The sequence below is a fragment of the Primulina tabacum genome, chromosome 6, assembly GCF_025594145.1.
Source record: "Primulina tabacum isolate GXHZ01 chromosome 6, ASM2559414v2, whole genome shotgun sequence".
In the NCBI taxonomy this organism is placed as follows: Eukaryota; Viridiplantae; Streptophyta; class Magnoliopsida; order Lamiales; family Gesneriaceae; genus Primulina; species Primulina tabacum.
The window spans coordinates 40758698-40815513 of NC_134555.1; the positions used below are offsets into that span (position 1 = coordinate 40758698).

A 56816-nucleotide genomic window follows, 5' to 3' on the forward strand; every position below is an offset into this window, starting at 1 on the left:
TGATTTTTTAGTATATTGACCGTCAATGCATCAATATATTAATAATTATTATTTAATTAAAACTTTACTGTGAATATTTTTTAAAATGTTCAAAAAATAATTAAAAGTTTTGATCAAAATGCTCATCTAATAAACGATTTTTTCAGTAACAGTTTCACTCAATCAATATATCAAATGCAATGATAAATAATTCAATTTGATGACATGATTGTTATCCTTATTCGAATATGATCTCAAATGTATTTACTACTATTATAAATATATGAGTTTGAATTGTGAGCTTACTTTTTTACTTTTTTATTTATTTTATATTTTGTCATATTCATTTGGTTCTTTAAGTAATTTTCTATGTTAGTTTAATATGTTAATTAATAGTGTACTTAACTTTCATTTGTGAGTTTTCTTTTTTACCGTTTCATTTGTTTTATATTTTGTCATGTTCATAGGGTTCTTTAAGTCATTTTTATGTTAGTTTTATAATATCATTAATAGTGTACTTAACTCAATCAAACTAATTATTGTTTTAATTTACTTTTAAATTTAATTTTAATTACTAAATTTGTACATTTCGATCAAATTCATGAAAAATATCTACCATATTGATGATATGTAATAATGGATAGATGAAGGGAGATGAGTCGGATTGAATAAGAATACATTATTAATAAATATTATCTATTAAATATATGATTTTCATTTGTAACCTTACCATTTTACCATTTTTTTTTTACAATTTGTCATGTTCATGATGTTATTTAAGCAATTTTTATGTTAGTTTTATAAGATCATTAATAGTGTACTTAACTCAATCAAATTAATTATTGTTTTAATTTATTTTTAAATTTAATTTTAATTACTAAATTTATACATTTCGATCAAATTCATGAAAAATATCTACCATATTGATGAAATGTAATAATGGGCAGATGAAGGGAGATGAGTCGGATTGAATAAAAATACATTATTAATAAATATTAAGGTTATATAAAACTTCTTTCTCCCATTTAGAATAAAGATATTTTCAAACTCTTTATGTGTCAATAGAGATATATGATTGAGATAAATGTTTATATGTAAGTTATTCCAAATATTGTTTTTAAGCTATTTAGTCAATTTTTTATATATGCTGCTAAATAAATATTACTAAATAATATGCTTCATTTAATCATTTTGTGTTCTTGCAATGAGATGAGTTTTTTAACACATCATTACATGTTTTGTGTTATATGTCGTTTGTATTGATCATGTTGTATTTGGATTCCTTGTGTGATTTGTTTGTTCACCGAAAGAAAATATAAAACAAAACTATATATCCACAATAATGATTATTTTTAATTTTTTTCCTTGAGATATTTTGTTAATTCTTAAACACATAATGCATGTCTTCAGTTTGCTTAGATTACTTAGTTTGAAACGACTTAGAAAATATTAAAAAAGATGAAATATTTTTTCGTTTTTAGCTTATATCTCAGAATATAAAGAGACAATATTTTTTTATTATTGGGACAAATGTATTTCCAGACTTCTGTCTATAATCAGTATTCAAAATTTTTACAATATTATTATATTCACTATTCAAATTTTTTTATTTAAATTGATTGAATGTATTTGAATTTGAGTTTTTATGTACCTGATTATATTATTTTTGTAATATTATTTATTGTGAAATTAATAGGCGGACTAAAAAAAATTAGTGGATCTATGAGCCCTCTGGTGGACGACAAACATGGATAAATTGTTAAAAGAGATAATATCAAGTAGATTTTTGGCATACGATTTTGTTCTAATTAAAGGATTATGCATGATTCTAAATTTTAATTATATCACAAGTTAACATATGTTTTGTCGTTGTCAGATATATTTTGTCAACGATCTAATATTTTTCTTTGATTTAAGGAAAATTGTGTGACTTCATATTATATTTTTATTTCTTAAAGTTTTATTAAAGGATTTTTCATTATGATTTTGAGGCACCATTTTTTTCTTTGTGTGTTTTTTTAAAAAATAAAATATTTATGAAACCATGATGTTAATATGACGCATTCTCTTTATTTGAAAAAAAATATTGGAATAATATGAGTTAGTATTTAATTTGAGAGTGATTTATGTTTTTTGTTGCTTGTATATACTTCAATTTCTTTGTTATTGTACTAAATAAATTATTTTTGAACTTTGAGTTATCATTTTTTATGGAGGTTGTTTGTGTCATGAATTTTTTAAATTCGTTTTGTTTAGTATTTTTTGCGGCAATTGATTTTTCTGATATTCTATTATTTGTTTTGTTGTTTATATGAAAATATGTATGAGAGTACACCAATCAAAGCCAAATATTTTGGGTCTTATGTTCTACGAAGAGGGTAATATATGATTTCTGTGAATTATTTAATTTATTGGTTCTTCATACATGTAGTTAAGAAATGAATCAAATATTGAACAAAAAATTTATGACAAACATAATGGATGGAAAAAACATGTTAAAAAAAATAATGTTGCGTATTATTATGTCCTATTTCTGTAAGATATAATTCAAACACATTTTTTTAGATATTTGAAATTAGGTCTAACTAAGTGACATGAAATATATACATATATATTTGAAGGCGTATTTAAAGTAAAATATTAAGATCAAGAATGATTCATATTTAAATTTCAACGCACAACAATAAAGAAGAAATTGGAAAATTGTATGTGTAAACCTTCAAGGGTTATATAATGATTATGTTGCTACTTCATGGTTTGCAACATATTGATGACATATAAAATATCAATATTTCTCAAAGAATAAACAAAAAGAAAAAAATTTCTTCATTCAGAAAAAGAAATACATGAAAAAAATGTGTATAATTCTCATTCTATTTTTAATGGTATGAGAACAATTCTAAAGTTTTGTGGACACAATAGATCAATTTTGTGCATTTTTAGTAAATTGAGACATTGAGCCGGTTGCACTTTATTTCTTTCAATATTATCTCGATAGATTTCGAGGTGGCTAAGAGGTTGTTTTTGTCTATTATTTTAGTTAAATTGGCTAACAAACTAATTCATGAGATATATGATGGTAACATAGAGAACTACTCGTCAAATAAATTCACTTAGCCGAATAGTGAAATTCAAATTGAATTATACAATATTTCATCAAATTAATTTTGTCTATTATAAGATGCTCATGAAATATAAACAGTTGTATTATTAGATGCGATATTGAATAAGACAAATACTTTGATATATATATTTGAATGATATCTCATATACATACCTTAATTACGTTATTCGTGTCCTTCTCAAGATTTTTAAAATACAATAATTAATTTTGCATGTTGTTCCACAATATATGTTGGGTGCAATAATTGTCCCTGCTTGGTAGAGCGATCGAACCGTGGTGCTTGAGATGCTGTGCGGTTTAAAAGATTTGAGTTGCACCACTACCACCAGCTATAGCTTTTGGTAAAGTTCTTGCAATTGGTATCAGAGCAAATGTCACGGGTTCGATTCCCATTGATGGCAAGGAGTGCAATTATTGGGAGAGAGATTGTTGGGTGCAATAATTGTCCCTGCTTGGTAGAGCGATCGAACTGTGGTGCTTGAGCTGCTGTGCGGTTTAAAAAATTTGAGTTGCACTATTACTACTAGCTATAGCTTTTGGTAAAGCGGCAAGCGCTCGGTCCTACAATATATAAAATATTATAAAACAAAATGTAAACTCGATAGAATTAAATTTGTTTTGTTTATGAGATTGAAACTATATCATCCCCATGATATGATGCACGCAATCATTGTTCCAAATCTTCTAAAAAATGACGAACGAAATGACTTTCCTGAATTGCGTCAAATTAAACGATGACACAGTTCTAAGGTATAGTCATTTAAAAAGATTTTCAAGTTTTTCTCACATTGATTGAGAAATAATTGTTAAAAATTTATTAAATTTATAGTTATATGTTGATAATATTACTAAATATATAAAAATGATATTACAAATATCACGATATTTGAAGAAATTACAGCACCATTCATTGATTATGTTGTTGAAGAATATATAGGTTATACATACTTTTAGTCACAAGTAAAAACCAATCACAACTAAATACAACATTTATTCTTATGAGTTATAATTGATGATTGTCAAAAACAGAAAAATCATTCAACGATAAAATAAATATTTGGAAAACAAGATTACTGGATAAAAACAATGTAGAAAACCGAAAAAACGTCCTGATAGGGAAGTAGAGCATGTCATATCCCAGATGAGGATTTTAAATAACATAATAGATGTTAAAGACGATCATATATATACTTGCTGTGTGTACCAAAATGGTTATATGTATATTATAACAAACTACGACAAAGAGTTGTTAAGTTATCAAAATCAACCAAGAAGTATATTGAAAAGTGTTTCATGTGGATAAGATGGCTTCTCCGATTCATATACCGTTTGTGGTCATGATTTTTGATTTTGTGGTTTGAATTGTTTCAATTAATAAATGCTATTAGCTATATTTTAATTCATTTAAATATTATCAAAATTTCATACTTATATTCCAGCAATTAAGTTGCTCACGTGCAACGCACGTACATTTTTCTAGTATATGTGTGTATATATATATATATATATATATAATGATTAAATATATTCAATATAAATAATTTTGGATAATTATCTAAACAATCATACTTACTAATTTTAATATTACGTGTATGGCACAAGTGATATACTAGTTAAATAATAATAATAAAGATAGGAAAATAATTTTTTTGTTTTACTAACCTTGGCGCGCTATTCTGTTTCCGTCTCCCTAGTTTTCAAATTTTTGGTTTTAGTATACTAACTTTGGCTTTTTTAAGTATTCAATCCAATTTCGTTGGAGTGTTTGTGTTGCACCGAAAAATACTAATGTGATATCATAAATTGCTTATTTGTGTTATGTCACATCAACAATTGAACCAAAATAGTCAAAAAGAAAAATTAGTGCACCAAAACAAAACTTTGAATACTTAACGATCCACAACTCCAAATTGAATAAATCTGTTTTCCCATTTCATTATTTGGTGGTCGATTTCAAGCCATATTCATAGCTACGACAGATCCAAGACACTGTCAAAAAGGGTTGGACTTGGATCTCTCTTTCAACAACAAAATGACCAATAAAGTAATAACACAAAAGTAAAAACAAAAAATTTAGCGCTATAAAATCAAGATTCAAGAAATACAACACATAAGCAAGAGAAAACACCCCAAGCCCTCGTGGGCATGTCATGACGATAAAGTATTTGGATGACATTTTATTTTTCAGAAAATGAATGGAGTTCTATTCTCAAATCTCAGGCATCGGTTTGCGTTCTGTGAATCTTAATATGGTATCAGAGATAACGATTGTTGGCAATTTCCGGTCGACTATAAATGTAACGCCCCGAAAATTTAAAAGGTTCACGCAAACCATATGCATGCAATTATTAAATTCCTTGTGTATTTTAATTAATTTTTTTAATTGCATTAATTCATTATTTTGTGCATTTTGCATGTTTAAAACATATTTTTCTACATGGTTGCATTAAAATATATTTTTAAAGGTTATTCGAGTTGCGATCGAGGAACGGAGACCGGTGGCTGAAAAATAGAAAATATTTTTTATTAAATAATTGTTTTTAATTATTTAAAATATGATTGATGCTTTTTATTATTTTTGAAAATAATGAGTTTGGAGGTGGTTTTATACGCCGGGACGTAAATTTTATCGGTGTTGGTTTTTCAACTAAAATACGAATTTTTTTGACAACCCGGCTAATAAATTTACAAACTTATTTAAGCAAAATTATTTTTAATATTTTAATTAAGCAATATTGGGCCTAATCTACATACTTAATGGGCCTAAGATTGGTTAGTGATTTAAAGTGCAAAAACCCTTCACTTGGCATCTAGATCACACGGCCACACCTCTTTCAAATTCAGAAACTCCTCCTTTCATCAACATACACGGCACACACTCACAATGGAAGAAGGAATTTTCAGAAATTCAAAGGGAAACTTCATAGCCTTCGTCTCCTCATCCCGTTCTTCGTCGGCAACGGATTTTCGTGCATATATTACGCAAAGGCACGTCATACATCTCCTTTTCTCATCTATCACATCGTAGTATCGTTTTAAATATCGTGTGCATGAAAATCATGAAATTCTTTTGATTATTTTCGGAATATTTCACCTACATGTATGAAATCCATGAATTTTGATTCCAAAATCATGTTTATTGTTGTCAAAGGGGCTGCCATGAAATAGGATGTTAAGGGGAAAGTTTTACACAAGTTTAGGGCCTGAGAAAACATGGAAAACGCTGCAAAGAAAAAAGAAATATGCGGGAAACGTGGGAATCAAGGGAGAAGAAAACCGTAGGTTGCATGGGTGATTCAAAGTTCAAGAGTGCAATATTTTGCATGGATGCAAGGGGGCTCGATCAGGGCTGGCTGGGGCTCGGAGGAGGGTCAGGGTAGAGGGCCTGGTAGAGTCCTAAGGGGATAGGACTCGAGCTGTTGGGCTGGGGAAGAGTCCTTGCTGTATAGGACTCTTCCCGAGGGGGTTTTATGGTGTGGCTGAGAAGAGGGACTCGCGGCTGACCTGGGGCGAGCTAGGGTGGTCTGTCAGGGTCCCAGGGAGATGGTCCAGGGTTGGGTCAGGGGATGGTGTGGTTTGGTTCAGGGAGGGGGCGAGCAAAACATGGAACGCGAGGGAACAAGAGACGCGCGGCTGCTGTCTTGTTCAGAGGAGTTGCTGCTTGCGTCCAGGGGTTGTGGCTCAGTTTGGGGCTGGGCTAGTAGTCCATCAGGGTCCTAGGGTGATGGGCAGGGGTCGGTCCAGGGGCTGGAGTGGTGGGGTCGCTGCTGGTTGAACAAAACGTGATGAAGCGCAGGGCATCAAAGGAACGCGCAGATTGTCTTCCTGATTCAGAAGCGTCTTGCTTGGGTTCAGGGGCTGGGCTAGGCTTAGGATGGGTCTTGCCGTGGTCCAAGGAAGGTTAGGATCAGGTGGGCTCGGTGGTGGCTCAGCTGGAAGAGTCCTAGACTAGTTAGGAGTCCTACACATGCTAGGAGACTCAATTCACAACACATGCAGATTTTCGGCCAAGTTTCAGGTGAGTTTGAGTGAGCTAGGGCTAGGTTCTATGGGCTGGGCTTGTTCAGTAGGGTGCCTAGGTGGGTTGGCTAGGATTTGGCTCGAGGTGGCTCGGGCGTGGCTCGAGTAAATTGGGAGATGGCTCGGTAGGTTCACTAATGTGTCAATTTCGAAAATTTAAGAACTAAAATAGAACCATGGGTCCACGGGTGTGGCTCATGACTTGGAAGGGTAGAATAAATCATAAAAAGGTTATGTTAAAAATTTGGGATCAAAATAACGAGTTTTGGAAGTATTCGGAATTTAATCGTCGCACGAAACACTAATTAACGTATTAATTGAAACGCCTAGTTTTAAGCTTTATAAAATTATGAAAAATTAGGTTTAAGCTTAAATAATTATTATAAGTCTAAGTTTTTAATTTGAGAATTTTATATTAAGATTTGGTTTAATTCGGGATTAAAACGTGTTAATACGTCTTATTTAAAAATTAAATCAAAAGTCCTCGATTTAAGCTAAGTAAAAATATGAGAAACTTTATGTAGGCTTAAATAATTATTTGGGACATGTTAGAGTCAAAGAAGTTAAGAAAAAGTCAAAAACGGGAAATTATACGTCCAGGGGTAAAACGGTCATTTTACACCTAGAAATTAGTAAACGTCATGGCAGTGCCCTGAATGCTGTTTTATGTGCTAATATGATTATTTTCTATAGTTATGGATGTTTATGGAAATTTTTTATGTTAAAATGATATTTTAAATGTTTATGGATTTTATATGTTAAAATGATATTTTAAATGTTTAGGGAATTTTATATGTTTATGATTTAATATGTCAAAGTGTTATTGTAAATGTTTTGAGGTTAAAATGTCATTTTAAATGTTTATGAAAAGTTCATGATTAAATTATGATTTTTAGATGTCTATGGGATTTTTATGATTTAAGGTTGACATTTAAAAGACATGTTGCATGCTTGGTTTCAAAAATAAAAAAAATATATTTTATGCACGATTTTATAAAGTGATGAGAATGTAAAACGTTGAAGGAAGTGAAGTGATTGTGACTAATTCGTTAATGATGGCGATGTCGTGAGGGTGATGGTCCCAGTGGGAGCCCGACGATCGTGTTTCCATTATTACGAATATGAGATTATGAGGTTTGAGGTAAGAATGAGAATATCGTGAGGGGAGAAGGCCCCAGAGGGAGCCCATTTATGGGAGAAGGCCCTAGAGGGAGCCCCGACGATCGTATTTCTATTCGATCATGATAGGCCAGGGCCCAGTTGACAGGTTAGAGTGTTGCTGGTGTCCCCCGTCGCCCAGTACTGAGGTTTCACGTAGATGGATCCATCGTCATGTCACTGTCATGTCAGGAAAGTCACAATTAACGATCTGAATTCAACAAAGGAAAACAAAAGGAAATGTTCATGATTATGTTTAAGGTTTTATGTAATGTCATGTTGAGGAAAAGGAAATTAATGTTTGCATGTCATGAAAATGTTTATGTTTAAAGTTGATGCATCATTATGAAGATATTTTTATTTAAAGTTTATGCATCATGAAAAAGTATTTTACGAAAATGTTCATGTTTGAAGTTTATGCATCTTCATGAAAACGATATTTTAAATACAAGTATTTTTCACCGTTATATGTTGACTGTATTACGTATTACTCGTTATAAAGATTATGGTGTGTTGAGTCTTTAGACTCACTAGGTGTGATGGATGCAGGTGGTATTGAGGGAGGACTTGATGAGTGATTTGACTGGGCTGAAGGTGCACACAACCCGAGGACCAACGCTTCTACTTTTTCCGCATTATGACTTTTGACTCATGCTTTATGATTAAAGATTTTTAAGATTATTTATTTATGCATTTGAGAGATTTTTGAGAGGTTTAGTATGAGTTATTCTTTTCAAATTATTGCTTCTTAGGTTTGGTAAAATGGTTGACGATTTTATGCTTTAAAATATTTTCCTTTGGATTTTTAAATAGCAGTTGGATGTTTATTTTTAAAATGATGTCAAAAATATTTTATGGATCGGCCGATGTTAAGTGAGGTTTAAATTTTTTTTTTCTAGTACGTTTAAAGCAATAAAAAGGGCAGGACGTTTCAATAAATGTATGTATTAGTCGATAAATTTTTTAATACTAAAAACGAGATCCATATAATAACCAGTTGTGCTAAATTCGTGCGCAAAAACATAATTATTTAACAACAAACAAAACAAAGAACTATAAAAGTAAATTATTCAGAGTAATCCATTTTATCAAAAAAAATCTTATGCAATCATTTATGAATTATCTCTTTATATCTCGTTGAAATATTAAACATAAGATTATGTAAGCTTTATCTTACGTATTTTTTCATCCATCTATTTTTAACTAATTACTACATTAATAATGATTGAATTTCACAAGAAAATTTCTTTAAATATAACAAGCAAAACTAGTTAATATTAATATTAAGGGTATGTATTTGTGATACGTTTTCATGAATTTATATCCGTGATACGGGTTCGATCAGGTCCATATTCGAAGTAAAAAATAATATTTTTGATATAAAAATTAATACTATTTCATGGGTTGGAGGATCAAATTAGATTGAGATCATTATCACAAAATTAACTTGAGATAAGATTTTTTTGTGTAATATTAAACCCACGTTAATATTAATATCTATCTATTATCCATTATCTATTACTATTATAAATATATGACTTTCATTTGTGAACTTACTATTTTACCCTTTTATTTGTTTTATAATTTGTAATATTTATGAGGTTATTTAGGTCATTTTCTATGTTGGTTTAATATAGTCATTAATAATGTACTTAACTCATCTATTACTATTATAAATAAATTATTTATTATAATATATGACTTTTATTTGTAACTTACTATTTTATCATTTTGTTTGTTTTATAATTTGTCATGTTCATGAGGTTCTTTAAATTATTTCTATATTAGTTTAATAGGATTATTAATAGAGTACTAGACTCAATCAAACTATTTATTATTTTAATTTTAATTTTAAAATTAATTACTTTAATTTATATATTGACATAAAATTAATAGAAAATCACTATCATAAACTTAACTCAATTTAGTTATTTATTTTTTTAATTTTACTTTTAAATTACATTGACATTAAATTCATATAAAATCACTATCATAATGTTATAAATTTAAATAAATTGTTAATATTACGAACATTAAGCTAATAATGAGAAGACAAATGGAGATGAGTGCGATTAAATAAAAATAAATTATTAATAAATATTGAGGTCATATATGTAAGGCCCGAGAAATTTATCCGGTTAATCTAAAAGGATTTGGCGATAATTATTATAATCTATTGGTGATAATTGATATGATTATAGACGGAACGGATCAGACCGGAAAAAGACGAAAGAAAATCAAAATGAGGAGCAAGAAAGATTCCTCACGCACATGCGCGACGTGATGGGCGCACATGCGCGAGGTAGACAGAACCTTGCGCGCACATGCGCGAAGAAAGACGCGCATATGCGCGAGCAGCTCATGGCGAAGGCAGAGGACCTCGCGCATATGCGCGAGATAGGGCGCGCATATGCGCGAGGAGGTGTATCGGTAAGACTCGAGTCCAGAGAATGTCGTGCACATGCGCGGAAGGACGTCGTGCGCGACTTGCTGTAAGTTCGGACAGAACGTTCGGCGCATATGCGCGGGACATGGGCGCGCATATGCGCCAGGCATGCATCACGAAAAATCGACATTTGGTCTCTATATGCAACGTGGATGATATATATATATATATATATATATATATATATATATATATATATATATATATATATCAATCATTACAATTCTTAGGATCAAAAGGAGAAAAACGAGAAAGAACCGAGGGAAGAAAACTCCAAGTTCCTTTCGTGTGAAATTTGAGGGTTACGCAAAAATCCGTCCGTCCGATTCATAATCTGAGTACGGCACCGAGTTCCTAACGACGTAGGCTATAACTGGACGTAAGTTTTACTACGTTTTGACATGTTCTGAAATTATGATGTTGTTGGAATTGAATACACGTCATATATGATGTTCTTGACATGTTAGACATCATAGAATCGAAGTCAGATTAAGAAACGGACTGATTATGGAATTGTTATGAATTTTGGAGTCGAGTTGATTGAGAATCGATATCAGATTTATATTATCATTGAAATTATGAGTTATATCGATAGTGATTATGAGTTCTGGTATTATATCTGTGATGTTGGAATTGACGGGGTTATCGAGACTGTATTGTTATGCCGTCGAAACATCAGTCGATTGATATTGAGCAGATTCGGTATTGGTTGAGATTGTATTGTGGTATCATATGTCGATTGGCACTGATCAGATTATGTTTTGATTTGAATATTAATCAGAACAGGTTTTGAACTGAGTCATGTACTGATATTGTATCTATTCGATTGTCATTATCAGATTGGGTATGGACAGAGTTGACTTCGATACTTCGTCCTCGTCAGACCGTGAAGATAAAGGTATAAATTAATGTTGAGTTGGAATTGCACAACTCGAGTAAGGTTGGCTCGAGTTTCCCTAAATCACATACTTTACCTTATTGTATTGATTTGATTGATGTACTTGTTCTCTTGATTATAGACAGCAGGTATTAGATGAGTAATCTTGTGACAGAAGCGCCTGATAGTGGTGGGATCGCCACGGGCACATTGCACGATGTCACAAGATAGTGTATTGGCGATAGTGCCAAAGTCTGTCACCGGATGATTGGCTATCGATGTGGATAGAAATGTGGCTTCTTCTATTACTGGTGATCGGTACCGTATCGATGTGGATAGAATCGTAACTCTTCTATTACTGATGATCGATATCATATCGATGTGGATAGAATCGAAGTTTCTTCTATTACTGGTGATCGATACTATACCGATGTGGAACTCACTCGATTTTCATCCAAAAATCTCGAATTTTATATCAAATCGAAGGCATCGAAAAGTTCTACATTTTTCGTGTTGAAAGTTTTCTCAAAATCTCGACTGAAAATTCGCAGTTTTAACAATAACATTAAAAAACGTGGTTTAGATCTAAAATTTTTCCTTCAAAGCCGATCCAATCAATTAATCGCTCAAACTACGAACATCATACACATGATTTTACGCATAAAAACAATGCAACACATAATATGACATGATCGACGCAGCAAAGGAGAGATTATACGTGCCTTTTGATGATAAACTTTACCGAAACGGCGATACCGATGCGGGAACGGAGCAAGGCTTGATCCGGGATGACTTGCGGCTCAAATTTCTTGCAATAAAATCAACAAAAATTTGCTGGAAAGATTTAAGGGATGGGGCGGCTGTTGCTCTTGTGCCAAGAACCCTAAAATTTTTCTTTTAAAATGATGGAATGGGGATAAGGGAGATGTGTGTGTGTTATACATGTAAGTGTATGTAAATAAGGGTGTGTGCGTGTTTTAGGCTAATAATTAGGGACTAAAATTTTGGCTTAATTCTACCATTAAGGTGCTAATTAAAAGTTACTCAATTAACACATTAAATACAATACTATCCCTACTAATCCTTAAATAAAAGTCCCCCAATTTAAGTAAAATCCACACTAATTTTACAAACTTTACTACATAGCAAAATAAGGTACACCATGCTAACTTTAAAATTCTAAAATCCCTAGATAAATAAATAAGGCTTGTAAAAATACTAAAGCTTAGTAAATCCTTTAAAATGCATCATTCTTGACTAAAAATTAAAATATCACATTTTAAAATACCAAAAAATCGTCACCGGTCTTTTCCTCGATCCCGCTTCGAATAATCGCTTGAAACATGACAATTGAAATACATTTTAACGTGCATAACAAAACATTAAAATCATACCATTTAAATAAATCATGCATCACTAAATCATTTTAAACTTGAATAAAATATTTAACAATTAAATAAATGTTTTTGGTGATGCACGTTAAAATGTTTTTCAAGTTTCATGTTTCAGGCGATTATTCGATGCGGGACCGAGGAAAAGAGACCGGTGACGAGTTTGGCAAATTTTAAATGCGATATTTTATTTTAAGTTAAGGATGAGGTGTTTTAATTAATTTATTGAGTTGTTAGTATCTATAAAGCCTAGTTTATGTATTTAGTGATTTAAGAATTTAAAACTTTTAAAATTAGCATGTTGTGTGTGTTATTTCAATTAAAGGAGAACGTTATAAAAATTAATGTGTATTTTACTTTAATTAGGGGAGAGTTAGTGTTTTAATTGATGACTAATTATTTAATTAAGCATAATTTACTCCCTAATTACTAAAACACACACACACACACTTTTACACACACCTGTACACGACTAAACACACACACTCACTTCACATTGAGATTTTTATTATTTTTGTGAGAAAAAACCTAGGGTCCCTCAAGCTAGAGCAACCGCCCCTTTCCTCTTCGATTTCCAACAACTTTTCGTGTGTTTTCTTTGAGGATTTTAGTGCCCCGTTCGTCCCGGATCAAGCCTCGCTCCATTCCCGCGTCGGTATCGCTGTTTCGGTAAAGTTTATCATCAAAAGGCACGTATAATCTCTCCTTTGCTGCATCGATCATGTCATATTATGTGTTGCGTTATTTTTATGCGTAAAATCATGTGTATGATGTTCGTAGTTTGAGCGATTAATTGATTGGATCGACTTTGAAGGAAAATTTTTAGATCTAAATCACGTTTGTACTGTTCTTCTTAAAAATGCGAATTTTCGGTCGAGATTTTGAGAAAATTTCCGAAGGCAAAAAACGTAGAGCTTTTCGATACCTTCGATTTGATATATAATTCGAAATTTTTGGACAAAAATTGAGTGAGTTATGTCATTTTTCGTGGGACTGCTCAAACTGCGTTTTCAGAAATTTTATGATATTGATGTATTCTTGAAGTTTTTGTGTTGCAGGCTTCGTTGGAGATCGACGAGTGATTGTTGCTGTGTATAGATATATTGGTAATGATGTTTGGAGTATTTTTGAGGTTACGTTTCATGTCGTTAGGCACTTGAACTAGTGGGAAGTCGTAGGAAATCGATTTGATGTCAATTGCCATGTTTTGTGTTGCATTGGGTAGTAGAGTGGACGTCGTGTTTTAAGGCGTTTGTACGAGTTTTGGTGCAATGTTATGGTGTCCTAATAAGAGTCTTAAGGTGTTGAATCATATCCTTTAAGTGTCAAATTGGGTGAATAGACATTGCATAAGTTTTCTCGCAGGTGCAGAAAAATCGAGGACACACGGACCTGCACACGGACCATGACACGGGGTCCGTGCCTTTATTTTCTTTTTGGTGTCGAACTTGCGTAGGTACACGGACCCTTTGACGGACCTTGACACGGGGTGCGTGTCCCCTTTTTTTTTTCAGAGTATGGCTTTAGCGAGTCGACACGGACCCCTACACGGAGGCAGGCACGGGGTCCGTGCCTTCATCCTTTCCTTCGCACACAGGTCACCGACCCTACACGGACCTATACACGGATCCGGGGCCAGGGTCCGTGTACTCACGTTTTTGAGAAAAATATGATGGTTGCTTTGGGGTTTGATGTCTTGGTTTAGTGCAAGGGTTATCAAGGCCGTGTCATGGAAAATTGTAGAATGTCCTAAGGAATGATTGAGCTTGAGAGTAAGTAGGATTTCTACGTCTAAGTTATGCAAGTTAAGTATGCAATTTCATGTTAGTATGTTGCAACAACGGCTCCAGTCGAAGTTCAACGAATCCCTCAACGCCAAATAAGTATGATGACGTGCAAAAGAAAACATTTTAAAGTTTTGAGGTATGCTAATTGCTTTGTGACCAAATGTATGAATGAGTTTGGAAGTCGGTGAACGTGGCCGAGGACCTCTCCGCCCCGTTAAACTTATGAACGGGTTCAGATCGGGATTGAAAAGCGTTAAACTTATAAACAGGGACCAATCCACCCGTTAAACTTATGAACGAGGATCTTATGTATGCGGCAGTGGATACGTCCCTGTCAGCCCAGTACTGTGGTGTGTCTGATTAGGCCTTATTATGTTATGGGTCACTTACTTTGAAACATGCCTCTACGCAAAATTATGCTTTATACGCTCAAGTTTATGTTACGAGAATGTTTAAGAAAAGCTCATGTTGATGGCACGTCTAAGTTAAGCTCACGATGTTCAAGTTTCAAGCATGTTAAATTCAAGTTCAAGTATGTATGTTCTATTTTTAAAGTTGCATGCGGTTTTATTATGTAGTACTCGCTATTTCCAGTTTATACGTGTTGAGTCTTTAGACTCACTAGACTTGATCGATGCAGGTGAGTATGTTGATGAGGAGACGGGAGATGGCGACTAAGGGGCAGGCTTGGACTGAGCGGGAGGCAAACCCGAGGACCGCAATGTTTATGTTTTTATGCAAATGTTAATTTACTTCTGATTTCATGTTTTGAGGGAAACACTTTGAACAAACCTTTTGTGAGCAAATTTTATTGAAGTTATTTTGAGTAACCATGTCTTATGGGGGACTTGGTTGAGATATTTTATGACAAACTTTGAAAGTTATATTATGTTTAAGAAAATTTTAAATTTTTCCGCAAATTTTGAATATGAAAAATACGGTACTTTACCGTTGGTCCCACCTAGATTTTTCGTTCATGAATCCAACTTTCAAGAAGGGAATTCAAATATATGACGTTTACTAGATTCCTTTTCTTGCTATGATTTTCTTCAAGATCCTGAAATTAACTATATATAAATCCTGCAATCTTTATATTTTTTTTAAATCTTGATAATAATATTAGACGAATCAATTTCATGCAGGAGGAGTAACATCCATGGATAGCTTCTTGCTGAAATTCTTCCCCGTCGTGTACGAAAAGAAGCACAGAGCAAAAGAAGATAACTACTGCAAATATGACAATCAGATGCTCCAACTCTTCACATCGTCACTGTACTTAGCAGCGGTGGTGTGCAGCTTCTTCGCGTCGTTTTGCTGCAAAAAGTTCGGGCGGAAGCGCACTATGCAGATGGCCGCGTTCTTCTTTTTTGTCGGAGTCGTCCTCAACGCCGTCGCCGTCAATATCCCTATGCTCAACGCTGGTCGCCTTTGTCTAGGTGCTGGAATTGGGTTTGGAAATCAGGTATAATATTCTTATATTTTATAAATAGAAACAATAGTTTTACGTCCAGTTTATCTAATATATTGAGATATAAAGTAATTGAATTAGAAGTAATTGTCTTGGATTTGATAAAATTATGATCCTGGCAAGCAGAGGATGCAGCTGCTTGAAAGCTTTAAAAAGAAATCATGGTCGAAAATAGGGAATTAAAATTTTTATTTTTCTACTTTTTTTGTAAAATAATTTTCACAAAGCTCTAATCTTTATTTCCATATATATAGGCAGTGCCACTGTTTATATCAGAAATTGCACCAGCAAAGTACAGAGGAGGCCTAAACATATGCTTCCAAATGCTAATCACAGTAGGCATTTTAATAGCAAATGTTGTCAACTTTTTGACATCCAAAATGCATACTTATGGCTGGAGGATATCACTCGGTGGTGCTGCATTCCCGGCCATTTTCCTCGGCTTCGGATCCCTTCTCATTGTCGAAACGCCCACTAGCCTGATCGAGCGTGGCAAAACGGAGGAGGGTTTAAGGGTACTCAAGAAAATCCGAAGCGTAGAAGACGTCCAAGAAGAGTATGCTGAAATCTTTCGTGCCACAGAGGCTGCGAAAAAGATCAAGAACCCTTTTAAAAACTTGTTTAAAAGATCCAGTATTCCTCAACTTTTCTGTGGAACAATACTGCAAGTCTTCCAGCAGTTTACGGGCATCAATGTGATCATGTTTTATGCCCCTGTGTTGTTTCAAACAATGGGGCTCGGGTCAGATGCTTCGTTATTATCAGCTGTGGTTACCGGTTCTATCAATTCGGTGTCCACTTTGGTTGCAATATTCGGTGTTGATAGGTTTGGAAGAAGGGCTCTACTCATCGAGGCTGCAATCCAAATGCTTATTTCTCAGGTATATACTCAAGATTTGTGACATCATAAATCTATAATAATTAATGATACTAAGAAGAAGATTCTTACGTACCTTTTTTTATGCAGTGTATAACAGGACTGATTCTTGCCATGCAGTTGGGCTCAACAAATGCCATATCCAAATCTTACGCGTACATAGTAATGGCCTTGATCTGTTTCTTTGTCTCGGGTTTCGCCTGGTCGTGGGGTCCCCTCGGCTGGTTGATCCCGAGTGAGATATTCCCATTGGAGACACGGACTGCAGGCTTTTTCTTTGCAGTCAGCGCGAACATGATCTGCACATTCATAATTGCTCAAGCTTTTTTGACGATGCTTTGCCATATGAGGTGGAGTATCTTCTTCTTCTTCGCTGCCTGGATCGTTGTTATGGGATGTTTTGCCAAATTCTTGTTACCTGAAAGTAAAGGAATTCCCATTGATGAGATGAATGAGATTATGAGAGAGTGTGGAAGAAACACTGGTTCTGGCGTAGGTTCTTCACGGATGAACGAGGTGACCAATCTTGTGTGGAGAAGGAACTCAAGTTACAAGTTACCAAAGAAGAAGTTTGAATTACTTCATTTTTTGCCTTAATTTTTTGTTTCGTTTTGGCTGTTCTAATTCTCAGGATTAATATTTAGCTTTTTTCTTAGGATTAATGTTTGGATTTTTTGTTTGATTTGGTTTGGTTGTTTTAGTTCTTGGGATTAATATTTAGATTTCTTTCTTAAGATTAATGTTTAGATTTTTTTTACGCTGGATTTGTCCCTGAACTTGATTATTCCAGTTAAATACTATATAATTCCATTTTCTATTTCTATACATCAGCTTAAATATCTGATCAATTCATTTCAATCTTTTCATATTTGGTGTTATATCTTCTATGATCCTATTGAGTTTGCATTAAGCGACCAGAGAAGGCTAATCGAAACACAGTAAGTGTGCGACGTGACACAGAGTAAAATACCCCATAACTTTTACTTGCTTGTAACAAATCAAATACGAATCCATAGATTTTTCAAGGCCGCGTCAATGAATGCAGCAAAAAAGAAGTTACGTTGTATTCGATATTATTACCTATCATGTACATTTGGATATCTATCTAATATGGAAAATCAGGAGGATAGTCCTTCTGATGCTTTTCGACCGTCTCTCGAAGCGATTTTTCTTGGTAATAGAGGTTTGAAGGTGGAACATCATACACATCTGAGAACATTTCTTCTAAACCTGGTTTCTCAATCTTCTCTGCAACTTGAATTGCATGCAACACCTGTGGCACGATGGTGATATCAAACATTCAAATGTCAAACTGATGCACATAGATGCTTTGGCGTCTAAAAGAATCGAGCATTATGAGCCTAACCAGGTCCGCTTGTTTTTACCTCCTTCCGAGTAGCCTCCCGTAATTCGGACTCAGCTTGAGAATCCCACCAGCCATCTCCTTCAAGCCATTTTCGAAACCTTGCCACTGGATCTTGAGCTAATCTCCACCATTCTATCTCTCTAATAGGGCGATATTTGGAAGAATCGTCAGACGTGGAGTGGTGTCCTGCTCGGTACGTGAGGGCCTGTTAATGAAAGGATCAGCTCTGAAAACACAAATAAAACATAGCATGAAAATCCTTTTCCACGTAATACATAAAACGACAGAGAACTATGTTTCACCTCGATTAAAACTGGCCTGGATTCATTAATTGCCATTTTGCGAGCAACATGAACAGCATTGAACACAGCAAGGGCATCATTACCATCAACTCGAATGCTACGTACTCCATATGCTTGACCTCTGACCACTATCCCATCACCTACAGACAAAATAAAGAGTCCAGTAAGAGAACCAACAAGGAAATTTTTGTAATTATGCCTTATAGATTTGTAGGAAAATATATACTTCGAAACTGATCGCTAACTGGGGTGCTGATAGCCCATCCATTGTTTCGGCAGAAAAATATGACTGGAGCCTCCACGACGGCAGCAAAATTTAACGCAGCATGGAAATCTCCCTAATGTTTATCAGGATAACAAGAATTATAACACATATCAAAGGCATCAAAATTCAAAGAATGGAGATCTAACGTCAAATCTGCTCTCAGAATATATAAAACAGAAATTTTTAGCCCATATTCCCACGTGCCAATAATGGTTTTAAATTGTAAATTTACCGTACTAGAGCCTCCGTCTCCAAAATAAGTTATAGTGCATGCGTCTTTTCCGTCCATCTTTAGAGCATAAGCAGCACCAACAGCATGGAGAACTTGAGTACTGATGGGTAATTACCATCACTACTCGTAAGGTAAAATTGAAAATCATGTACTGAAACACAATACTTATGCATACTCTCACCCAACTGTTGAAGCAACAGTGATATAATTGTGCTTCTTGGATCCATAATGTGCTGGCATCTGCCTGCCTTTTCCATTGTCGAATTTGTTTCCAAAACATTGGTTAGCGAAATCTTGTAGTGTAAATCCCCTCCAGAGCAGAACCCCGGCCTCCCTATACTGCACAGCCGATCATGTTTTCACCTTTCTCGAGAATATAAAAGATAAACAAGAATTTAACATGCTAACCTGAGGAAAGACAAAATCATCCATTGTAAGTGCAGCTGCAGATGAAATGTTAATGGCCTCTTCTCCAATGGAAGTGACATAAAATGATATTCTTCCCTGTCTTTGAGCTTCATAGAAGGTAGAGTCCATTGTTTGAAGCATAACCATGTCTTTGTACATCTTCACAGCAATGTTCTTATCAATCTGAGTAAACAAATTCATATTTAACTGGCCTTTTCTTTTAGTTCTTTCTTTTTTGCACTAGTGTAAACATATAATGCAAAGTATGTATAATAGGCAGAAGACCTGTACACAATCGTTGCTTAATAGCTGCCCTCTGTCATCAAGAACACGGTAGCAGGGAACCCTCTCTGTTGATTCGGATAGAAATTTCAATTCTTGGGTGAATTTAACTATTCCTCCAGGGAAATTCAGAACCTGGTAGAACGAAAAATATACTGCAACTATTGAAAAACAGCAATAAAATTCAGATGATATTCTTGTTTCAACAGATATTTTACATAAAACAGACGCACAAAACTTGTCAGTCAACTATAGAACCAAATCACTTCTATCTTTCTCGGTGTTCAACTGTGTTGCTGAAAACGACAGAAGAATAACAAAATAGAATCCACTCCATATTAGAAAAATTACTCTTTACTAGAACTTAATATAGGATTTGACAAAAACAATTAATATTTGATTGTAATGCTTTCAAAAAGAAATCTACACATGCATAGCAACCCAAATGCAGAAGACTAAGTGAAAAAGAACTGCCAAAATGGCAATCCTTCCAAGAATCTGAAGACCATGCATCAAATCAACAGTTGAACAAGAAACCTAAAAGGGAGCAATCCATATAATACGATTCAGAAATGACCTAATTATCGGTTGTCTATCTATTTACACTCAGCATTTTCTACAATCCTTCTACTTAAGGAAAGATTTCACACTGATCAGTGCACATAAGTGTGATATGCTGTTTAGTTCTAACTGCAAACAGTATCATAAATATTCAAGATGGTGTCTCACAGTAACTGACTTTGTAAGCGGTCAAACTTTAGCAACTTCTTATCATGCCAAAGCTTTAGTGTATCACTACGAAGATATCTGACCTGAAAGTCAAGGTACAATTGCAGAAAACATGTATATTTGATAATGGTAATTATATTTCCGAAGTCTTCAACCAATAATCCATCAATATTTCGAGCTAAACAACATCCCAGAATCTAACTCATCCATCACAGAATTAATAGATGCTCTGCCAATATATCACCACTATAACTTCCAAATTCTTGAAACATCTAACAGCTATGTTAGTAACATAATAGCAGGATCAGAATCTACTCAATGAATTCGGGATGAATATAATTTTTTTCATTGGAGCAATGAAAAGTTCAAAACTATTCATAGTTCAGGATATTCCATTAGCTCATTCAAAAGAAAACAAAAAATACAAACTCAAGACCACATCTAAATTCGTAAAACACAAGAAAATGTGTTCATTCAAGAATTAACAACATTAATATTCATTCAATTGTCAAAGTCCACAATATCAAAAGCAACAGAACAAAACCAATAGAATACCTGAGAACCACCTCTATCATCCAAGTAATCCAATTGCTTATCGGGTTTAATCGACTCAAAACGGCGAGAAATGAAAAGGGTTGGCCTATTACAGGGTAATAACGTGATTCTGCTGTTTTCAGATACAGAATAATGTTCGTGGGAAGAACAAGCAGCCCGAGAAATGAGGTTGATCATGGCCTGAAGACCAATTTTTTGATTGAAATGGCGCATATATTTCCCAGATTTTGATACATAAAACGCCATTACTAAATATCAAGAAGATGAAAGTGAACACGAAATTCAAACAGAAGGACAAACAAACTTTTCGAGTTTCAAGATTTTAAGTATCCCGAGCTTGGATAGAGCAAATGCGAACGCTAAAAAAAAAATATATTTGATAAGGTGACGTATACGATGAAACATATTAAAATTATGTATTTGATAAATTAATATAATCTCAATAATAGATACATAAGTGAGTATAATGAATAAATAACGTATAAAATTGATTATAAATTATATGTTAAAAAAAATTAGCTGTACAAAACACAAACAAGAAAATAATGCTAAAAAATGTTTATACATAAGTCGTACGAATCCTAATATTGTTACTTAAATTTTATTAAAAAATGTATTATATTAATCAAGTGTAAATAATAAACTAAATTAATTGTTGATTGGTTCATTGTGTAAAATCGTTGGTTAAAAAACAAGAGTATTATTTTTTGTTTAACCAACTCAATTTCTCCTATAAATGATTAGGTTGTATAAGGTGTGATAAAATAATGACTCTTCACTCCTTAGGATTATTTATCCAACTCTTTATCCATCATATTTTTTCAATTTTACCATTCTCTTATATCCAAACTCACCGCCACGACCGACCACCGCCGCCGCCGGACGACGACCGCCTACAACCGCCGGCCGACGCAGCCTACTGCCGACCGACCGCCGGAATACCCGCAGCCGCCGCAGGTCCGCCGCCGCCTGCCGTCGGTCGACCACCTCCAGTCGGCCGCCGCCTACTGACGGTCGACCCCCGTCGCAGCCGGCCGGCCGACCACCGCCTCCGCCGACCACCACACCGTCGCCGCCGCCGGAGTAAGGAAAAAAGAAAAGAAAAGGACAATTTTGTCATTTAATCAAAAAATTCAAAATTATCCCACACTTAAAAATCATATCAAACAAAATACAATTTTACATTATAAATATTACATTTCTATCACAATCATTTCTTTTATCATTTACGTACTAATCATTAGTTTATTTTATCCTCCAAACCAAACGTAGCCTTAGCATAAAAAATAATATTTTTTCATTGATAACCCAAATAAGATATCTGTCTCACAAAATACGACCGTTTCATAAGTTTTTGGAAATCAACAATTTATGGTAAAATCAAACTAAATGGTTAAGATTTACACGACGAATAATCAAAATAGCCATATTTACTAAACCAATTTTATAATTTCCTCAGAACAATAAAGATTTGATAGCCACGTACAAGTCATGTAAAATTGCCTTCTTTGGATTTGGCCGCCACGTATGTCTTATTGGATAATAATCTTCAATTTTTTTTTAAACAAATAATAGTCTTAAATTTGAGGAGGGTGAGTTGGAAACGCTCAGTACGTTTAAAAAAAAAACAAGAAAAAATACTCATCCAAAAATTTAGAAATTAATTAAAAATTATATGATTATGATATTTTATAACATGATTATTTAAATTTAAATAAATATTTATATGATTTAAATAGGTTTGTGAGCTGATAAAAAATTTACGAGACTATATTTTTTAATAATAAATTTTAAATAAAATAAAAATAAAATTAATAGAATAAAAAGATGGACCATGACATCAAAATTTGCATAATCTCTAGAATAATAACAAAATTGGTGTAATTGCCTTTTTCTTTTTTTTTTTAAAAAAAAAAAATCTTATCACAAATGGCAATTTACTTCCTCTATCTTTTTTATTTTTTAATCACATTATTTCAAATTACAATTCAATCTTTTTACTACTTTTTCACATTATTATATTACCATTATTTAATATAAATAGAATTAATTATAAAATTATTTTATACGGATGTGCAACACGTGCAACGATGTACTAGCATATATTATACATGAAAGTGAACCACAATATGAAATACATTAATAAAAGACAAAATGTAATTGGAATAATTTTGTGTGTAATATTTATAGATTTTCTAAATTTCAAGGAACTGGATCAATATTTTCACAGAGAATGAATGCTCTTGACTTTCTGAATTGCTTCCTTCACCTTTTTCAAAGGTTCTTCATACAGGAATGCAGGGTTGTCAAACTCTGAAGCCCTGCTCGGTTCCCCAAGAAACGCGCGAAATGAGTCAGCAACAGAATGAGAAAGAGAACTCAGGTTGTAACCTCCCTCTAAGAAAAACACACACCGGCCTCTGCACAAATCTTTCGCGAGTTGCTTGATGCTTGAGGCTAGCATGTAATATGTCCCTGTTGTAAACTGCAGACTGGCTAGTGGATCCAACACATGAGCGTCGTATCTGGACACGAATATTGGACGTAAATGAAAAGGGTGGTTAAGGAAAACGACACGTAGCAGGGGTCACTTGATAGCATAAACGAGTTCCAGAATTCATAGGAGTACTTGTCCTGCGTTGTTGAATCTGAGAGGTAACCAAGCCGAACATATATGCCGTGGTTCATTGCTTTGATAGGATATAAGTAACTAATTTTAGTTATATACTCATTCAAACCTGTCGCTGATAAGCAGTAGCAGTCTAATTTCGTGTTCATTTTCACGATGACTTTGACATGGAGTTTGATAGCAAGAACATCACAGGAGAAATCTAAGCAGGAACTGATATTTTTATATAAAGAAAACAAGACATGTTCGATAAACTTACGCCCATCTAAATTTAGCCAATTGCCATGATATCTCCCAGGGAAGGATAAACTCTACAGTGATAACAACTATATATGACAAGAATTTAAACTAGGTGTGAATTATAAACATGAGAACAAGATGTAATACTTTTTAAGAGGAAATTAGTTTAGGGGCTGCTCACCCAGCTGAAACGAGAATTATATCTGGCTTGAACCTCTGAGCACAAAGGACCACAACTTCATCAAAGACAGTTCGCATGGCTATATCACCTGATCCTCCGGGTAAAGGAAGATTTAGTGTCGATCCTTTGCCATCTCCACGGCCTATCTGGTTTATTCTGCCGGTACCTGGATAGCTCCCATCCTACAAAAGTTACAAAATATAAATGGAATAAGATGAATCACTCAAAGTCAGATGTGTCAATCGCTTTAGACCTGGCATCAAAAGCGGAGTGTGATTTCCATGAGTAACATGTGCTTTACAGCTTTATACATGCTCCTTATTTTTTCAGATATATTAACTTTTGGGTCCTCGAGTGTTGGATACATTTTGAGAAGTCTCAGCAAGTGTCGAGTTGGAGTGTTGAGCATTGCTTGCTTTTTCAAAGCAAGCCATGCATTCAAATAAAAGGGTACCATTTTTCAAACTGGGCATTTCTTGTATCCTCAGCATGAAATCATAACCAAAGTTTCTATATTTGGGTTAGGCATTCACGAATTGATGGAGTTTTTATGATTCCATACTTCTATGCATGAACCATCCTCAGATTTTACAATATAGCAAATATCATTGTCTATCATCTTCATAATCATAGAACTCGAAAATGACCAACTGCTTAAGCGAAGAAAAAATCACCTCTTCAACAGAAATTTCGTTCTCATTTACTTGATCCTGGATAGCTCAAACTCTAGGAATCGTGGTCCAGGGGGAAAAAGAACTCAAATTTTAAAAAAATCATTAGACATCTAGCTACATTTCTTCGACATTATTGATCGAAAACTGAAAATAACAAAGATACTCAGAGCATTTTGAACTTCGACAAATTAAAGTGCTTACTTGGTGGGTTGAAAGAAAAAATATGTCAGGGTCGTCGTAGAAGGCGTCATTGGTTCCATTCCCGTGGTGCACATCAAAATCAATGATAAACACACGCTTCAACCCATGAGCACGCTGCGCATATCGAGCGGCAATTGCCACATTTCCGAAAACACAAAATCCCATGGGTCCTGTTGGAACAGCATGATGACCCGGTGGCCGGACCAAAGCAAAACCAACTGGAGGATCTTCACTGATCTTTGATGCGGCTACCTTCATTATTAGCCCATATTATCAGAGAATTTTTCCAAACGGTAGCAAATAATATCAGATTCATATGCATGTTGGACATGAATCAAACCTCAGATGATTATACACACAGTAGTTGTTAAAATAAAAATGTGAGTGAAAGACCATCACAAAGTGACTGACGCCTAGATTGAGACATCACCACTGCATCCACTATTGAAAGTCCAGCTCCAGCTGCCAATAAGGACTCCTGGAAGGTCTGTAGACATAGAGAATGTTAAAGCTAAAGAAGTTCATTAGCACATGGTACAGATGCACTTCTAAGTCATGAATAATTCCAAATGATTTAATAGGCCAAATTCTTTCTTGCATCAAAATACACATTCTTTAGTAGGCAATCTAATTCACTACTTCACTCAAACATTACTGATACTCATCGGCTAAAGATAAAAAATGCTTATTATTTCAGAAGTGTGCCCTCACCGTGGAGGTAGCATAAGTTGGTCCAGAGCCTTCAATCAAAATGAGCCCTTGCTCAGAGGCTTGCGCCATGGCCTATAAACCATGAGAAAATATTTCAGATGGAAGCTTTTTCAAGCACCAAAGACACAAAATTAGGGAAAATTTAATATCTTCCAAAATCCATTTTTTTTACTTTATCATGACAAGAACTTTTTCAGCTAACTTTAGGTTTATTTTATTTAAAAATTACTTTAAAAAAAATCAAAATATAACATGTTATGCATAGACTATAACAATCAGACCGCGGATTCTTGTTAATCCGGGGTGGTCTTAGACCATGAATTCAATTATATAAAAAGGAAAATTTTTAAAATACAGACATATTTTTCAAGAATATTTTTTAAAAAAATAATCCACAGTAGAATAATCGTCTCAGACCTCAGATTCTGCCAATTTTGTTTTAAAAAAAGTGAAAATGGGTATAAATTATTGAGGCAGCTCAATAACTGGGAGTTTCCAAAGCCCCGCATTCCCACTATATATTTTGTTTTTAAAAATTTACTTATTTCTTGAATGGCTGTATTTTTCTTTCTATTTCTTTTTGTGGCATAATTGAAACTGTAGTCTGAGAACAATTATAAGAACAAGAAAACACGGTTATTAGTTTTTGAATAACCAAAAGTTATAGCCACATAATTTGGCTTCAGCTCCCCATTTTTTGCTTCTTCCAATCCAACTGTCCAGGCATCTATCTCAGGAAACAACCACAAATTTAATTTCTAAATTTGGTCTACACACATAACACAATAGAATCTAGAGATTAGAGTGGAATTATAGTTTGCATTTTCTACCTCAGAATGCCAAAGGCAACTGAAGGCCAATATGAAGCCTTAACTTAGTGATATTTTTTCTCAATTACTGGTTAGTTGACTAGAACTTGTGTGAAGGGACAATAAAAGAATTGACATTAGGATTCAGAACTTCATTGACAGAAGCATGAAAATAAGCAATCAGAGAGCAAATAATATAACTACAAAATGGAAAACAATCACAGACATTTCTTGTAGGCAAGGTTAAAAGCTCAGAATGGAAATATTAAAAACAATGCAAAATATCATTTTTTTCAGCCATAGCCCATATGTAATAGTTCATGTGGATGGATTCAATCAACAAGGAAAAGCTAGCATGAAGGGACATAATTAAAAAAGAGTTATAGTATTCGTACCTTCTCAAGTCCAGATACATAAGCCCTTTCATGAACACTAGCTATATCATCGGAACTAGCAGGGCTGAATTTTCGAAGTTCTATGATCTCTGAGCTCCTGAACTGAAACACAGAGAATGATGAACAAGAAAGTACAATATCTAGTTTCAAAACAAAATTTAATGGGACAAATTGGCAATAATGATTTTGCAGTAATCACAATAATCATTAAAGCTTCAATTGCTTCCATGCCCATTTAAAGAATTAAAAGTGAAAGAAGTAAACCAGAAAGATGCAGTAGAAGAATTCACTTGAAAGAGAGATAATTTTTCCCTCCTAGAAGCAAATCAGAATCTTTAACACTTCGTTAAACCAGACAAGCAATGCAATTATCAAACCCAGACAACTACCATAATTTTGTTCAATCATATAAGATTCTCAAAGGGATTCGTGAAGACCTGGTTGAAGAAAATTAAGTTACACCATATGATTATAATTTTCCTCAAAAAAATTTACATTTTGCAGGGTATATTTGCAAAGCTTTTCATCCTTCTCTTTTAAATATTAAAGTATAGAGACTCGGAACAATTGTGTCAATGTCAATAGAATTTAACAGTAATTTTTTCTGTTTTCAGAATATCACGAAATATTTTGACTCATTGAGATCAAATAATTAGTCACATGAATGCGTGCATCAAAATCACCATGCATAAAAACAAGTGTCATGAATTATAAGAATGATCTGTCATGCTTTTCTATGAAAATGGCAAAAGCTAATGTTTCGCACCTCTGGAGTCAACCCCATGGTTGCAAGCGTGGTGGTTATCGCAGGAACTCTAGAATTACATTCAGGGTGAGCATCCTGAAGGAAGGAATGCATAAGGTGAAAAAAATACAGATTAAACGAACTGAAAATGTCAACTGACCTCTAGAAATTGTGGCATTTGATGAACTAAGAACAACTAGATATCACTCGTCCATTAGATGAATAATTCTTGTACATCAGCATTTAATTTCAGTCGGAATACAAACACAAATATAATTCCAAGTGATTCTAATTCCATTTCATGTGTAAAAGAAACCACACTCTTCACAAATCTGTTTTGAAAATTATAATCAGCACTGACTAAAAATCCGACGTCACGAATATTTATACCTTGTTATGGCCCATGGCAGGAGCAACTGAATATATCACTTTGCCACTGAGCAACTCCGCTTTCGAAGGTACAGAAGGAACATTCTCCGAACTCAAACAAAAAGTGAAACTCCCATGTTTTCGCGAACAATGTTTCCTTTCATATGCCACATAGTTCTCCATGTATACATTATTGCTATTAAAAGCATAGAAGTGATTCTTATTCCACCTAATTATGCGATTCCTGAACCCCGAGAATACATCGCCTACAGGACCAAATGGCACGGTGAAGAAGACATAAAAACAATATCCCATAAGCAAGATCCCAACGCATGTTCAGCAGCTAAGAACTGGAAAAAAATGTATTGCATAAAAATATCACACAAAAGGTCAACAGGATCAAATCTAAACACCATCACTAACATGAGACAAACAAATAGGATAACCCGAACAAAGGGACCTCGTATTGCAGCTTGTTCTTCAAAATTCCTCAAAAATCAACCATTGAAAATCACAAAAACTAGCATGCTGAGATGCACCACACCAAAAAAATTGCACTTTACATAGTTTCACTAAACTCGCAACAATTTGATAAGAACGAATTCAACCCATTAACAGGTAATACAAGCTCAAAATTATTAGAAAAGGATGAAACATATAAATTACCAGCACAAGACGAAGGCGTGGAGAATAAGCGAAGCTCCATTCAGATTTTTGAATGCCACATACGGAATCAACCGAAGATGGTTTCTCAAGTTGTTGGGCCATCAGACTTGAGAGCTTGAAGCATATTTGAGCCGTTTCTATTGAGGGCTTTAAGCCTGTTTTGGGCTTAATCAAGGCCCATATTAATGCGGCCCGTGTCAGTCGATCAATTCAAAAATCATAATCACAGGCTTAAACTAATTCATAGTCATCATAATCACATATTAAAGATATCTTTACTATAATATAATCTATTTTCTTTTGCAAAATATTATACTATATGTACAGCAATTCGGTAAGTTGCGTACAACACGTAAATATATATATACAGTACATTATATTATATAATTCTATATTTACTATATTAATAAAATGTGAGTCCCTTGTACTAAATAATTTTGGTGTCATATTTAATTTTTCCTTTAGGGTGCTTGAGTTGGTGGTACTATAAGTTCTTGACCAATGATATATAGTTTTATTCTTTTATAAAACTTTTTCGGATGAACAAGTCATACAAAGTTTACCTCATGCGGTCTACCTTAATAACATCATCAAAACTAAAAAGTTGCAATTTTTGGTTCGGTGAACTCAGCATGCTTCGAGTTTCGATACAACAAATTCCATTCAACTATAGGCTGCCCAATACGTGAAAATAAGAGGAGGAAAATTCATCTTGCTGTAATATCTTTTGTTTACTAAAAAATTGTCCCAAGTGAAAAAAGAAAGAGCAAAAAAGAGCACTTCATTCAAAATAGTAGCGACTATATGTTTTGGGATTGTCCCCATAAAACATACTTTTGTTATTAATTTTCGATTTAAATAAAAGAAATATTATTTTATCGTTTGATAGTTTTATGCTATATTGTGTACATGAGTATCTATATTAAATCCATAATATAGTATTATTACTATGATTTTAGTATATAAGAATTTTATATACAAGATACTTAAAATCATAGATAATATCAATACTATATTATTAATGTGTGAGATCCATAGAGTAATTATCTTAAAAAAAACTAAATATTTAGTTATATAATTATCATTCTTACCTTATTAAAAACCTTCTAAAGTCACTCCATATTTTACATAGAAATTTTTTTAAACAAAACTTCATTTTAAATCGAACAACTCTTCTAAATTGAAAATAATTTCGTGTATTTATTTCTTCCGTAGTTTAGAATTGAGATGATCAATTTTTATTATTATTTGATCAAAAATAATAATTACACATACAACACATCTTTTACTAGTATTTAAAAAGACTGGATGATTAAAGTATGTATATTTAATTGATATATTTATTACAGTATGCTGAAATTACGAATATGACAGTTTTACTTAGATTATCAGCGTTATGATACGTACATTTCGAGATTCATTGATACATTTAGTTGGAGATACTTTTGGGTTTCTCTATAATTAATAGATATTTTATAATTCCTATTAAGTATATTTTCAGAATAAATAATAATTTTGAAATAAATGTCATAAATAAAAAAAAAAAGCTTTATTATCAAATCAAATTTTCCACAAAAAATAAAAACTAAAAAAATAGAGTGGCATGAAGTCATGAACTAACAGAATACTCCCCTATAGGAATCCAATACAGAATTAATGAAAATCTTGGCTGATGAATCTCAATTCTTTTGTGCAACCCTTCTCTCAAACTGCATCAAAGCCAAGAATTTCAAGCTGGGGAGAGCTCTACATTCGTACCTAATCAAAACTTGTTTAATTCTTGATACATTTTTCGCCAACCGCCTTATAGACTTGTATGCCAAATGCAGCTCGATAGATTCGGCCCAGAATTTGTTCGATAATCTTGCTTACAAGAATGTGCACTCGTGGAATACTATGATCTTTGCCTACAGTCAGATGGGCTGTTTTCGAAATGCCCGCCAGCTGCTTCATGAAATGCCTGAACCAAATCTTGTGAGTTATAATTCTATGATTTCGGGTTTATCTAGAAGTAGGTGTTATAAGGAAGCAATTGATTTGTTTAAGGGAATGCAAAGATGTGGGAGGAATGCAATTTTGATGGATGAGTTTACGGTTGTTGGTTTGGCAAACGCATGTGCTAACTTGGCTGAGTTGGGGCTTCTGCGCCAGGTACACGGTATTGCTATTGTGATGGATTTGGATTTCAATGTGGTCGTTTCAAATGCTTTGATTGATGCTTATGGGAAATGTGGTGAAGTTGAGAGTTCTTATTCTATTTTTAGTCGGATGGAAGAGAAAGATGTTGTTTCTTGGAATTCGATGGTGGTTGCTTGTGCCAGTGCATCTAGAATGGTCGATGCTTGTCAGATTTTCGATCAAATTCCGGTTAGGAATGTGGTTTCTTGGACCACTTTGATCATGGAATTGGTACGAAACGGGGAGGGAGAAAAATCTCTGTTATTTTTCAAGAAAATGAAGGATGAAAGCGTGGTCCCTAATGATGTTACATATGTTAGTGTTTTAGGTGCTTGTGCTGATTTAGCTCTTATTGAAAGAGGGAAGCAAATACATTGCCGTATCGTTAGAATCAGAAGTAGTACGATCTTTGATAACGTTTTTTTGATCAATGCACTAATGGACATGTATTGTAAGTGTGGTGATATGATATCTTCACTGAGGTTGTTTGACAGACCATATAGTAAGGACATCGTTACGTGGAATACGATAATAACTGGTCTTGCTCAAAACGGTCATGGGGAGGCGTCTATTTCCATCTTTGAGATGATGATAAAAGCAAATGTTAGACCAAATCATCTGACATTCATGGCAGTTTTATCAGCTTGTAGCCACTCAGGTCTAGAATCTATGGGAGTTCAAGTTCTTGAAATGATGGAAAGAGATTTTAACCTTACTCCACAATTAGAACATTATTCAATTTTGGTTGATTTGCTCGGAAGAAAGAACAGGCTCAAAGAAGCAGTAGAGGTGATTGAGAAAGCCCCGAATGGTGCTGATCATACTGGAATGTGGGGTTCTCTACTAAGTTCTTGCCGTATCCATGGAAACGTGGAACTTGTCACAAAGGCAGCAGAAGCTTTATTCAATCTAGAGCCTGAGAATAGCGGAAGATATGTGATGCTTTCCAATATTTATGCTACAGCTGGGAAGTGGAATGATTCTGGTCGAATTAGAAAACTCATGGGCGAAAAGGATCTCAAGAAAGAAGCCGGATTTAGCTGGATAGAGATAAAGAATGCAAGACAAAAGTTTGTGGCCTGAAGACAGGTTCAACTCTGACATGGTAGAAACACAAGAATTACTTCTTAGTCTTGTAGACCAGATGAAGAATGCTGGATATATGCACATTGAGATTCCGGTTTCTTTCGAACTTAATGGGGTGCCTCGATCTTATTTAACTTAGGAGGACTAATTTTCAAAATCCAGTTGTACATTTTAAGTGGGAACTCACATCAGGTTACACGCAATAGTCCTCACTACCCAAAATATAATATTATCCCCCCAAACCGTGTGATGACCCTCTGCCCCTCATACGAGATTCTGGGTCCAGCCAGGACTACATGTTATCAATATCTGCGATGATGATGTTGTGAAACTCAAATGCTAACACCACAAAAGGCTCCAGCATCAGCGACAATAACAATACAATACAGCAAAAGAACTCGTTCCAAAAATGGCAAGATCTCCTAGAACAAGAGATCACTCAATATTGGCGAATTACTGATAATTTTATATTGTTTTTAAGATTATTGTGAGTAACCATTCATGTGGACCTCTTTATTATCTGGAAATTAAAAGTTATAACTTCAGTGTATGCTGAAAATTCATGAAATTTGATTCCAAAAGTTATTGCCATATATGATCCAATCCCAAGAAAACTATACAATATTGGGACTTGCCATATATGATCCAATCCCAAGAAAACTATACAATATTGGGACTTATAATTAAAGCCTGGTTTCTAAGTCCATGACACAAGTCCAAATTCTATTATCATATGGTCCAAAATATACAAACACTCCTCGATTGGATCCAAAATTAAATCTCTTGCATCCTCATAAAACCTCACTTGAATTTGTGAAAAAATCCATATATACAAACATTTTAGAGGGATTACTCTGTGTTACATCGGGAGTGTTTCTCTTTTATTTTAATACTATTAGATCATACGAGTCCTTCACATTTTTATAAAAGTTGACATATATATTGATAATTCAAGGGCTATGACCATATCATAGATGTAGCATAGACTAATTCATTTTAGAGTATGTTCAATGTCGAGTTCAAATGATATGGATGATAATGATAATATATATACATACGCACACATATAACCATTTTGGAGTATGTTCAATACCGAGTTCAAATGATATGGATGATAATGATATATATATAACCATTTTAGAGTATCTTCAATGCCGAGTTCTTATGATATGGATGATAATGCTGGTCTATAGCAATGTTATAAAAATTCATATGCATTATTGAAAAAAATAGGGGAATAATAATAATTGAACCTTCAAAAAATTTACCCATAACCTCTTGAATTTTTTTGTCTCACCTTTATGGGTCTAACCTCTATCATGTTTTATATCTATTTTGTATCTATCATCTTTTATATCTATTTTATATCCAAGACCATAAACGTTATGACATAACCAAATGTTAAGAGTCCGTGACTTGAATTCTAATAGGTCTGCCCGAAAAGTCGTGGTGCTAATTGTAGTACAACTTTAATTATGAGAATTTTTTGGGGTTTAGTGGCGGTAGCTGAGGGATTGGCTCATAGGGCCAATGTCGACCTCGTCGTATGTAACAATATCAACATTCTGACAAAAAATAACTAAAGGTGAAAACAAGAACCTGTATTGGACTAAGCTTACTGTCGGGAATAACTAAAAAAAATCAAATTACATGATCAAAAGTATAATTAGTTCGTTTCCAATATAGTAAATTCTTCATTCTTCCCATTGTTTTAAACCCGTAACGAGTTTTCCAAGTAAGTATGTACTTTCTTATCTAATTCTTGCTTCATCCTTAATTGAAGTAAAACTATTTAAACTGAAGTGTAGAACTCGTAAATCAGTTTACGTATAAGCCATGCATAATTCTAGATTTTTAAATTTAATTGACTTCATTGCATGATTATTTTAAATGCATTTCTTTGAAGTTAATTATTTTATTATCTCAGTTCAGTAGTTTGATTTTTAGCATTTCAGTTATTTTCAGTGAGGCCGGACTGGAGTCGGAGTTTGGAGATAGAATTTAAGATTCGAGAAATATTTCCAGAAGTTAATTTAGCTAGCAAGTAAGTTAATTTAAGTTAATAAGGAGATTTGGGGAATTTATTTATGCAACTTGAGGTGAGTAGAAAATAAGCTCATTTGAGTTACTTAATTAAGGATTTATTCAATAAATTAATTAAAGGATTAGTGAGGCTTTTTAGAGTTATTAATTTAGTAAATAAACAACACTTCACATTCATTTTATTAGTAGATTTCGGCCACCCCTTGGTTACTAGAGGATTCAATTGCCAACTCATCAACTTTGATCATTTCTTTGCATGTAATTAGTAGGATAAATCTAGGATTTTTGGGAGCATCATGTAATTAATTAATGTTAGAACATTATCCTAGTCTAGATGAGCATGTAGAATCGGTCATTGCACCACCATAATCCCTCCAAGTAGAATTGATAGCAAACCACAATTCAAAATTCAAAAAAATGGAGACTTGGTCTTGATTCTTTCCCTATATTTTGCACCCATCTCCCTCACTCCCCTAACCATCATATCCCCTCCCTTAGTCACGAAATTCAGAGTGTTTTTGAGAGAGGAAAATCGTGGGACTCATAGCTAAGCGAAGGGAGAAAAATCGAGTAGAAGAGGAAAGGATAGAAGCGCTCCATCTCCTCCGTGCCGCGTCGTCGTCGTTTCGTTCGTTTTCTTTCGAAACGAAACCAGGCATGTCTAGATTTCTTTCAAACCTCAATCAAGTCACATTATCAATTATTTTTCAGTACATGATCATGTTTTATCATGCAAAAACCGAAATACATCATAGAATTTTCAGAAAATAATGCATGCAGATTTCGGCCCTTTCATGACAAGCTTCACGTTTTCTTTTAGTTTTGATGGTTTCAGGTTGTGGTTCGACCCCAGGCTCCCAAGGCGACTCCTAGACACGTAATAGGATGCATTAGGACCATGTTGGCCCATTCATTCAGCCCCCATGCTTGCTGGAAAACCGAAATGACAGCAAGTTTTCCATAGGCGCAGATTGGTGTTCGAAATTTCAGTTTTTATGTCAAGGGGTTGGATCTGATCTTGGCTGTCCTAAGGGCTCTTAGCCATGGTTGGATCACTCCCCTAGCATGTCTAAGACGTGACTAAGTCACCCTTTTGGTGGCTTGGTCCATGGCTCATCGGTTTTTAAATAAACAACAAGAACAGCCCCTCCCCTCTCGGTTTCCCTTCTTTTGACAGCATCATGTTTTTCGAATTGTGTGGTTTGATGTGGATCTTGGTTGGCCTATGGCCCTTAGCCACAGTTCATACCATGCCCCTAGATGTCTAGATCGTGCCATGGTCAATCAAATGGCCACTGGAACGACACGAGACATCAATCGAAGCAACACACTACACACGCATACAAAAGCATTCTCGGTATGAGTTTTCGGTTGTTGCTGGAATGGTGCGAACTATGGCTGGCCAAAAGCCCTTAGCCATGGTTCGAATCATTCCTTGGGACGTTGTGGAGAGGATTTGGTCGGTGGTTCAAGCCCCAATGGCCAAAAGTCTCGCAAACGACGCGATGCAAGCAAGGTTGCAGCTGCTGGAAAATTACAGCAAGTTGATGTGTCGGTTCGGTGGCTCGTTCGAGTTCTTGGTTGGTTTTTAGCCCATGGCCTTGGACTGGACAGTGCCTCATTGAGTTAGGAAGGTCATGTTTTCGACCGTTCGTCATTTGGATCATTTTTGATGTCGTACGAGAATTTACAGTGCGATGTGCCAAATTGACTCTCGAAAGAGCGTTTCGTGTTTTGGCCTCCATTCCACCTAGACTTCGACCCTATCATTTTAGGAGCATTATTTTATGATTTTTCAGCGTATTTTAATCATGACTATACGTCGGTTCGGTGTCGGTTCAGGTTGGTTCGGAGTCATGATTAAATGCGAAGTCATTAGGCATCATAGTCGCATCTTTTGAACGTAAATTGCGTAGTTGGTCATGTTTAAGCTATTGCATATTTTTCATAGCACAGTTAGGTTGCAGCGAGCCTGGGGACGATCCAATCCAACCCAGTTGGTAAAATATACAGAAATTTTCATTATGCCAGTTAATTATTTTACGTGCATTAAATAGAAAATGATTATTTTTTAGATTTATGCGATATGGCTTGTGGTTCATTCACTATGTGGGAGTATTATTTTATACGGTCGTCAGTGACCGCTCAGTTCAGTTTGGTACCACCCGGTCGCCAGTGACCGGCCAGCTCAGTTCAGTTTCAGACTCCCCGGTAGCCAGTTACCGATCAGTTCAGCTTAGTGCAGTGGCCACATGCGTAAAACATAATCTCAACAGAAAATTTTACCAGTTATTTCAGTACAGGGCTCCAAGGAGCAAACATTTTTACTGTGATTATCAGTTCAGTTATGCACGTATTATAATTGCTCAGTACAGATTATTTTCAGCATGCCTCATGACATGATATTTTATCTCATGCATATTTTACTTCAGTATTTACTCGTTACCTACGATATATGCATGCTGAGTCTTTAGGCTCACTAGACTTGATTGTTGTAGGTACTGATGAGGCCAGGGCCGAGGGCGGGGACCAGTGAGCCAGCTTGGGTCGGCAGTAGTGGCACCCGAGGACCTCAGTGCAGCAGTTGTTATTTTATTCCGCAAACAATTTTTATCAGTCGTTGGATAATTTTTAAATTGTTATTGTTGGCAAAACTTTATTTTCTTCCGCTGCTATTATTTTAAACATTGAACTTGATTCATAAGTCGATTTTATGAATGAGGCCATTTAAGTTCTTTTAAAAAGAAAATTTTTAAATTTTCCGCAAATTTTCAAGCAAGGAGTTTTAGGCCCTTTACATGAATTTCTCGTCAATTAGCTAGCTAGATATTTTCATTTTCAATATAGAAAAAAATAGACATGCATGAACATTTATTGACATGGACCCTTTCCTATATACATTATACAAACTAAATTCATTTCTTTTGAATAAAAATAGTGACACCATATTATGCTAGAATTGAAGTTTGATGGTGCCTAGCATGGACGAGATTCAAGAACCATCTCCCCCAAACGTGCACATGCACGGCTAACAATAGGGTTTTGTTCCAAATTTCTCCAACAAATATTATAAATCCAAGAGGAAAGCAATTAGGAGGCAATAGGGTTTTGTTTTTTAGGGTCTTAATCTTAGCAAGATCTTTAATTTCCCCATCGAAATCGGTGTTAACTTCCGATAAAATGTTTTGTCTTCTAGCAATTGGGCCCTCGATCTCTTGCATTTATATTGATTCTTACATTTGTATCTACAATGTAAGACAACCCTTGTGCTAAATCAATCTCTTTAATGGATATTTCATGAATTCGAGTGAAAATGGGAAGTCAAATGTTACGTGTCTTTAATATTGAGATAATGAAAGATATATATTAGAAACTTGACTTGTCTAGGGAAAGGTAGGCCATCGTGCTACGCAATGAAAGATGAGTGTAACAATATACGTACTTCTTTGTTATAGATATAACAAGTTCATGTGTTTGCCTTCTAATTGTTGATTTTTTTTTTTCCAATTTATCATCACTGGCTTTAAAATTACAGTCAAATTTGGGAAAATGATTTTTTTGTTACATTAATTTGTCTAATTTTGGGTTTTGGTCAATGATTAATTTTTTAAAGTTTGATTTTGATAAAATAATTTTTAATTTTCGACTATTTTGGTCCAATTGCCGACATGACATGTCATACCATCATTTCTCTGTGCTACATAAGCAATTGGACTAATAAAAATTTATGTACCAAAACCAAACTTTAAAAACTTAGAATACCAGATTCTGAAATTGAACAAATAAGTGGATCCAAAAACTATATTCTTGTCAATATACTTATAAAAGAAGAGTAGGTCTTTTGTGAGACGGTATCACGAATCTTTATCTGTGAGATGGGTCAATCATACTGATATTCACAATAAAAAGTAATACTCTTAGTATAAAAAGAAATACTTTTTTATGGATGACCCAAATAAGAGATCATTCTCACAAAATACGACCTGTGAAACCGTCTCATACAAGTTTTTGTCATAAATGAAATATTTCAATGTTTGGCTCAACTTGAAGCTAATTTCTATATGGAGTAGGTCTCTTGTGAGACAGTCTCACGAATCTTTATCTATGAAACGGGTCAATCCTACTGATATTCACAATAAAAAGTAATATTGTTAGCATAAAAAGTAATACTTTTGCATGGATGATCCAAATAAGAGATCTGTCTCACAAAATACGATCTGTAAGACCGTCTCACGCAAGTTTTTGCTTTCTATATGATGCGCGATTTAGTTGTTTAGTATCCTTTCGATGACTGTAAATAAAGAAAAACGTTTTATAAATACTTTACCAAACGAAGTCTTACATCCTATTTTCTTAAAAATGATATTGTTCGCACTACTGTTACCAGGAGATGATTAAATCGGTTTCCAACAGAAGATGACTACAAAGTTGGTGTAGCGATATGTTTAAAATTTCTCCGTTTTAACTATTTTCGAATTCTTAAAGTATTTTAGAAACTTAAATTTAAGCATTAATGTTTTGTTGAGATACCGAATTTAAGATTTGAAGTCCTATTTATGTATCCTTCGGTAAACAGACATAAGTTTTCGCAGACAAGAAATAATCCTTGCATTGCCAACACATTGAGCTTGCTTCCACACGTAGTCGATATGACGCCCGTGTTGAGCCCATATGGACCATCCATGGCGAACTCATGGGACTCGTTCGAACAACTGGTTGAGCCATGGCATATTTCTTTGCGATGATTGAATCCAGTCCGTCAGATCTTGATATAATGATCAAGATCGCACGGATCGTGGCTATTCATTGTCACATGATCATATTAAATCTGCTGTGTTTATCTTGAATCCAACACTCTACCCAAATTGTATATAAAGAAATATATTCACTTTATTAACTGAAAATTAATTTCTCATTCACCCGCTATTGGTTTTGAGAAAATCTATATCTAAAAATATATGTTCAAATTGAACATTTCAATTTCAAGTCAATTTTCAATTTGAGTAGGTCTCTTCTTAGACGGTCTCACGAAGCTTTATCTGTGAGATGGGTCAACCCTACCGATATTCACAATAAAAAGTAATACTATTAGCATAAAAAGTAATACTTTTTCATGTATAATCCAAATTAGATATCCGTATCACAAAATATGACTCGTGAGACCGTCTCACAAAATACGACCAGTGAGACCGTATCACACAAGTTTTTACCTAATAAATTATACTAAAACAATGATAATACAACAAATCATCTGGAGTTAAAATCACTACTATCTATATTATTCTACAATATATATATGGTGTGTTTAATTTTCTAAAAATGAGTGGACCTCCAATCATTTATATATCTATAGGTAGCACTGATATTTTCAAGAGAGAGAGAGACTCCTACTATGCATATGAAAAGATGGTCAAAATTCGAAGCTAAACAACAATGGGACCATATGCAAGTGAGAATTCATGAGCCTTGGAGAGAAACAATCAAATCACAGATGGATTCAGATATGGTTTGAACACAAATCTTGTATGGCTTTTACAGAACCAGAGGCCATAGAAATGTCGCAAGATAAAATGAAGAATGGTAAGTGTCCCTAAAATTATGTGTCTGCAAATTTGTCAACCTAAGCATATGGTTTCTTTGTTTCCTAGATGTTTGTATTCCTCTTGTTGGCATCAAAAGTAAACTGGGTTGTAGTTTTTTTTAAAGAGATATTGTCATATTTTGTCTGCAGACCAGGGTCAGGATTTTGTAGTCTAAATTTGTTTGTCTCCTCTGCTCATTATTTTATAATCTTTTTGTACATGGGAAGATATTTATGGCCTCAGTGCTGTGGATGGATCCACCACTTTAGGGATTTATAGCTTGCATTGTGTCTTGTACTAGACTTCATGTAACATGCTCTGTAATACCGAGTAAGGTTGGTTTATAAGTGAGACATGGGACTCTTGTGAGTTCAAATTGTGTCGAACCAGGCCGCGCCATTAATATTTTCCATAATCAAAATCTTGAAATACTTTCTTGTCTTGTTGTTCTGACCGTAGAACAATGAAAGTCACGTATCTTTATGATGATATGATATTGTTCATTTTGGAGATAAATCCTCGTGAGTTTTGGTTATCTAATTAGTTAAAGTTATATCTTATTAATTATACTAAGACTCTATGCAACATTTTCAGTAATATTAATTGAAGTACTAACATAGCATTCGATATATAGTGGTGACATAACGACGATCGTTATTGACATCATGTTTTAATCTATTTCTTATATCATATTGATTATATTTTTTGATCATAAGAAAATCGTGTAATTTAAACTCTAATACTTGTTAACAACAGTACTCAACCTATTTTTTTTATTTAACTAAATAAAAAATTACCCTTCTCTGTTTTTAAAATTTTTTAAAGATAGATAATTTTTAGATAATTATTTAAAATTAAAATAATTTGTCAAATGTAAAAATTATATTTTTCATATAATTATTGGTGTAAATAATATTTAGATAATAATTATGATTAAAAAATCAAATTAATAAGGATTATTTATGCAAAAATATTTACTAATTATTAGATGCTCTGACTATTTTTTTTAATATTATTATTACATGGGATGGTGGGTTTTTCACTATTACCTGAGAATTTGAATTGAACTCATAGATCTTCTATGTTGGATGAGGTTTATGTCACCACACTACCACTAGAGTAGCAAAAAATTGAACTTCATTATACCTAATATTGTATTACTCTATTAACATCACATCAAAATAATAACAATATTTACAATTTTTAGTTAGGCTACACAACAATTAGATATATATAAATATATATTATTTAAAATCTTATATTATACTACTAAAAAAAACTATCAAATAGATATACATTTTTTAATATTTGATGAAGTACAATATTATTTTAAGTTGTTAATTTAAGAATACAACACCTCACAACTAACACAACTAACTAAATATAATTAGGATAGTCTATGTATAAGATCCAAAATGCGATAAAATAACATATTTTTATGCGAATTTAGGGAAAATAAAAAATTACTAATTAAATGATTTTACTTGCATGAATTAAATACAGTGTACATGCTTACATGTTTAAAATACACTTTTCTACATGAATACATAAAAGTGTGTTTTAAAGCTTATTCGAGACGCGACCGAGGAACGGAGACCTGGGGCTATATGTGTGAGACCCTGAAATTCCAGCAGTAGCACAGCAGCAGCAGCAGCAGCAGCTAGCAGATTTCAGTAGAAGCTATCAATTCCAGCAGCAACTCATATTTCAGAAGATGGTATTTTCCAGCAGACAAAATCCAGCAGCAGAAGAGTTCAGTAGCGAGATTCCAGCAGATAGCTACTGGTTCTGTTCAGGACTGGTAACTGAAGCATTTAACATGGAATAAAGGCTGTTAATGGCAGATTATGATCATTAATTGGAAGGCTAACAGTCAGATTTTGGCCTATAAATAGCACTTTCAATCTCTGAAATTGATGTTACCAAAACCTTGAGTTATCACTTGAAATTAGAGCTAAGAGAGTGCATATTTCGAAGCTGTAAAATCCAGTAGCGAGGCAACCAGATTCCAGAAGACTGCAACTGAAATCCTTCAAGCAAAATACTGTAATTGGGCTTATGTATAAATATCTTGAATCTCGTTTGATGATTTCTGTTTTAAAGCAAAGTATATTCTTGATTTCTGATATCTGATTTTGAAGCACTGAAACCTAGTGAACTAATAGTAGGAATATATATTCTGAACATTACTGATTACTGATTTTTGGCCTCACCCCTTAGAGGAGAGAACATATAGGGGACTGATATCAGTTTAGCCATGAAATTCACGAATGTGCTCAGTGCTTACTTGTTAAATTCTGATTACTGAATACCGAATACTGATTTCCGATTACTGATTTCTGAATACTGATTCCTGTTCTGAAATAAAGAGTTTCTGTATATTATCCGTATTACTGTTTCTGTTAAAAATGGTTTTGAAAACTGAGAGTTATTCTCGCTCCCGCTTACTGAGTGACAATCATATCACTCACCCACCAAACCCATCTCAGATAAGAACGAGGAAGAGTTGTTAGAAGAAGAGGAGCAACTTCAGTTTTGGGGCTGGTGATGAAGATCGTTGTTCGTAGTTCTGATTTATATTTTATATTCCGCTGCATCTGTTCATATATCGTATTTTCTGGTTTTACATTTCCGCTGTAAAACATTTGTATCAGACAACGATTATTATGAATAAAAGACTGGTTTCTGAATTTTGTACTTCTGAGGCTTGTTGTTTTCGAATGTAAATTTGAGAGCAACGCCGGTGCCAACCAATCCCCGTCCCGGGGCGTGACAATATGAGGCAAAAAAATTTTATTAAATAATTATTTTTAATTATTTAATATATGGTATATGTTGTGTGGTATTTTTGAAAATGAACATTGACAAATTATAAGATTAAAACCTAAAACATGTCAAATTACAAGACTCATATCACAATTTTCCATTTATGTTACAAAAGTTATCTTCAAAGACCAAGCAAATAATAAAAGTGGTGAGAATAATTGATTGGGCTTACATGGAACATTAGAGTTTAATTTGTCCGAAACAATGCTTTCGTAACCATATCGGACCGACCAGTTCGACTAAAAACCGGTTACGGTTCTAGTGCGCAATAACCCTAAAAAATCATTTTAGCAGTCAAAACCGGTCAAAATCCGATCGAACCGGCTATGATCCGGAAAAAAGTTCAATTGGTTTTTTGAATTTTTTATTTTTTAAATTTAATATTTTGTTATATATATATTCATGATCATTTGGAATTTGGGTTTTGTTAAAAATATTATTTTATCAATAATATAATTTTTTTAATTTATTATTTTTGTTTTTAAAAAACATATAACTATTTATGTTTTAAATTTGACAAAAACTTGTGTGAGACGGTGCTACAAGTCATATTTTATGAAACAGATCTCTTAATTGGGTCATCCATGAAAAAGTATTACTTTTTATACTAAGAGTATTACTTTTTATTGTGAATATCGGTAAGGTTGACCCGTCTCACAGATAAAGATTCATGAGACCGTCTCACAAGAGACCTACTTTTAAACTTTAGTAAATATTTTTTTTTATATTTATATACATATTATATGTATGTTTAGATTTTAATCTCCGAGAACTGTATCTTTTTTAATATTTATATGCACATTTAAAATCTTTATAATTTAAAATATATTATTTATGACATTATATTATTATTTTATATAATATAACAATTTCTCGATCCATCAGTTGAACCAGTTTTTCAAACTAAACTAGTTTGATCACTATCCAATTATGAAAACATTGGTCAGAAATGTACAGATGGCCACATGAGAAGACAAAGACAAGTCAATTATATTGAGGGCAAATTCCCTATCTATAACCAAATATAAGAAATTATATATAAATAATAATTTAGACTTGCTCACCCTAATTTTTTTTATTCCCATTGCACTTTCAATGGGAGGTAAGGGGAGGTCTCACTAATATTTAAGACCCTTTCAATAATATAGCCAAATAACATTAATTATCATAATCAAAACTCTCTAAAATACCAAACATCAAAATCCAATTGCCAAACCTCACAATAAATACAAATACAATTAAGGTGTCACACACTTACATACATTCATGCTTGAAAACAACGATGCACCATTCCATCCAAAAGAAAGACAAAAAGAAGATAAAACCACCTCAAGAACTCCCCCACACTTGCCCATATTATATCGAACTAGAAGACAAGCCAACCCCATGATGAAAATTAAAGCATCCAAAGGTAACCGCAAAAAAAAACAAGAAAAAAGAAAAATGGGAAATTATATTTTTGGCTATGTGATTTGTACGTTTTTTAATTTATGATCAAATTATCAGTCAATTCAAAAGTTTTAATCCACTTGCTTGTACATATTTTTTTTTTCAATTTTAGTCATTTTCATCGAATTACTGATGTGACAAATCAATATTTTTCAATGTCATTGTCATGTCAGTACTAAGATGAAAATGGTTTAAAATCGAAAAAAAAAAACAATTTAGTGGAATAAGACCGTAAATTGACCGATAATATAACCAAAAACGAAAAACATACCAGAAACAAAACCAAAAAACCCTTATTTTTCCATAAAGAAAACCCAAATATCGGCACCAATAATATTTAAGGTTGTGTTTTTTTTGAAGGTTTGTGAATACGAAGCCATTGGACAAAGTTTTGTAGCGTAGCAGTATCTGCCCGGTAGTGGTTCTGAGTGAAGTCTCTCAAATCCGACCATGTGAAATCTGGGTACTTGCTTGTCTCTTCTCTGCGCATAAGATCCTCAGGGGGCCTCACCTTTTTGTCCTCTTTAGGGTTCACAAAGAATACAAGCGATCTTCTTGTTTTATCCTTGTTCACCACTGCCCTGTGAAGGCAACTCTTGTATCTCCCATTCGATAAAGCCTGCATATATGTACAAAAATGGGATGTTAATTTTAATTGGTCGATATTTGTATTTTTGTTGACTTTATATATTAGCAAACTCTTTTGTATTTTGTCTTGCAGATATGGGTATACTCCGTGGTATATTGATATTGTACAGACCAGATTTTTGCAGTATATGTGCTGCACAGTTTATATTCTAAATTAGCCAATTATTCCACAGGAATTCAAGAATAACTTTATATCTTTTCATTTTGTTTCTTGACCAATTGTTTAGTAGAATTTTCGAGAACACTATATCTTTTCAAAAAACCATTTATTTAACAGAATTTTCAAGAACCCTTTATATCTTTTAAATTTTTGCTACGACTTCAAATTTTTTTACTTAAATTCTCCTGCTAAATGGGCTTTATATATATGTGTGTGTGTGTATGTATAGATATATATATATACACACATATATATATGCATAAGACTTTTCAAACAGGCAAAAAGACAAAAAACCTGACTGATTTATGATAAACTGGCCACCGTTTTAGCACTTGGGAATGGAGATTGAAAGAACTGATCATAAGCGCGCGTGTCACTAAAAGCACTTGATATATATATTTTTGTGTAATAAAATTTATAATATGAAAAAGTACAGATGTAATATATTCATCTGTATGTAATTTATGTTGTCCTTTGATTGATTAAACATTTCTCATTGTACTCACAAATGTGACGAACCACTTGTCGTATCTTTGTTTTTCCTATCGAACTCATTACACTAATATAAGTTACCACATTAAATGCATGCAAAAGTATTATGTTTCTCCAAAAGAGGTGAAGGAGAGCCTATCATTTCTTGAGTACTCATGCGCACATGCAAGCATACACAACACACAATACAGCCACATGACATCACACAATAAGGTAATATGTATACATTCTTACCACAAATGTGTCACCAATGTTGACAACAAAGGCATCGGGACGAGGACGAATGGCTCGCCATTTGTTGTCCGAATAGATTTCGAGCCCTCCAACTTGATCTTGGTGAAGTATGGTTAAGGAATTGGGATCAAAATGAGGTCCGGTGCCAAAAGTGAGGCCAGCTTTCTTGCAAGGTGGATAGTTATTTCCTCTCATGATCGAGACACCGTCTTCGAAAAACCGGCGAAAATGGAACCGATCAACTCCCAAGCTAATTGCCAAGAGTTCGAAAATGACGAGGGACAAGTTTTTCATCGCTTCACAGTACTCTTGATAAACAATCCTAAATAAGAGGAAAAAATAGAACTACTCTAAGAATTTAAGCAATATTGGAAATGACCATGCAGAAAAAATTGCACATGTAACTAGATTTAAGGTATACATACATATTTATGTTTATGTGTGTGATGAAAATTGAATCTCACCCGGCATCTTCGAATTCTTCCCCCATGACAGATTTGATGTAGTCAACCACATCAAGTCCTTGATCATGTTCATGTTCATAAGTGAAGGAGAATGTCTCCTTCCAGGGCAATTTGGACGAAAAACGATCGGCGTGAGCACCAGAATACCCGCAAAGATCGCCTGGTTTTCTTTTCTGAGCAAGCTTCTTGCTCAAAGGGAGCTTGAAGAAGGCATCCATATGCTCGTAAGCGGTACGGATTGCACTTGCACCTACACCGTGATTGATAACTTGAAAGAAGCCATGGTTTAAACAAGCAACTCTTACTTGTTTTGCAGCAAGACTAATTGCTTCCAAATCACCATTGAAGAAGCCCTTCAAATCTATAGGGTGCTCATTAAGCTCATCTTGTGAAACATAGGCTAAGTCCTCGTGTGGCCAAAGGAATTGTGCGGGAAAGTTTTCTTGTTTTTCTATAATGGATGTGTCAAAAATCAGAACCCCTTTTTTCTCTCTGTTGGCTTTGTGGCTTGATGAGGGATGAAGATTGAGAGTTGAAGCACTTGAATCCATTTGGATTTGGTGTGTATTCTGAGGGATTTGACAATGTGAGAAAGACAATTTTTATAGAGGAATAAAGATAATGATATGTGGGTTTGAGAGGTAGTAATATTTCCATTTTTTTTTACTCACCATTACATGAAAAACTATTAGTTACATTATACATGCATATATATCTCTATGATATATATATAGACGGTCTCACGGGTCGTATTTTGTGAGACGAGTCTCTTATTTAGGTCATCCTGAAAAAGTATTATTTTTTATGTAAATAGTATTAATTTTTATTGTGAATATCGGTAGGACTGATCCGTCTCACATATAAAGATTGGTGAGACCGTCTCACAAGAGACATACTCAATTTTGATATATTAGACACCTATAGACGCCGAGAGATGTTCGCGCGAACATCCTGGAGGCGTCCAACATATCATAACTGAGGCATACATATCATGTTGAGTGGGAACAAGTCTAGAAATTTCTATTTAGCAAGAAGATATTATTGAAAATGGGAAAATAGTTAATTATTGTTTTCGAAGGAAAATATAGTTAATTATTGAAGAAATATACTTGACTAGTTAAATTAATCCAAAGAATTTCCCTCAATTGTCTAGATTTCACTATACTAATTTGCCTGCTTTATATATTTACTAGCAAATTATATACAAATACTTGATATAAAACATGATTAAGTATATTTTAATCATAACATAATTAACTTGTAGTTAATAATTTATAGTCAATTTTAGTTATTATTTTATATTTTCGTCTTCTAACGGTTAAAATTGGATCTTAATCATGTAATTATGTTTCTTTTATTCGTTGAAGTAGTGACATGGTGCTGGACAAGTCAACAATTTTCCAATGTCACATCATGTTCCAGCGGTTCAACAGAATAGGACCAAAAACCAAAAATAAAATTACGAGACTAATATCCAAATTTGACAAGTTAAAATACGAAAATAGAAAACTTAACAATTTAAAGAACGAATTGACAATTTTTCCTTACCCATCATCTTAAAACTCAATATTTTTTTTTATTTAGATCTGCACATATATCTTATATAAGATCAAAATAAGGAAAAACAAAAATAATTAACATAACATATAACAAAAAGTTAGTTGATAAAAATAATAAAATACATTAGATTGGAGTCTCAGACTCTCAAGTGGATGGATCATAGTGAAATGTTTGATAAATTTACAAAAGAGAGTTGTGTTTCGATTTGATATATATAATTTTGATATATTACATATCAACTGTGTCAATCTCTGTGTTCATTAATGAGATGACACATTCACCTCGGGTACAAAGGTTGGTAAGGTTGGTGGACAACAAAGAAAAACAATATATATATATATATATATATATTAAATGATTTCAATTTCGGGAGCATTTTTTTTTAAAAAAATGAATCTGAAATTCTTTTATTTAAATTCTTCCATCCAAAAAGCAAGCAAAGAAATAATTAGAGGAGTTTGTAGGTATTGGGAAAGAAATAAGAATTCAAATATTGGCCATGTGCAGCAAGAAGAATAAATCTTATAATCTTAAAAACAGTAGATAAAAAGATGACATAGAATGCTGATCATCAGCAATAATATTTATTTAAATATGAAATATTCGAAATTTTGAAAAATAAAATATTTGTACCCCACATTATATTAAATCACTTTATTCAATTCACCACGTAGCCAATAATGAACAAACATCGTAAAATTTCCAAAACTCAATAAGTTATGTTGCGCTTGGATCGATGAATTTCAAATCTATGGATTTCAAATTTATTCAAATGTAGTTTTATTTTTATAGAAGTAAGGTTAAAATTTTAAATTCATCCATTAATCGTTTACATGATATTTCATGTTAATAAGGATGAAGTAAAGAATGTCATTTGAAATTAATTCCACTTTTGTATTACTAATATGTAGATAAGTAAGACGTTGATCCAAGATTTAATTTATTATTTCACTGTAAAAAATAAAAATTATCGAATCTATGAATTTCAAATTCATATTCCCGTCATAGTTAGAAATCACCATAAGAACTTTAATTAAATAATTTTTTTTCCTTTCAAAGTGCATTGAAAGAATTTCGATTACAGTTTTACTGTTAACGATGAAACAGTAGATAATATCTTAAATTCAGATCTTACTTATGTACACAAAGTAGTATGGATTTCAATACTTACATTATTGGACGAACTTGAAATTCATATTAAATAACATGAAACACTATATAAACATGTAAGAGTAATTTTGAAGTTTATAATCTCGCTTTTCTAAAACTACAAAAACACATTTGAATATATTTGAAATCAATAGAAAAATACTTTATTATCCAACAACTTTTGACTTTTCCTACTAATCGTAAAGGAATTGCAAGGACTAATTTGTAACTTCAGTAAAAATTTGGGTTTTTCTTTTTATTTTTATGTGCTATTAATTTTAAAAATGGGAACAAACGTGACGAATGAGGCCTCGTTATCCCCCTTTGGTCACTTTCTTCATGCAAAACAAATATATTTTTGCACAAGTCTCCATCATTGCCTACCCCATTTATTCACAATTTCAAATAATTTTGTCAATTATACTATACACACAAATTCGAGAGGTTAAGTAGATATGACCCTTTTGAAATATCTTTTCTAGTTTATAAATTGTTATTAACAATCTTTTTTATTGAAGTGTAATAATTATCTTGCTAGATAAACGATTAAGACATGATAATTAACTAATATATGATTTAAGATATTTGAGTTGTACCGTTGACATCGCCTCTAGTTTTTGGAAAAACGACAATAGCTTGATTCTGTCACGCCCCGAAACTCGGGATTGACACCGGCGTCATTTACAACCACACAATTGAAAACAACAAGCCTTTGTAGTACAGTTTAAACTGAAACCAGTCTAAGATTCATATCTCAAATTAAATAACCAATGTCTTTACAGTGACCAAAATAATTAAGACGATATAGTTTTAATGCGGAAACGTAAATCTACTTAATAATAACTTAAACTGAATTCCTTGAGCGTTCACCATCCCCAGAACTGTTCGGACTCCTCATCCTCGAGTTCTTCTTCGGGCTTATCTGGGAAGGGTTGTAAGGGGGGTGAGTATTTTGGGAATACTCAGTAAATGGGGGAAAATCGAGCACAATGAAGACAACATGCATAAATTTCGAGAATAAAACTTGACTTGCGTACATACTTCATAAACAGGTATAACATCGACACAGCACTGCGACTCATCTACCTTCTACGGTTTACTGACGTCAGTCCCTAATTTTTACTCCTCTAAGGGGGCGAGGCCGTATAGCGGTTATGTTCCCCACCGCGTAAGGGTACGTCGTGGTTGGGATTCCCTCCCGTATACAGTCGACTCCTCACAGTGCTTTTGAAATCGTATGACAATTACACGAAAAGAGTAGAAAGAAGATTGTACTCGACTATTTATTTTTCTTGTAAAAATCGAACACATGTATGCATAAATTCGATGCTAAAGTTTAAAAATAGCCCACTTACTGAATATTTGATGCTAAAAACGTGGATGATTGGCTTAGAAGATAGGTCGCTCCTTGATCCTCACTTCGGCGGCACTTCGGCGCGATTTTCCTTGGACGACTTTGAGTGGATTTCGGCTGAAGAGAGGATGCTGAATTTCGAGAGCCTCAGCAAGGGTTTTCGAATTTTTTTGAGTGTGAGAATGAGGGGGAGTGGTGAAGTATTTATAGGTGGAGGGAAGGGCGTTAAATATGGTGCTCAAATCTTGCACAAGATTTAAGCCAATTTTGTGCAAGATTTGAGCACCATATTTAACACCCTTTCCTCCACCTATAAATACTTCACCACTCCCCCTCATTCTCACACTCAAAAAAATTCGAAAACCCTTGCTGAGGCTCTCGAAATTCAGCATCCTCTCCTCAGCCGAAATCCACTCAAAGTCGTCCAGGGAAAATCGCGCCGAAGTGCCGCCGAAGTGAGGATCAAGGAGCGACCTATCTTCTAAGCCAATCATCCACGTTTTTAGCATCAAATATTCAGTAAGTGGGCTATTTTTAAACTTTAGCATCGAATTTATGCATACATGTGTTCGATTTTTACAAGAAAAATAAATAGTCGAGTACAATCTTCTTTATACTCTTTTCGTGTAATTGTCATACGATTTCAAAAGCACTGTGAGGAGTCGACTGTATACGGGAGGGAATCCCAACCACGACGTACCCTTACGCGGTGGGGGACATAACCGCTATACGGCCTCGCCCCCTTAGAGGAGTAAAAATTAGGGACTGACGTCAGTAAACCGTAGAAGGTAGATGAGTCGCAGTGCTGTGTCGATGTTATACCTGTTTATGAAGTATGTATGCAAGTCATGTTTTATTCTCGAAATTTATGCATGTTGTCTTCATTGTGCTCGATTTTCCCCCATTTACTGAGTATTCCCAAAATACTCACCCCCCTTACAATCCTTCCCAGATAAGCCCGAAGAAGAACTCGAGGATGAGGAGTCCGAACAGTTCTGGGGATGGTGAACGCTCAAGGAATTCAGTTTAAGTTATTATTAAGTAGATTTACGTTTCCGCATTAAAACTATGTCGTCTTAATTATTTTGGTCACTGTAAAGACATTGGTTATTTAATTTGAGATATGAATCTTAGACTGGTTTCGGTTTAAAATGTACTACAAAGGCTTGTTGTTTTCAATTGTGTGGTTGTAAACGACGCCGGTGTCAATCCCGAGTTTCGGGGCGTGACATTTAGTTGGTATCAGAGCCGACCTCTCTTAGGACGGTGTGGTTCGGGGACAAACCAAGCGGAAGCTGGTGGGCATGTGAGGCCCGGGGCCGAAGAGGGCGGGGGGTGATCGCCGGTGCAATGAGGTTGCACGGACAATGAGCGGCTCCTGGCAGGCTTCTAGGTGGAGGGAACATGAATGAACCGATCCCACACCGGAATAAGAGGGATTCCGAGACTGTTCAATGTAATGGACTGTACTGTTGAAGAGGTCTTAAAAAGATTTGATTGGTACTACTCATATCACGAAGGTGCATCTTCTTTTCGGTAGCTCATCACATAAGAACTACAAAGTTAAGCGTGCTTGACTTGGGGCAATTTTGGGATGGGTGAACCCCTGGGAAGTTTCCTAGGGTGCGTGTGAGTGAGGACATAAGCACGCTGGAAAGACCCGTCTTGATACAGTGAGGACGGTCGTCGAATCTGGGGCGTTACATATTCAACCATTAGTATATATCAGTCACGTGTTCGATTATAATTGATTGAAAAACAGTGTATTTATTGGGAGGTGAATGTTGAGCCGTAATAATTGCCACTATGAGGAGAGCAGACTATAGATACATGATGCTAGCTTGAACTGATTTACGGTTTAAAATATAAATTAATTTTCATATAATGACAACTTTTAGGAAGTTAAATATTTAAAAATATTTTAGAGAAAAATTATTTTACATTCAAAAGTATATGACTTGTCGCCGTCGGCAATTGAGGAAAAAAAGGGGGGTGGGGAGAACGTACATCATACGAAGCCACAAGTACAATGAATCTAACACAAAGATATCACGATCCAAGGACCAAATATGCATTAAGAAGTAAGATTTTTTTTATTTTTATTTTTTCAAAACATGATTTCAGATATTTTAATATTCGATCCGAGGCCGAATAATATTCGAATTTTAACATAATAATTTAAATATATATACATATCTTATTCACCAAACGTTTTAAAATCAATTTCATTCTAATGATATTGTGACAAATCATATATGATACAGTTAATTATACATGATCATTATAATTTTCAGAAATCGTTTTATTGAGGGTGGCATCCAATCGGGTTGGTTAGAATTTTAACTTCGGCCTTAAATTCGTGAGATGAGATTATGTATGATAAATTAATATATATAAAAAAAACATGATTATTATAACTCTAATCTTTTAAATTTGATTCAAATGTGTATATAAAATAAAATGAGTATGTCTCTTGTGAGACGGTCTCACGAATCTTTATCTATGAGACGGATCAACCATACCGATATTCACAATAAAAAGTAATATTCTTATCATAAAAAATAATATTTTTTCATAAATGACCCAAATAAGAGATCTGTCTCACAAAAAACGACACATGAGATCGTCTCATATGAGTTTTTACGAAAACAAATTAAGACAAAATTTAGATGAAACAAAGATATACAATCAACCAATACCTCGTGGTCGCACCAAACGGTGCCAGAAGTACGTCGTCCAACCCGTCGTAGATAGTACAATTTGTAATAAGCGTAGGATAATGTTTAAAAAATCGAAGAGATGATCATTATGTTTAAAAAAAAAGGTCAATAAAACACAAGTTAAATTGCTAAATCCCCCTCCCCCAAGTTTGACCACCCAAACAAATCTCAATTTTATCCCAATCTGATTATTGTTATTTGAAATCTAAGTAAGACATGTGACAAATCAGCAATTATTTCTTGTTGGAATTGTACAATATTAAATGTTAATATAAAAAAAATATTTATTTTATCCTTGAATGTAGGTAATTACGGCTTCGCAATTGTTGCCAAATTGCAATAATAATCAATATCAACTGTAGAAATGAGACTTGTTTTATAAGTTGTTTTGATGACCTTATAAGTTTAATTAGTTTCAATTCCGCGCTTAATATTAAACATCATATTCTGTTAACATTGAGTTTTTTTTTACGACAATATTTTTTTTACAATAAGTTCCGTTAGGTTTAATAATTGTTTCTATTAGAAGAACGAACAAAATGTGATGTATATTTTTGTTGTACGATTTAAAACATTATAATTGTGCTGTTACCATTAGTTATAGATTTTATTAAGTGGAAAGTACTTGATGTTAACAAATTAAAATGAATAGCAATATAATTAATTGAAAATAAATGTATGGGATAAAAGAGAATTTAAATTTAAATAAACAGTATAATATATTTTTTGAAAGTAAAAACAATATAATAGACAACACTGAAGTGACAGGATAATATATAATTTAAAAATACTTTTTAATATTTGTAATAAACTTGGTTTTGTTTTATATTACACATAATATTTGGGCCATAATATAAACAAAATAATGTTTTTCGGTAACGTTTAAAATCTCTAAAATGTTCCTCTTTCTTTTTTTATGAACTTATTTCGATTTTTGTATGAAAAATTAAATTTTATGTAAAAATATAAAAAATCCGAAAATTTAAATTTTATTTTTAATTTCCAATTTTTTTAACAAGAATATTTATTAAAAAAAATGGGAAGGAGATAAACTGATAAACATACAAGAAAAAAATTATTTTAATAATTTATCAAATGAAAACTCTCATTTTCAGACAGGACGGGTTTTTGTTTTTAAAAAACACACTCTCACGAGAAAGAGATTTTTCATTTTAATTAAAAAAAAAATCTATTTGCTCACACAAGTTTGCCAATGAACAAAGAATCTCAATAAAAAGCATACTGCGCACAAGAACAGCCGCACAAAGAGCCCAAAATTTCATCCTGAAAATCAGTATTTGCACCTAAAGTTATTATATCAACCACAAGTACATAATATATCATACACATCCCGAAATTTCTAACATAAAAGTACCATTTGGATCCAAAATAAGCATTTACACAACTCCATAAGTTATTGAAAATCATGTAGTTTTCGTGAACAATTTAAATGAAGAACATTTCTGATCCATCTCCTCAGGTTGATCATTCGGCTTTTTCGAGTTCTTTTGTTCGGGCTCGACATGTGGTGCATCTGTTGCAATGGTGGTTGTTTCTTCACCCAATGTGCAAGCCTGGTAGAGATTAGAACATGATTCGAATTGTTAAACAAGGAAGCGATTATCGAATTAGGGACGTTGGAGTATGGTATACCTTCAAGGTTGTCGCTTTGGTGAATGGAGAAATGATATCTCTAGAACCAGCATGATATGTTGGGAAATTATACCGAACCGATGCCGACCACGATGATAATATAGTACTCAAAAATTGCGGAATAAAATAACCAACAAGAACACAAAGATTTACGTGGTTCACCCAAGATAGGCTACGTCCACGGAGCACTGCAACTTTTATAACTGGAAGAAATATTACAACAAATGTATACACCAATACACTCAATATTTCTCACTCCCAAACCCCGAGTATACCGAGAAAATAATTTCTCTAACTCACACAAAAAAATTCTTGCACTCAAAAAAAAAATATTCTCTTTTTTCTATGCATTCTCTTTTTATATAAGCTGAAAATCTTTTGATTTTGAGATACAATAACTGAAGGAATTGAGCTCTATTTATAACTAATTCCCTCGTTAAATTATATAATCTTTCCGATGTGGGATATGGTTTTATACTTATTTTATTTAATATGTGGGCCCCACTCCTTCCCTAACATAGTATACCTTCAAGCTTGGAGCCTAAATGATACATTAGCAGGCTCACCAACAGCCACATCATTCTGAAAATTTTGAGAGAAATAGATGTAACGTTCTGTAAGTAAAATGAATTGACATGATATAATCCAATAATCTTGTGCATACACAACAATGAATAAAGAGAAAGCCCGGAAAGAGACAAGAAAAATGAATATATTTGATGGTGGTAGCAAATAAATTGAAGGAAAAATAACCAACTCAAAGTACTAGTAAATCCGTGTGAAATCTTATAAACTTCTCAAACTATTTTCACAAGTCATGGAGTCAATATGGAACATGAATATCACAATTCGAAACCGCCAAGGAATGTGCATCAACTAATCTAAACGCCTCTGATCTTATTCAATAAACATTATCGTTTTGATGACACAGCGAATTTATAGTCTTTAGTGACAGAAAATGCCCTGATATAAGGTTGGGGCAAACACTAACTGTAAATTAATCTGACACCAAAATAACTAAAAAATGAGAAATAGTTGCAACTCAAAAAAAAAAAAAAAAACCATGATGTGCAAACGACTATACAGTGTCAACCCCATGAAAACTTCATAAAACTAGCTCAGAGATTTCTTTTTCTTACTTTTCTTTTGTGTGTGGGGTGATGGAGGTGAAGGGGTTCCGTCCACCAGTGGACAAATTGTAGATATACAGTCTCTACAAATTGTAGATATACAGCCTCTACGTTCAAAACCAAAACAACTACTCACAAGCGTATGTTGGTAAACAGTATCAGGCTGATTTCATATTCGCAAATGATTTGTCATTTGCCTTTGGCTACATCTCATCGATTTGCAAGGTAAGGCTAGAAGAAGCAAATATTTCACATAAAAAATAGAGATAAAGGAAAGATACCTTATCTTTTGCCTCATATTCAACAAATTCCCGTTTCACTCTGTCGGGTGAAAACTTACTGCATGGATATAATGATGATCGTTACATGAAGTATACTAACAGATAGAAGTGAATTAGAAACGAAGCAGAGAAGATAGAAGTATAACGTTCATAAACAGCATTAATATCAGATTGGGGATCTTTCCTTTCATCTTTATCATCTCCATCATCGCCCTCCTGTATACAATGCATTTATAAGAACTTCCATCACATCATCTTTCATTGTGGATGCGCCCAACATAAGACAGGTGTTCTTCTGTGAACCTTACTTTGGTAATGAAATAACAGAAAATAAAATACCAACTAAAGAATATAATATAATCGAATGCAGATATGGAAATAAGTTCTACAAGAAGTCAGGTGTTTTGGCAAGGAAGCTTGTAACTGGACAAGTACACGGTTACAAAAACCAACCTCTGGAAGTTCGGTGTCAGGTGGCCTTTCTTCGAACTGTGTGCTTGGTGCATGTTGAAGTTTTGAGAGATTTTCAAGAAGCTTCGCTCTTATTGCTTCCAACAAATCCTGAGAATTTCTGTTTTCCATGTTACTAGGAGCAACGTGAAAGTATAGTCGGGGCCAAAGTACTCAATATATTCATGCTGAGGCATCTTACCATCAATCTCAATTCCAAGTGCCACTCCTGTCTGCCCAAGAAATAAAAACGTATAAGAAGCACATCAAAAATCACAAATGGACCTTCTTTAACTCTAATATTCTTCTTTTCAGCCAAAGAAAACATCATACATTGAAAACAAGTATAATTCAGAATAATAATACTTGTTGAATAAATCTAGAAACAATACAAATATGAACATTTTTTTTTCTAAATGTGTGGCAATTTTTTACAAAGAATGGTCTTGTCATAATTAGTCTGGAAATGTA

The 56816-nt window shown here is 33.8% G+C and overlaps 4 protein-coding genes and 1 pseudogene across 6 annotated transcripts; 2 read left to right on the forward strand and 3 right to left on the reverse strand.

Moving 5' to 3' along the window:
• The first annotated feature begins 15832 nt into the window (after positions 1 to 15832).
• Positions 15833 to 18078, forward strand: LOC142549556 (sugar transport protein 8-like). Its single transcript, XM_075658550.1, has 3 exons — positions 15833 to 16244; positions 16505 to 17131; positions 17218 to 18078. Exons 1-3 carry the CDS (start codon positions 15939 to 15941, stop codon positions 17722 to 17724), a joined length of 1440 nt encoding a protein of 479 aa, XP_075514665.1. The 5' UTR covers positions 15833 to 15938; the 3' UTR covers positions 17725 to 18078.
• An 8-nt stretch (positions 18079 to 18086) lies between these two features.
• LOC142549557 (2-oxoisovalerate dehydrogenase subunit alpha 2, mitochondrial-like) lies at positions 18087 to 21631 on the reverse strand. Of its 2 annotated transcripts, XM_075658551.1 has the most exons (9): positions 21267 to 21631; positions 19986 to 20117; positions 19701 to 19883; positions 19474 to 19631; positions 19293 to 19392; positions 19022 to 19133; positions 18796 to 18935; positions 18513 to 18698; positions 18087 to 18400 (listed from the first exon to the last, which is right to left on the reverse strand). In XM_075658551.1, the coding sequence occupies exons 1-9, from the start codon at positions 21510 to 21512 to the stop codon at positions 18233 to 18235; spliced, it is 1425 nt and encodes a 474-aa protein (XP_075514666.1). In that variant the 5' UTR covers positions 21513 to 21631; the 3' UTR covers positions 18087 to 18232. The 2 variants fall into 2 exon arrangements, with proteins under 2 accessions (XP_075514666.1, XP_075514667.1); XM_075658552.1 differs by lacking the exon at positions 18087 to 18400 and having other exon boundaries at positions 18582 to 18719.
• A 1718-nt stretch (positions 21632 to 23349) lies between these two features.
• LOC142549558 (histone deacetylase 14, chloroplastic) lies at positions 23350 to 28976 on the reverse strand. 2 transcript variants are annotated; one of them, XM_075658554.1, is made up of 9 exons: positions 28887 to 28976; positions 28242 to 28486; positions 27873 to 27947; positions 27107 to 27208; positions 25903 to 25974; positions 25622 to 25678; positions 25192 to 25443; positions 24317 to 24498; positions 23350 to 23791 (listed from the first exon to the last, which is right to left on the reverse strand). In XM_075658554.1, exons 1-9 carry the CDS (start codon positions 28924 to 28926, stop codon positions 23491 to 23493), a joined length of 1326 nt encoding a protein of 441 aa, XP_075514669.1. In that variant the 5' UTR covers positions 28927 to 28976; the 3' UTR covers positions 23350 to 23490. The 2 variants fall into 2 exon arrangements, with proteins under 2 accessions (XP_075514669.1, XP_075514670.1); XM_075658555.1 differs by lacking the exon at positions 28887 to 28976 and adding an exon at positions 28681 to 28827.
• Positions 28977 to 30474: 1498 nt separating this feature from the next.
• LOC142548230 (pentatricopeptide repeat-containing protein At2g21090-like) lies at positions 30475 to 32741 on the forward strand (annotated as a pseudogene).
• An 11067-nt stretch (positions 32742 to 43808) lies between these two features.
• On the reverse strand, positions 43809 to 46644 carry LOC142548231 (gibberellin 20 oxidase 2-like). The gene is made up of 3 exons (XM_075656545.1): positions 46049 to 46644; positions 45585 to 45906; positions 43809 to 44669 (listed from the first exon to the last, which is right to left on the reverse strand). The coding sequence occupies exons 1-3, from the start codon at positions 46597 to 46599 to the stop codon at positions 44388 to 44390; spliced, it is 1155 nt and encodes a 384-aa protein (XP_075512660.1). The 5' UTR covers positions 46600 to 46644; the 3' UTR covers positions 43809 to 44387.
• Positions 46645 to 56816: the final 10172 nt, after the last annotated feature.

What these genes read in the sequence shown, in the direction of transcription:
- LOC142549556 (XM_075658550.1), top strand. Translation starts at nt 15,939, where the DNA reads ATGGATAGCTTCTTGCTGAAATTCTTCCCCGTCGTGTACGAAAAGAAG. An exon ending in GAATTGGGTTTGGAAATCAG is followed by an intron (nt 16,245 to 16,504) that starts GTATAATATTCT and finishes CCATATATATAG; the next exon opens with GCAGTGCCACTGTTTATATC. An exon ending in TCCAAATGCTTATTTCTCAG is followed by an intron (nt 17,132 to 17,217) that starts GTATATACTCAA and finishes TTTTTTATGCAG; the next exon opens with TGTATAACAGGACTGATTCT.
- LOC142549557 (XM_075658551.1), bottom strand. Translation starts at nt 21,512, where the DNA reads ATGGCGTTTTATGTATCAAAATCTGGGAAATATATGCGCCATTTCAAT. An exon ending in TAAGCAACGATTGTGTACAG is followed by an intron (nt 19,884 to 19,985) that starts GTCTTCTGCCTA and finishes TTGTTTACTCAG; the next exon opens with ATTGATAAGAACATTGCTGT. An exon ending in GAGACGGAGGCTCTAGTACG is followed by an intron (nt 19,134 to 19,292) that starts GTAAATTTACAA and finishes GATAAACATTAG; the next exon opens with GGAGATTTCCATGCTGCGTT.
- LOC142549558 (XM_075658554.1), bottom strand. Translation starts at nt 28,926, where the DNA reads ATGGAGCTTCGCTTATTCTCCACGCCTTCGTCTTGTGCTG. An exon ending in CACGCCTTCGTCTTGTGCTG is followed by an intron (nt 28,487 to 28,886) that starts GTAATTTATATG and finishes TTGGTCCTGTAG; the next exon opens with GCGATGTATTCTCGGGGTTC. An exon ending in ATGTATCTGGACTTGAGAAG is followed by an intron (nt 25,975 to 27,106) that starts GTACGAATACTA and finishes CATGGTTTATAG; the next exon opens with GCCATGGCGCAAGCCTCTGA.
- LOC142548231 (XM_075656545.1), bottom strand. Translation starts at nt 46,599, where the DNA reads ATGGATTCAAGTGCTTCAACTCTCAATCTTCATCCCTCATCAAGCCAC. An exon ending in GAAGAATTCGAAGATGCCGG is followed by an intron (nt 45,907 to 46,048) that starts GTGAGATTCAAT and finishes CCTCTTATTTAG; the next exon opens with GATTGTTTATCAAGAGTACT. An exon ending in ACATTGGTGACACATTTGTG is followed by an intron (nt 44,670 to 45,584) that starts GTAAGAATGTAT and finishes ACATATATGCAG; the next exon opens with GCTTTATCGAATGGGAGATA.